This window comes from Meriones unguiculatus, chromosome 1, assembly GCF_030254825.1.
Source record: "Meriones unguiculatus strain TT.TT164.6M chromosome 1, Bangor_MerUng_6.1, whole genome shotgun sequence".
NCBI lineage: Eukaryota > Metazoa > Chordata > Mammalia > Rodentia > Muridae > Meriones > Meriones unguiculatus.
The window spans coordinates 59,653,442-59,723,723 of record NC_083349.1 but is presented as its reverse complement, the minus strand read 5'-3'; the positions used below and the strand labels follow the sequence as shown (position 1 = coordinate 59,723,723).

Sequence of the window (70,282 nt, the reverse complement as noted above, 5' to 3'; positions counted from 1 at the left end):
TCTGCTCACCTGCCAGACCCCTTTATGTGTGAGACACTAGAAATGATTCAAACAGTTTCTGTACTGCTAAGGCACAGCCACTCGCATCCAGAAGAGGCTCTCCAGTCTGGGATCTTTACTTACTCCGCTGGAGGAAATTCTCTAGCCCCGTGGCCCACTTCTTTTCATGGCACATGGGGCACTCCTCCAGAGGGACACTTACCAGCTGTGTCCTAAGGGCCTGTGTTCAATGGAGCCCATTAGACAGTGAATGGGAAGAGCGCCTGTACAGTTCATTGATTAATCTGGCTCAAGGCTTGGCACATGGTGGCTCCTGCTAACTTTGCTAAGTGAATGAGCACATGACGAAACGCACAGATCACTAGACTCAGATCCTCATAGAGACGTAACCCATTTTAGGGTGTGTCCTCCACCCACATCTGAATTCTGTATTTACCCACACACATCAGTACACAGCGGAACCTCTTACCTCTGCTAGTGAGTACTCAGGACACACCCAGGGCTCATGGACTGTCGTGAACAGCTGCATCTGTTGAGTATGGCTGAGTGTGTGAGTGTGTAACACAGCAAGCATGTGGGTCTATGAATGAGTGCTGTGTGTGTGCCTGCAGGGGTTGACGTGTGTCAGTGTGTATGAGCAAGCACATCTGGGTGTGTGAACAAGCATGGAATGTGTGCCCACATAAGTGTTCACATAAATGTGGGGTTTCCCAAATCTGCTATCCCTCACACTGTTAACATATGGAAGAGTTGGGGCTGGAAAGCAGTTTAGAGCACTGGGCGCTCTTGCAGAGGACCTGGGTTCGATATCCAGCACCCACATGACAGCTCACAACTGTCTGTAACTCCAGTTCCAGGGGAGCCAATGCCTTCTTCTGGCCAGACACATGATTCCCACACACACAAGCAAACACTAGGACACACAAATACACACAGAATAAAATTAAAAAAATAAAACCATAGAAAAGCATGGTGCAGCCCTGTTCCAGTTCCTCTTCTCCGACCTTGACACCCAGTCCCGCTCCTTTTGAAGAAGTTTTCTGGGTCTCCCTAACTTTCCGAAGCCCAGGGAGGTTTGGAAAGAAAGTGTGTGTGTGTGTGTGTGTGGGGGTGTGAATGTGAGATTTCTCACGCTGGTCACCTCTGGTCTCATCGTCCTGGCCAGTGTTCCACTTCTCTTTCCTTCGCTTCCTCACCACATCAAGGAGGAAGCAAAGCCACACCCAGCAGAGTCTTCCCCGTGGGGAGGGGTGACCCAGGACCCACAGGCCTCCCTGGGTGAGCTTGCTGCTCACCCAAACACGCCGCCTCTCTGTCCCTGCTCTGGTCTTTGAGACTCTGCGTTCTTCCTGGTCCCCTTTCCGCTTCTGAGGGGTCTTAAGTCAGCATCACCGTGATGCCTGTCTTCAGCCACTGTCCCCAGCTCCCTTTCCTCCAGGCATGGCAGGGCTTCTCCAGGGCCCTGTCCTTGGACCTCATTTCTCTGGGGGATCGCAGGAGTTTGCAGCATCCTTGAGACAGCCATCGTCCCAAGGTGGAGCCCTCTCCTGGGCAAACTCGGTCATTGCTGCATTCTCGCTTCTGTGGGGACTTGGGAGAGAGAGCCAGCCTCTCTGTCCCTGCTACCCGAGAGAATTGGGCTAACAGGTACTCCTTTTAGGGTCTCTCCCCCACGCCTGGACATGGAAGTCCATTTTGCGTGCCCTTCTCAACTTGCCCTTTGTCTGATCTGTGCCCTGGTTGCATGCCTCCCGCAGGCCTCCTCTCTTTAGACAGGCTTCCAACCAGATGAATCACTCACCGCTTCGGAGGTCTGAGGAGCTTGTTTTTTGAATATCATGTCACTTTTTGAATATTAGGTTCACTAAATCCTTCTGTACCAGGAGATAGGCCCAATCTTTCAAAGCCTGCTGGCCTCTACTGACCCCCAGTTTCCGTTCTTACCACAACCCCCTCCAGCTCCTAGGACTTTCTTCATAGACGTCCAATCGTGGGGCTCCGCTCGCAAAGACCTCGCTCTAAGGTGTAGCTCTCTTCCTCGGCTGTCTAATCCCTTCTCCTCCTCCCAGAATGTATTCTGATGTCACTTCAGAGCTCCTAAACCAGCCCTCCGGCGGCTGAATGCGCTCCCAGTGCCAGGAACACCTCCTTGAGGACTTAACTACACTTGTACTCTGATGCTGAGATTATTGCATTTACTGTCTGGCTCGCTAGAGAGCTGTGAGATGAGGAGTCTGTTTTTATGCATCACTGAATCAACAGGGCAGTGTCTGCTGTCTCCCGGCCTTTCAGAAATATCTGAGGGCGAATGAGCAGGGGGTTAGAATGGACAAGGGGATAATTTTCACCATAAACCAGGTCTACCCCCCTCAACATCTGAGTTCTTTCAGCACATCACTCACCTGCTCAAGAGCTATCTATGCGGGCTGGAGAGGTGACGCAGCAGGGAAGAGTACTGGCTGCTCTTCCAGAGGACCCCAGTTTGCGCCTCAGAAGTCACACGGTGGCTCGCTCACAACCATATGTCACTCCAGTTCCTGGGGATCTGACGCCCTCTTCTGGCCTCCTCAGGGACCACATGCCATGGCGCATACACACAAAGTCAGACAGAGCACTCATATACGTAAAATCGAAAAACTAGATGAACTTTAACTGGGCAGTGGCACAAGCCTTTAATCCCAGCACTCAAGACGCAGAGGCAGGCTGAGCTCTGAGTTTGAGGCCAGCCTGGTCTGCAGAGTGAGTTGTGGGACAACCAGGGCTACACAGAGAAACCCTGTCTTGAAAAAACCAAAAGGAAGGAAGGAAGGAAGGAAGGAAGGAAGGAAGGAAGGAAGGAAGGAGGACTAGATGAGCTTTTAATGAGGGAGAATGAGAGAGTAGGAGGGGATAAAAATGATCAAAGTATGCTCTTATGCATGCAAGGAAACGTCACAACGAAACGTCACCATAAATCCCAGGCTTCGCTTGTTCTTAGGACGAGGTCTTGCTATGTAGCCCAGGCTGACACTGAACTCTTAGTCCTCCAGCCTCAGCCTTCCGAAAGCCACGATTACAGGCGGACATGAGCTACTACCCCTGGCTTAAAAATGTTTTGTTGTTGTTTTGTTTTGTGTCTTTTTCTTTTTCTGAGTCAGATCTCTTGTATTCCAGTCTAGACTTAAACCTGATATGACCTTATCGCCGAGGATGACCTTATTCTGAGTCTACTGCCTCAACCTGCTGACATCTTTGATTACAGACGTATGTCATCATGCCTAGATATTCATGCCAGGAATTGAACCCAAGGCTTTGGGCAAGCATTTTGCTAACTGAGATTCAGTTTTTCCCTCTTTCCCCCTTTTATTCATTACACATTGTTATTTTTTTTGTGTGTGATGTACATGTGTGAGTGAAGGCATGTGTATGCCAACATGCATGTGTGGAGATGCAAGTACGACTGTTAAGGCTCATTTCTCTCCTTCCACTGCATTTTACAGGGATCAAATGCAGGTTATCAGGTGTGTGCAGCACAAGCTTTAGCTTTCTGAGCCACCTCATTTTCCAACCTCGGTCTAAAGAATTTTCTGCAGCTCTGTATGACCTCGAAAACGAAAGCTCAGGTCCTCTCAGATTTCTATTTATTTATTTGTTTGTTTATCTGAGACAGGGTTTCTCTGTGTAACAGCTCTGGCTGTCTTGGAACTCACTCTGTAGAGTGCCTGCCTCTGCCTGCTGGAGCTGGGATTAAAGGCGTGCCATCCCCACCATCTGGCCCAACTAGATTTTCTTCGTTTCTTTCTCTCCTTTCCTCTGCTTAGAGGTGTTTTACAATTTTATTTACTGAATGTGTGCTTATGTCATGGTTGACCATATGAGGTCAAAGGACAACTTTAAGGAATCACTTTTCTCTTTGCACATTGTGGGTCCTAGAGATTGAACTCAGGCACGTTTCTCTCATTGAACCATCTCACTAACTCTGTTTTGAGACAGGTCTCAAGTCGCCCATGTTGGCCTTGAACTCCCTAAGTAGTTGAGGATGGGTAAGAACTCCTGATCCTCCTGCTTCAGGCTGCAGGCTTGTGCTACCACACCCGCCTTATTATTTTCTTTGTTTTCTTTCACTAGTCTTTGCTTCCAAAAAACTGAACTCGGGAGCCCATAAGTACATCTTGATTAGGATGACCTTTCTGCAGCTAGCTCTCTCTGTCTGGAAGACCTCTCACTTCCCGTGCATCTTCTTCTAAATTCCTCGCATCCTGTGAGCTAAAGATTAAACTCCAGCTCTTAGGCGAAGCTTGTCTCTGGTTGAACACTCGTTGAGCTCTTCTGACCTGTGCTCTTTTTTCGGGATGTCAAAGACTGCTACCCTTTCTTATTTTGTAGGAAAGACTTGAACCAGTCACACTCCCGATCCCAGGGCTGTTGGCTTTGAGGGATTGCACCCTTCCCAAATGCATCAGACGACAACTTCACAATTCACGTCACATCCATATTCTATCTGGAATGGTATTTACTTGATATTTTTCTATAAATTAATGTTCCATTTTCATTCCAATATGTTCACCACTAAAAATACTTTATAGGGTCAGGCATGGTAGTGCAGGCCTTCAATACCAGTGCTCTGGAGGCAGAGGTTGTCGAATCTCTATGCGTTCAAGGCCACCCTGGTCTTCAGAGCTAGTTCCAGGACAGCCAGGGCTACACAGAGAAACCCTGTCTCAAGTAAACAAACAAACACCCCAAAAAACAAAAAATGGTGCTGTAGAGCTTTCTCAATGGTTAGGAGCACTGACTGTTCTTGCAGAAGACCCTGGTTCAATTCCCAGGACCCACACAGTGGCTCACAACCATCTATAAGTAACCCCAGTTTGGAGGATTCAACAAGCAAAAACATTCAAAAACATAAAGTAAAATAAATTGATTAAATTAAGAATAAAAACAAAAAGCCAGCTGGAGATTGGGCTCAGTGGTTAAGAGCACTTGCTGCTTTCTGTGGAAGACCTGAGTTCAGTTCCCAGCACCCACATGGTGACTCGTAACCATCTGTAACTACAGTTCCAGGTGATCCAACACTTCTGAGCCCCAAGGGCGACAGGCACACACATGCATGCAGACACCACCTCATGCACATAAAATAGATAATAAATTCCTCGCATCCTGTGAGCCGAAGATTAAACTCCAGCTCTTAGGCGAAGCTTGTCCTCTGGTTAGACACTCGCTGAGCTCTTCTGTGATGGCTGGGGATTGAACCTTGCTTCTCCGGAAGAGCAGCCAGTGCTCTTAACTGCTGAACCATCTCTCCAGCCCTACATGCAATTAAAAAAAAACAAAAACAAAAAATCAAAAGAATGAACTGGGCATGGCAGGACATGCCTTTAATCCCAGCACTAAGGAGAAAGACAGGCAGATCTCTGTTAGTTCAAGGCCATCCTGGTCTACAATCCAAGTTCTGGGCCAGCCAGGGTGACTCAGGAAAAGTACATCAAAATGACAGCAAGGGAATGATGAGTATGGGTTCAGGATTTCAGTTACCATTACAACATGTATTGCATTGCTTCAACAAACACCATGGCCCAGAGTAACCTCCATGAGGAGGGAAGGGTTATTTCATTTTTTACTTACAGGTCTATCACTGAGGGCAGTCAGGGCAGGAACTTAGATCAGGAACTGAAGCCGGGGCCACGAAGGGGTGCTGCTTACTGGCTTGTAGCTCAGTGTGTCCTCATATACCCCAGAGCCGCTGCCCAGGGTGGTTCCGCCTACAGTGGGCTGGGCCCTCCCTATCAATCACTAATCAGAAATTGCCCCCACAGCTTTGCCTACAGGCCGATCTGATGGAAGCAATCCCTCAGTTAAGGTTTCCTATTTCCAAATGACTCTAGTTTGTGTCAAAAGAACTAATCAGTGCAGCTACCTCAAAAGCAAGGACACAATGGAGGACTATTTGGCTAGTATCAGTTACTGTCAAGATCTGATTTGTTTGTTTGTTTGTTTGTTTGTTTGTTTTTGAGGCCAAGATCTCTCTGTGTAGCTCTGACTGTCCTGGAACTCAGTGTGTCAACTAGGATGGCCTAGAACTCACAGAGATTCACCTGACTCTGTCTTTGGAGTGCTAAGATTAAAGACGTGTGCCACTATACCTGGTAAGGTCTGAGGAGGACTGCGGGTCCATGGCGTGACCGTGGAGGTCGGAGGACAACTTCCTAGAGTTGGTCCTTCCCTTCTGCCTGGGATCAAGTTTAGGCTTCTAGGTTGAATGGCAAGTGCTTTTCCCCACTGGGCCATCTCTCTGGCCCGGAGAGTTTGTTCTATGCTATTAATTCATAGGCTGCATTTACTCTTATAATTTAGTTTCAGAGACAGGGTCTCACCGTGTGGCATGTTCTGAACTTGAACTCAAGATACTCTGGGGATTGTGGGTGGGCAACTGTTGGGATTACATGAATGTGCCATCATGCCAGTAATGTTCACAATCATTTTTAAACAATTAAGGAGGACACTAACTATATAATAAAATATTCCAAGAAAGAACTGGTGATGAAGCTATGGAATAGTGGTGTGTGTCTTCAGTCCCAACTCAGGGACCTGAAGCAGGAGGATTGTGGGTTCTAGGCCCACCAATCAGAACCCTGTCTGAAATGCCAAAACAAATAAACAGAAAAAGACCTGAAATCCGAACTCCTGGGAGGTAGAGGCCAGAGGGCTAGGCATTCAAAGCTATCCTTGACTTCAGAGTAAGTCTGAGGCAGCCTGAGCTTCATGAGATCCTGTCTCAAAAAGAGAGAGCTGCAAGAAGGTGTGTGATTCAAGACATCAGACTATTCATCTTTTTGAGCCCAAGTTCTAGTGAAAGAGAGAGAGAATGGACAAGCAAAAACTCTCCCTGTGAGATTCAGAGTAACTCAGCATTGTCTCCCAAATCACCTGTCTTTCTGCTAAAGGCCATGTCCCCCAAGCAGATAATAGCTCCAAACTAGAGGCTGCCTTTCTGTCTCCAATATGAGGGACTTTTTTTTTTTTTTTTTTTTTCTGATTTAGCAAGACGAGGTTTCTCTGTGTAGCCTAGGCTGTCCTGGACTCACCTTGTAGACCAAGCTGGCCTCTGCCTCCCCTGTGCTGGGATTACAGGCATGTGCCACAGGCCCGGCTATGAGGGAACTTTTGGAGGCACTGGCCTGGCTAGATACTTGCACAGAGATACGCAACCTGTATTTTCTGCCCCCTGATTTGCTCTCCTTTTGGTGCCCAGCACAGGCCTGGATATAGGTGACCCTGGAATTTGTGTACCAGTTGCTTCATGCCTGAGTTGCCACCCTGGAGCAGGAGCCAAGACAGAACTTAAGCTGAAGACAAAGGGGAGAAGGCTAGGGGCATAGGTCAGCTAGCAGAGTGTGCCCAGCATGTGCAAAGCCCCGAGTTCAGGCTCCAGTGCTGCAGAAGCCAGGCTGGCGGCAAGCCTCAGGGCTCTGCCTGTCACAGCCTCCCAGAGTTAAAATTACAAGCACAAGCCACACAGCTGGACTCCCGGTGTAGGTGAGGATCTGACTCAGGTACTGCTGTTTGCAAGGTGAGCTCATCACCAACTGAGTCATCTCTCGGCCTCGGAACTGTCTCCTTGACAACAGCTTGGAAGCAGTTCTCTGACAAGCTTCTGATGGGGTTCAGATTTCTATTTCTTCTGAGAACCCAGTTCCCCGGCTGTTCTAAGGCAAGTGTTTGAAGGAGACTTCGGTCCTTTTTTTTTGTCCACATCAGCACTGATCCCCGAAGATACCTCTCCCCAGGGATAATCTTGGCCAAGCCTCTCCTAGGTTTCTTCACTTGCAGCAAGATTGAAATAAAGTTCAACATGTGCTCACAAATAGTTTAAAAGCCTTTTTTTTTTTTTTTTTTTTTTTTTTAATGTGTGTTTCATTTTTTTCCTCCTCTGCTTTAAAGTACCTGAATCATTGAAGGTAGGCAAGAATTTTGTAACTGGGTTTTCACTAAACCTCAGCTAGGTTTAACAGAGACGTTTTGGTCCAAATCCTTAGCCTGACCCTGTGTGGCACGGTGCCAGCTTGGGTCAGTTACTTTCTACTCCTGAATGGGCCTCGCAGGCAGGGAATCCAGACCTTTACTCCTCTCCGGCATCTGCACACAGAGCCTGAGACTAGGCAGAAGGTAGACATCCTTTGAGCAGAGTCTGACTCTGGGTCTCTGGCCCCTTAGGGACAGAAGGTAGGGAGCAGCAGTGAACACCGATTTCCATCCCTAAGCCTGGCTCCCATCCAGCTCAGAAATGAGCCCCACCTCCCATTGGACACGGACTGTCTCTCTACACAGCTGACTCCCAGCTGCTGGTTTCCCCTCCCCCACGGGCCAGACAAAGATCACCAAAGCAGCCTGGGTCATAGGCTTATGGGCCTGGAGTCTGTATAAGTTCTAGTTTATTTCTGAGGTATCACCTCGCCCCCCAAATTCTCTTCTTATTTTCGTAATTTCTTAATTCTAAATATAAAAGTTAGTGGTGGAAATTTTGAGAGCTAGAGGAATAAAAGGAAACTATAATGAACCTGGACAAGGTGGATCTCTCTGGTAATCTCAGTGGCTGGAAGTTGAGGCAGGAGAAGGAACATGACTTAGAGCTAGCATGGGCAACATAGAGAGATTCTGTCTCAGAAATAAATTGCCAAGATGGCTCTATGAGTAAAGGCACTGGCCACCAGGGCTGATAACTTGAGTTAGATCCCTGGCTATTTCCTTTATGGTAGGAAAGAACCATTGCCCTATAAGTTTTTCTGTGATGTACATATGTGTGTAGCATAGACATGCACACACTAAACAAACAAACGAAGTGCTGGAGGGATGGCTCTGTGGCAAACAGTGCATACTACTCAGGCGGAGGGTCCGAGTTCGGTTCCTGCATCCACCTCTGATGGCTCACAGCTGCTTGTAGCTCCAGCCCCAGTGGGAACCCGACCGCTCTGGCCTCCACAGGCATCAGCACACATACACACAGAATGATTTACAAAAATTCTTTAAGCTGGGCCTGGTACAGCACACCTTTAATCCCAGCACTCGGGAGGCAGAGGCAGGTAGATCTCTGCGAGTTAAGGCCAGCCTGATTTACAAAATGAGTTCCAGAATAGCCAGAACTGTTACGCAGAGAAGCCCTGTCTCAAAAAACCAAAATAAATAAATAAATGAATATATCTTTAAGAAATGTTGAGCAAATAAAAATTTAAAAATAAAGAAAACCACACACAGCTCAAACAGTCACAGCCTATAATTTGTTCATCTTCTTCTTCTTCTTCTTCTTCTTCTTCTTCTTCTTCTTCTTCTTCTTCTTCTTCTTCTTCTTTTGAGACAGGGTCTCTCTGTGTATCGCTCTGGCTGCACTGGAATCACGCTGTAGACCAGGCTGGCCTTGAACTCACAGAGATCCACCTGCCTCTGCCTCCCAAGTGCTGGGATTAAAGGTGTGCTCCACCACTGGCTTGTCTTTTTTTTCTTTTTCTTTCTTTCTTTTTTTTTTTTTTTTTAATGTGTGCGTTTATTTTTGCTCCATACATGATTTTTAAAAAATATTTCCTTATTTTTATTTTATTTTCCTGGATGTTATGGGTATGTCTGTGGGCCACATGCATGCCTGGTGCCCAAGGAGGAGTCAGATAGCCCCGAACTGGAGTTACAGATGACTGTAAGCTGCCCTGAGGGTGCTGGGCATTGAACTCAGGTTCTCTGGAGAATGACCACTGCTCTTGAATGCTGAGCCATCTACCCTGCCCCAGATTTTTAAAAACCAAATCTCTCTATGTATGCATGCTGGCCTTGAACTCAAGCCTGCCACAAGTGCCAGGGTTATAGGCCCATACCACCAAACCCACCTTTAAACGGGATTATTGTACACACTATATATTTTTAAACATGTCCTGAAAATATTCCTCAGTGACTAAAGGCTCCGTGAAAACCTAACTTGTAGCGGATGTGGATGGTTCCCTGGAGATCTGCAAAGCTCTGCCCTCCACCCGTTTCTGGAGACATCTACTGCAGGTGTCCCAGTTGTTACACCGCACAGACAGAGGGTCTCTTTAGGGACAGAAGAATCCAGGCCAAGCCACTGAAACCCTCCAAGTCTCCTTGGGATAGATTCCTTTAGCTCTAGCTAGAGCCTCCTGGGTCTGCCTCCCACACCAGGCAGGAGAGGGGTTCAAGAGGACTCTGGCCTTTGCACTCATTCTCTCGCCCTCCTCTTTCATGAGGTCATTGTCTCGTTCCCTCTCACTTCTCATTTTCCTTGGGAAGTGGCTTGCAGGATTTTTGAGGCTGCTGGAACATCCAGGCCTTAGCCAACCCTACCACCTCCCAGATTTCCTTTGGCTCTTGGTACCATTTCTGGGAAGAGTGGTGTGTAGTAAATGGTAGAGGGTGGAAAATGGGATCAGAAAATTCAAGGTGACTTGGAGCAGATGTTTGTTTGTGGATGTTTGTTTGTTGGATGTTTGTTTGGGAATTGGAGCGATGGCTCAGTGGTTAAGAACACTGTCTGCTCTTCCAGAGGTCCTGAGTTCAATTCCTGGCAACCACATAGTGGCTCACAACCATCTGTACTGAGATCTGACGCCCTCTTCTGGTGTGCAGGTGTACACCCGTACACATAAAATAAATCTTTAGAAGAATTTTATTATTTATTTATTTTTCATGTATGTGTTTTGCGTGTGTGTGTGTATGTCTGTGTACCACCTTCATGCCGTTGTCCTCAGAGTCCAGAAGAGGGAGTCAGGGGCTCTAGAACTGGAGTTACTGATGGCCGTGAGCCACCATGTGGGTGCTGGGAATCAAACAGCCAGTGCTCTTAACCACGGAGCCAACTCTCCAGCCCGGGAACCAATGTTCAATGTGTAGAGGTTTTTCTGTTTTTGTTTTTGTTTTTGTCTTTTTGGTTTTTTAAGACAGGGTTTCTCTTCGTAACTCACTGTCCTGGAATCCACTCTGTAGACCAGGCTGGCCTCAAATTCAAAGATCTGCCTGCTTCTGCCTCCAAGTGTTGGGATCAAAGGTGTGTGCCACCATTGCCTGGCTTGATGTGTGGCGTTTAAAAGCCCATTCCTTCCCATTCTCAGACTGAGCCCCATGGTGACACCTGAGAAAGGAAGGACACACCCTTGGCATCCCGGCACTCCCTAGGAGTTCTGGCCTTTCTCTAACTCTTTCCCTCTCCCATCAAGAACTTCTGTCACAGGGCCTCTTCTCATCTCCTGGGCCCTTGTCCTGACTGTTCACCTCCATGCATAGAGAGCATTTTCCAAGGACATTTTCACTGTTGTAGACACTGGTATACTTGGACAGACACAGGACTGTGCAAATTCCGTATTTCCTTATAGGAAGTAAGAAATCTTTAGCTGGGAAGTGGTGGCACTCACCTTTAAGTGACAGAGGCAGGCAGCACTCTGGGAGACAGAGGCAGGCAGATCTCTGTGAGTTCAAGGCCAGCCTGGTTTACAAAGCTTCCACGAGGACAGCTAGGGCTACACAGAGAAACCTTGTCTCTAAAAACAAAATAAAAACAAACAAACAAATTAAATTAAATTAAAAAAAAAATAGAACTCTCTAAGCCAGACCTTGGATGCAGGCCACAGACAAGTGCTCAGCCCCACCTACCACCCAGTTTGACTTGACAACTAGAGAAAGAACGGGGCCCTGAGCACCGTGCCCAGGTCTGCTTCCCAACAGGACACAGTCACAAGCCTATCACAGCTTGTCAATGCAGTGTTTTCGTCAGCACCTGAACACAGATGTCTTCTCTGCTGACCTACTCACTGTGCTAGCAAGCAAACAGAGCTGACTTGAAGTCAGACAATTGGCAGTGTCAGACCTACATCTTGCACTCTGTGGCCTACCTGCAGCCCCCTTCCTCTAGCTTCAGCTCTCCTGGACCTCAAGAAGTCAAGGTACCCCCTTCCTTGGTTTTCCATGCTTGCTTTGCACTGAGGCAGCCTCAGCTCTTCAAACCACAAAGCTGCCACACACACAGCGCATCACCCCCACTGTCCGCTCCCCTCGGCCTCTCTGGAGCATTTGAGCATTTCTGCCTGCCAATGGCTTCAGTGGCTTGCCGTTGGATGGGAGGGCCGGGAAGGCCTCATCTCCAAAGCCCCTGTAGTTGATTTCCCTCTGATGAGGGTCTTAATCCTTTCCGGCTGCCTTTATAGTATCTCTAGTGTCTTCAGACACGCTGCCCTCCAGCATGTGACCTAGGCTTGAAAGACCCACCATTCTGTATTTCAGGCTTGGCAGTCATTACCCATGAGGGTCTTATGCTTTATGTATCTACGTAAGAGTCTTGCCACACACACACACACACATACACACACACAGCCTTTGTTGAGGTTCAATTTTCACCATATTCTGCCTCCTCTGTGTTTAAGTTAGTTGTGTTCTGAGTTAGACAACAGGGAAGCAGCAGTTTTAAGGGTGGATTTACGTAATTCTGTCTGAGGTGAGGCCTTTCCTGCCAAATTTATCAGTGGCTTGTTGGGGGTTGAGGGGAGCTTGGAGGTCTGCTGCCTGTTCTTGTTCTTTACCCCACCTAGGGACAGCTAGGGGAGAGGGCTTGTCTGGCCGTCCTGACCCACAGCTAGGTAAGCAGACAAGAAGAGCTAAATCCTTCACTGATTCCCCTGCTCAGGACGAAAGCTGCAGAGACCAGGCCCACTTGGGGCACACGCTTCTGGCCCCTGACCCTCCGGAGCAGAGCTGGATCAGAACTCAAGCTCAGAGCCCATCATTCTTGTTCCCCTTCATCTTGCCAGCACCGGGGGATGGAAGGAGAGATTGGCTGGGTGCAATGCAGTGTTTCTGGGGACTGGGGGCAGGGGAGTCCATTCAAATTGACAAAAATAGAACATCAGCCTCATATCATTTTTCTCAAAACAAGATTTATTGAAGTTCTGTCGGTGAAAATCGCTGCTGTGTGGAGCGCTTAACTTATAGATTAGATTACTCAATCGTGCCTTACTACATTTTTCATTAGAAAAATATTGGCTGGGAGAGTTTGACCTCATAATCTCTGCATTTTAAACAATAACCAGAGGAAAACCAAATAGAAGGCACAAGTTAACGGGTTCCCCCCCCCCCCAGCGTTCCCCCCTGGGAGAAATCAGAGCGAGGGAACAGGAGTGGAATCTGCTGCGTGAGCAATTCCCCATCTCCTGCCCGGTCCCCAGAGGCTGCAGAGGTGCGGCAGGAGGTGGAAGCTGCACTGAGTCCTTGGGGCATTGGTAGCTCCTTGCTGGAGGCCCAAGGTGAAGCTGTAGGTTAGTCAGCTGGACTCTATCTACCCTGGAGGGCAGAGAGGCAGGAGGCTGGCAAACAGCAGCAACGAGCTCTCCAGCCAACGATCTAGAAAAGTCTGTGGAGCTATCTCACATTGAACACCTTTGTTTCCGGGGGACACGATCTTACGCTGTAGGCCTCGAATTCACTGTGTAAACCAGACAGGCCTCAGTCCTCCTGAGTGTTCAGATCACAAGTATGATCCTACATGCCCAAGCTTCCTCAGTCTTATTAGACAATTCAGCATGTTTTAAAGGAAGAATCTTGAAACCCAGGACAACGGTGAGGTCCTGTGAGGCTGTGGACAAGGAGAAGTTTCCTTACCAGCACACGTGCTGGGTACGGTGGTCTTTCTCAAGAGGAAGAGTGAGCAATCCCAAGATTAGGCCAAGATGAGACCCTTAGGTGGCCTTGGGCAATCTGACCATTCCCTGCCACTCAGGGCCAGAGGCCCCTAACAGACTGGAGGCCAGCGATCCAAGACTGAAGGCAGGTATAGGAGTGCTGGCTGGCCACAGGGCGCCGTGGGCTGCAAATGGATCCTGGGCCACTTTTCCAATCGCTGATCGGATTCCTTGGAAAGCAGCACCCCATCTAGGACTTGTCTTGGTTTCTACTTTCTGAAGCTTTGGTGATTTCTAAGTTCTGACACAGTCATTAGTTACAAAGAGCAATTATTTTCTTTTTGTCATTAAGTCATTTTTTAAATGGCTCCAGGCGACATCACAGAACAAAGAAACAAAATATCCATGAAAAGACTTAATCACAAATTACTAATTATTTCACCCCCTCCTCCCTCCCAAAATCGTGAAATCCGAGCCCCATGAAAAGGGAGAAGGTCTCCCTATCCTTGAGCTTGCCATGGCTCTTAGGCACCTAATCCATCATGGAAGGGCATTTCCTGGCCCCCTCTGAGCCTTGGGGGAGGGGGTTGCAGAGAGTCCCTTATTTCTGACTTTTGAAGTCTCCTTCCCTCCATAGATAGAGCTTTCCAGTCACTATGGAGAGGGGCCAGCTTGAAAATGATTGGGAGACCCCATCTAAAGCCCCGGCACCTTGGCTGGTAATGCCCCCTCCTCCCAGGCCGGCAGTCTCCCAGCTGGCATTCCACTGCCCTTTGAAGCCGGTGGGCCACAGAGGAGGAGCCGCCCCCTGCAGAGGGGCTCCTGGAGTCTCCAGCTGGAAAACAAACCGGAGGAGGAAGTAATCCTGAAGGGGAAGCCCCTGGGTCCCCAGACGTGAGGAAATAAAATGTGTTTGACACCAAGATGTATGGGAGAGGGGGAAGTCTAGGGTATGGGCCCCTCTACTAGGCCGGGCCTTCTCCTAAAGCTGATTGTGACCCTCCTAAAGCCTTATCTGACCCAGGCTGAAAGGGAAGGCACTACTGAAGCAGGCACCAACCCAGGGAAGAACAAAGGGCCTGCCGGAGCAGGGAGCCCAGGCTAAAGGTCACCTCTTCAGAGATGCCCACACTTACCCCACCTCGCTGCCAGCATGTCCTGTTCTCCATAAGCAGCTTGCCCTGAGTTTCAACCACTGGTCAGTGGAGGAGAAGGTGGTAGGGAGGACAGGAGGGTAAGTCCAGAGTCTTAGACCCCTGAGAAGGAATGGGGGATGGACCCACTTAGGTAGGACTGGGGGGCTTCTGTGAGCCCCTACTACAAACCCAGGTAATCTCCCAAATGCCCCACCTCACCGCTCCATTCAGAATCTAACATCGAGGCCCACTCATTCATCCCTCCATTCAACAAATGCTCCTCACGCTTGCTTTATGCACAGATAAGGAATACGTTCGTGAGCAGGATGGGTGTAAGTCTATATTCATAGGCCAAGTTTACTTTTCTCAGTCTTTTTGTTGTGAAGACCTGATGGAGCAATGAGAATAGCAAGGCAGCTGACCCGGCCACCATCCACTCTGGGGGTATTTGGACAATGGTCTTTGTGAGGTTTTGTTTTGTTTCTGATTCCCCAGTGATACATTCCTTGAAGTGTAGTCTTTCCTGTCATTTGGGTCTCCCAGGGTCCCTGCTAGTTCTGCACACCTGATAGAGGTGGAGAAAGTTATAGGTGGAAGGACAGCAGGCAAGCAAGCAGCATCTACTGGCCAGAGTCTGCCTAACAGATGCTTGAAGCTATTGTTCTGTGCCACGTGGTGAGTGGCGAAGACTTGGAATATAAATTCAAAAATATTGGAAGCATGCTCAGTGTCCCAGCAAAAGAACTTTGATTGTTAAAGACCTGTTCACTTGGCCAACTGAGACATAAGCCCATCCCCTTTCAATAGGAAAATCGTTTATTTGGCACACAAAAGGGCAGCAGGCAGAAGCTGGCCATGGTGGCGCATGCCTTTAATTCCAGCACTAGGGAGGCAGAGACAGGGGGATCTCTGTGAGTTCAAGGCTAGCCTGGTCTACATAGCAAGTTCAAAGATAGCCAGGGCTACATAGAGAAATTCTGTTTCAAAAGTGGGGCAGGGCAACAGACTTGAAGGTGACTGGAATACTGCCTATAGCAGATGGCAGAGTAAGGCAGACTCCTTGTGAGTTCAAGGCCAACCCGGTCTACAGAAGGAATTCCAGGAAACCCAGGGCTACACAGAGAAATTCTGTCTCAAAAAACAAAACAAGCAAACAAACAGAATACATCAAAAAAGAAGTCATTCTAAGAGAAGCATGCTATGCTTGGAGACTGTCTCTCCATTCTTCTGCTGTCAGCTCCAGCATCTCAGACCCAGGGGAGAGATGAACCTTGGGTAACAACCCTTCTTTGGGTGTCATGGAGAGTGCTGTTGTTTCCCAATATTTACTCTCCTTTGTTTCCTGGAGTGATTAAAATTCTCAAGCATCAGCTAGACAATGGCCATCCAGTTTATGGCTCCATTTCCTAGACTCCCTTGCAGCTAGATGTGTCTCAGTCATTAGATCCTGGCTAAGGAGATGTAGGCAGAAGTAGTGAATATTTTCTGGGTTGTTTTTATTTTGATTAATTATTCCATTTATTTATTTGTTTATTTATAAATATAACACATGCTATGGAGTGTGTGGGGTGGGGGTCAGAAGACAATTTGGGATAGTTGGTTCCCTCCTTCTACTATATAGGACCCAGAAATGGACCTCAAGGCATTCGTCTTGTTAGTAAGCACCTTTACCCATGGAACCATCAAACCAGCCATGGCTCAGTTCTCATGGGTATAAAATGGGTAGGGAGCTGGAACAGCCATCTTAGACCTCAAGATAGAAGTTACGATGAGGACAGTAGATAATAGCGAATAAGGCCCCTGGGGCCTGACTCTGGGGTGTGGCTGCTGTATTTGCCTCTGCACACACCTCTTCTTTATGGAAGACAGAAACAAACTTCTCACGTGCTTAAAACACCGTTGCTTTAGAATTTGCTCCATTTCTTCTATATCATCCCTGGGCAAAGGAAAAGCAGGTAAGCAAAGGCAACACTGTACAATGCCCCCATGGACCACATACAGCATTTACATTTTTCCAGGAGACACATGAAAAATAAAAGAGAAAACGAGCAGGTGAGTTTGATTTGAATAATGTATTTACTTAACTCAATATTTACACAACATTTCAGCATGTGAGCAACATACAAAATTATTAAGGAGATTGTTTATGCCTTTTCTGTCATGCTAAGTCTTCAAACTAATATCTCAGTTGGAGCAGTCATTTCCAGCGCTCAGGAGCCACATTTGGCTAGTAGTGGCAGGATTGGCCAGCACAGATCTAAGGGAATTGCTGGAGGCTGAAAACCAATTAGGGATTGAGGACTAGTCCTGAGTTGAGAGTAGCAGCTACAGTAACCACTGCTCCTACTGCTGCAAGGAGGGCCTTTTGGCAGAGTTATCCCATTTCTAACCAGATGCTTGGCACACAGAGAAGCTCTGGCTTCTAAGCTAGCTTCCTGTATTGGACCCTGGGGCAGGACTATCTCAGGAAGTGGGTAGACCCCCAGAAAGATGAAGGCTAAAAGGCTGGAACACGGCTATTCTCATTTCCCCTTTGCCTTTAATCCGAACACGAAGACCAGGAAAGATCATGTGTGATCATAGAAGCAACAGGCTCAGGGGGCCACGGGGCCACCGTGTGTTCCTCTGGAGCTCACCTAAAGGATACACTGATGGGGTTAAAGGAAGAAGAATACCACACAAAGAACTTACATTTACTGACACAATCCATTTCCGACACACCTGAAAAGCATGTCAGCGTCTCTGCCACAGCCACCTCACAGCTGCCTTCATTTGTAACTATAATTATTGTCAGGATCACCCACTGACGCTCCCTCAACTTCAGAAATGATCGTTTCTGTTACTCTGAGATTTTATGTCGCCATGCCCCTCACCATGACAATAGCCAACACCACTTACTCCCTTTATCACCATGGCAACACTCATTTACAACGACCACTCATCACCCCATTTCTGCTATTACCATAATCAGTCTAAGAGCTTCAATTTCAACCGCACCATAACAGCCATTTTTACTATCCCATAATAATAAATAATATAGGTTCCAATAGCTCCACCATCTTGGTATTGTAAGGAGACAATACTACCAATATTAATATTACCAATTGTAAGGAGACAATACTAGCTCTCTACCCAACTCTCCTTCTGTCTAGAAATCTCAGAATATATCCTTAATTTCCTGGTCAAAATAATCTCTTGGGGATGAAGACTGGTTTCCTGGCTAAAGCACTTTCTGTGCAAGCTTGAGAGCCTCGGTTTGGATGCCCAGACTCTATATTAACCCAGGGCATGGCTGGTGGGGGCAGCGTGGAGACAGGCTGGTCCCAGATGGCTTGATGGCAGCCTGTCTAGCCAAAAATGGTCTAGTGGGAGATCTTGTCTCAAAAAATTTAGCAGAGGGGCTGGGGAGAGGGCTCAGCGGCTAAGAGCACACATTGCTACTGCAGGGGATCTGCGTTCAATTCCCAGCACTCACTGACTTAGATAGCTGGTGATTGCCCTGCAGTGGTGTGGCAGGACACTTGGGAGGCAGAGGCAGGTGGATCTTTGAGCCTGGTCTACAAAGCGAGTTCCAGGACAGCCAGGGCTACACAGAGAAACCCTGTCTTGAAAACAAAACAAAACAAAACAGATTACGATCGCCTGTAATTCCAGCCTTAGAGGAATCTGACATCTTTGATCTCTGCAGGGACTTACACTCACATGTACACACTCAAACACACACACACACACACACACACACACACACACACACACACGTGAAATTAAAAAATAACAGCAGGAGCTGGACAGTTAGCCCAACGGTGAAGAGTGCCGATTGCTCTCCCAGAGGACCCATGTTTGAGTTCCAGCACCGATATGGTGGCTCACAGCTGTCTGTAAGGCCAGTTCCAGGGAATCAGACACCCTTTTCTGGCCTCTGAGGGCACCAGGCATGCAGTAAGTGGGAAAAAACACTAATATAAAATAAAAATAAAAGTAAAGCCGGGTGGTGGTGGTGCATGCCTTTGATCCCGGGCACTCAGGATAAAAATAAAGAAAAAGTCAAATTTTAAAAAAATTTCAGTGGAGCTGGGCATGGCAGCACACACCTTCAATCCCAGCACTCTGGTGGCAGAGGCAGGGACATTTCTGTGTTCAAGGCCAGCCTGGTCTATAGAGGAAGTTCCAGGACTGTCAGGACTACACAGAGAGACCCTGTCTTGTAAAATACCAAAAGAAATAAGTGAAGAACAATTGGGGAAAACTAGATACTGGCCTTCTCACATGCATCACACACACAAAAAAAAATTATTACAATAATCCCTTGTATGCCTTGTTTCCCCAGCACCTTCCTCATTCAATCATCATAGCTCAGATCAAGTTCCCATTGTCCTATCTGACTCTTCGGATTCTGGGCTCCTACCTGCTTGGGCATGGTAGCTTATAGATCTCAGGCTAACATTACTTAAGAGACCTTTGCCTCAACTCTGCAGTCAGTTACGGGGGTTGGCTTGGCTAGGCCAAGGAGCTTGGCAATGCCTTACCCTTTCTGGGACTAATATCCTCCCAAAATCCTTTCTTGGATTCTTGCTGAGCAAACCAAGCAAGGTTTGGATAGTGGTCTCTGAAGGCTAATTTGGAACTCTCAAGCCCAGAGCAGGCTGAGAAATGGTATTTTCCAGCAAGACTTTCCAGTGCAGACAACTGGGAACTCAGGAAGTATAGAGGAAGGAGAAAAACTGACAAGAGTGTTTTGTCCAGAGTCAGGTGTGTTAGCACCTGTGTGTAATCCCATCACGCACACAAGTAGTGGGGGCAGACACCAAGCCGATAGCCTGGGCTAGGGAGCAGTGCTCTGTTCTAGAAGGCTTACCATAGAGAAGAACTCTGGCTAGACTCTGCATCCTCCATAGGCAATGAGATGGTAGAGTCTGAATTGGGAAGAGTGTCTTCCTCCACTCTTGTTAATGGAGTGGCTGCGTCACCATCTCCCCCCTGCACTCCTGCCATCTGGGCTGCACAGGCTTCTGGGCCTTCTTCAAGCAGTCTACCCCTCCAGCCACACACGTGGTTCTCTGCATGGGAAGGAAGGCCATCCAAGTGTATCCCAGGGTGTATGCAGGACTTAGGTTCAGATCCCTGACCCGATCCTGTAACCTGTGGGAACGGGTCTGGATTTCATTCAGATAAAATTGGCAGGGTCTGGAGAGATGGCTCAGTGGTTAAGAGCACTGGCTGCTGTTGCAGAGGAGCTGTGTTCCATTTCCAGCACCCACATGGCAGTTCATAATTGTCCAGGGGATCTGACTCACACATGCAGAAAAAACACCAATGTACATAAAATAAAAAAATAAATAATTAAAAAAAATTGACAGCCAGGGATGAAAGAAGGATGAGAAGGAAAAGGAGGAGGAGGGGAGGGGTGGAGAGGGGAGGGGAAGGTGGGAAGAGGAGGAGGAAGAGAAGAAGAAGGGAGCTACTCATCTGGATTTTATAGATTTTGAGATCAGATCCCTTCCCTATTTGCTGTCCTACTTTACCCAAGATGGACCTGTCTGGACAGAAGGAGTGTGGGCTAGTGCTATGTGTACATGGCTGAACTTTAGATAGAGCCCAGGGCTCATTAACAGAGATCCTACCCAGCACTGGCCAGATGAACCCTGAAAACACTCAGAGGGCCGGGTGGGAGGGAAGGAGGCAGATTCTTCCGACCATTCATAGTAGACCTTAGGGCCACAGACACTCGTTAACAGCCCTAGCCCTCTGCCAAAACAAGGATCCATTAGCTCTCATTTTTCACTTTTTTGTTTTGTTTTGTTTTGAGACAGTCTCATGTAGCCCGTCGAGGCTGGCCTTCAATTCACTACGTAGTCAGGAATAATCCTCCTGCTTCTACCATGAAAAGCTGGGACTAGAGACTCTGGACACCATGCTCAGTTTACACCGTGCTTAAGATCAACCCGGGGACTCATGACCCTCAGCTACATCCCCAGGCCCCTTCACTCACTCGTTCATGCCTCGCAGTTTTCGCTGAGTGACTGCCAACTGCAGGGCACTGAGCTGGCCCACGGAGGCGCTAGATGAACAAGACTTGCTGCTTATCCGTGAGGAGCATACAGTCTGATCAAGTTGTCACTGAGCGAAAGGAAAAGACGCTTAGGCTTATCCCAAGAGGGCGAAATGGGCAAGATTCTAGCAGATGATGGATGAGCCCAGCTATGCCCTGACAGGGACATTACCTGCTACTGGCTCCAGTCTTATGTGGAAACAAGAAGCTTAGACAGTTGGGGGAGGGTAATGAGGAGGAATGCAGATCTGGCCCTACCATCCCTATCTGAACCTAAGGTCCTGTCTTAATCCTCTTGGGAGCAGAGAGTCCAAAACAGAACCAGTATCTCTTGGGTTTTTTTTTTTTAATTGTTTTTGTTTGTTTGGTTATTGTTTCATTTCATCTTATTTTGTTTTGGCTGGGTGGGTTTCTTTTTTTCTTTTTTTCAACTTTATTTTTATTTTATGTGCATTGGTGTTTTGCCTGCATGTATGTTTGTGTGATGGTGTAAGGTCCCTGGAACTGGAGTTACACACAGTTGCAAGCTGCCATGTGGATGCTGGGAATTGAACTCAGGTCCTCCGGAGGAGCAGCCAGTGCTCTTAACCGCTGAGCCATCTCTCCAGCCCTTCTTTTTAAATTAACATTTATTTTATTTTACAGTGTGTGTGTATGTGTAAGTGTGTACACGAAGCCAGTGGCATCAGATTCACCTGGAGTTGGAGTTACAGGTGGTTGTGAGCCACCTGACATGGATGCTGGGAACCAAACGTCCTCTGCAAGAGCTGACTGCGTTGATCCAGCTCTCCTGGCCTCGGTGTGTACAGGCTAGTTCTGTGAACCCAAGAGCGGAGGGTGGAGGCTGGGGTTGTCTGCTCTAGAGGTCAGATTCCCGAACAAATAGCAAGCTTTCCCTTTCTAACACAAAAGGCATGGGGGTAAGTCTAGGAGCTGAAGAGGGAGGGCAAAAGACTAAAGTCCCGGCTGGGCAGTGGGGGCGCACAATTTTAATCTCAGCAGGCAGATCTTTGTGAATTCATGTCCAGCCTGGTCTGTAGAGTGAGTTCCAGACAGTCAGGGCTACGCAGAGAAACCCTGTCTGAGCTTCAGCTGTGAAAGTGAAGGCCAGGAAGGGCCGACAAGAGAACACCAAGCTCTCAGGCTCTGCTCCAATCGAGCAGAACGTGGTCTTCTCTCATCCAGAGCAGGAAACAGAGAAGTGTCACACATGGACAAGGCCAGCTTGAGTGTCTCCTGTCAGACCTTCCTGCAGGCCCTCAACTATTCTGAGGCAGAGGGTCTCTCCTCAGGAGACTCAGCATATAGCCCCAGCTAAGCAAATCCCTGTCTCAAGCACTCAGTGCTAGCATAAGTGGGCCTCAGGGGCAGCTCCAGATTTTAGGGGCTGAGATGGGGTTGGCTGAGTGGTCGGCCACCTGAGGCCCTGATGAACTCCAGACCTCTCCAGTCCTTCCCCACCCTCACTAAGGACATGGTAAGTCTTCCGTCAACCTCATGACTGTGGCTCTGCCCTGAACTTGTTCAGCCCACAGCATTTTTTTTCTCCCACCCATTTCTTTCTAGCTCAGTTTTCTCTCTGCTTTTCTACCAACTTCCACACACCAACTCCAGCCTGCCCTGCCTTTCTATGCATCTGTCCTTCTATTGCTCTGTTTCCTTTTTTGTTTTGCTTTGTTTTTGTCTTTTAGACAGGGTTTCTCTGTATAGTACTGGCAGTCCTAGAACTGTGCTCTGTAGTGCTGGGATTAAAGGCATGTACCACCACCACCTGGCTCTTTCTGGTTTTTTTAAAACAGCTTCTAAATGTTTTGGATATGTGTGTGTGTGTGTGTGTGTGTGTGCGTGTGCGTGTGCGTGTGTGTGTACGCGCATGGACACACATTTGGTAGCGAGCACTCTTATCTGTTGAGCCATTTTGATGGCTCCTGTCTACCCCCTCTATCCATCCCCCCCCTTTTTTAGATTTGTTTTGGTTTTTTTATGTGTGGGTGTCTGTCTAAATGGATGCCTGTGTATCACAGGTGTGCAGAGCCTGCAGAGGCTGGAAGAGGATCTTAGATTCCCCTAGGCCTGGAGTTACAATCCACCATGACCATACTAAGAATCCAGCCCTAAGTCCTCTGGAAGAGCGGCCAGTAACGGCTGAGCCATCTCTCCAACACGCTGCCCTTTGGTGAAACAGGATGTCTCTAAGTAACTCTTCCTGGTCCAGAATTCACTAGGTGAACCAGGCTGGCCTCAAATCTGCAATGAAACCTCGGTTCTACCTCTTTGGCACTAGGATTTCAGACATGACCCACCACACACAGCTTTCAGGTTGGTCCAGGCTGACCTCAAACTTGCTTTATACTTGAGGATGACGAACTTCTGAGGTCCATCTCTCTGAGTTCTAGCGAAGCATCATCAGATAGGATTGGAAATCTGAAGCCAGGTTGGACAGAAGACTATCAGGAGCTGGCCCTGGGACAGAGTCTGGACAGCTTGGTCAGCAGTTCCTTCTGAGTCCAGCTCTGAGAAACAATTGCCAGGGCCCAGCCAGGCCTGGAAAAATGAGGTGAGAGGACATGTGGAAGGGGGAAGAACAGAAGCCTTGGCTGCGCCTTCATCCAGCGCGTCTAACCACTCCTCCCACCGTGACTCACCTCAGTGAGTCTGAGGGGTGACAGCTACACTCCAGGCATGCACATTGGCACATGCATAGACTCACGCTCAGGTCCACACTGTCACACGTCTGCCTTGCTCACACCCAAGCACAGGCGTCCCGTCTGGCTCAACAAATACTCAGCCACCCAGTAAATACATGCAAGGCCCTACCCTGCTCTCCTAGACCCTGGCTTAGCAGCTGGTGTTACTATCACCTGCAAGACAAACCTAGACAAGGAATCTTAACCACCATGGCACTTTGTTGGTGCAAAATTGAGACACTGAAATTGTAAGTCTCATGATAAAGATCTGTAAAGAGACTGTAAAGAGGGCTAGAAAGAGGGACCATAAGTTAAGAGCACTGGCTGCTCTTCCAGAGGACCCGGATTCAATTCCCAGCACCCACAGGGTAGCTCACAACTGTCTGTAACTCCTGTTCCAGGGGATCCAACTCCCTCACACATGCAGGCAAAACACCAAGGTACATAAAATAAAATTTAAGAAGAGAGACTATAAAGAAACAGTGGGGTCTAACTGGCATTTTGCAGGCTGGTCCTACATGGGGAGCTCCTTGGGGGTGTAGAGAGGTCTGAAAGGACATTCCAGTGGTTAGGGTTTCATGGCAAGGTGGTCCTTTTCTTTCTTTCTTTTTTTCTCTTTCCTTTCTTTCTCTATCTTTACTGACAGGACTTCATGCAAACCAGGCTGGTCTCCAACTTGCTCTGCAGCTGGGAATAATCTTTAACTTCCTGAAGCTCCTGCCTCAACCTCCTAATCCTAGCATTATAGAAATGAGTCACTGTATTTGGTTTATGTGGGGTGGGAGATCAAACCCAGGGCTTCATGCGTGCTAGGCAAGCACTGTGCCCACCCAGCCTCCTCCCTAGTCCCTGGTGGCTATCTAAGTTCACAAAGGCTTCTCGTGGGCTTCCTCAGCCTACTCTAAGGGCTAAGTTTCCTACCCACCATCTTTCATACCCAATTCACCGGCGGCCCAAGCCCAGCCTCAGCTTCTATCTCATGGTCACCATACAAGGTTACACAATACCCTGTCACACACACTTGCACAACTGCCATTGTGCATCAGCATCACACACAGACTCACATAGCTTTTGAAGCCTCAGTCACACAAATATTCTTGCACATGCTCTGTTAAGCATGCACACAAGCCCTCCAAACAGCCACACATAACCCATTATACCCCATCCTCCACCAGATCTCCTGTAGGAGATCCACAGCCACGACCTCACTACAACAGCACACAGCAGCTCACACTCTGTGACATGAGCCACATACGTGTGCACACTCGGCGCAGTTGCTTGCACACACGCGGCCATGCTCCTGTTAGTCTTCTAGAGACAAGCGTGTGCGGCCCCTGATCACAGCTAAATGTCAGCGAGTACCGCTCCTCCCAGTTAGAGATGAATTGTTGCTCGGGAGATATTTCATCCTTAATGCCTCCTGCTTGAACTAGAGCATGCGTCTCCAGGAGGTTACGCTTCTCCCAATCTGTCTACTGCCCCCCTTGGGGAACTGCCCTCCTGCTTCTCAGCTTTCATGGGGTAGGGGGGGGACCGTGAAAGGTCCCTCTCCCCTTACAGCTTCTCCTCACCCCTTCTCTCCCTAGGAGCTCAGATCCTGGCAAAAGAACAAAGCCCAGGAAACTGCCCTGGCCCCCTTTGCAGCCTTCAAGAGGTATCCCAAGGGCCCAGAGTCATAGCTTACTACCCAACCCCCACTCTGGCTGCTCCTTGCACTGGGGAGGAGTAGCCCTTGGCAAGGAGGAAAGTTGAAGCTACAAAAAGTGGGTCTAGCCTCGAAGGACAGCCCCCCTCAAGGGTCTGTGTGTCCACAGCCCTCTCTGTCATACACTAGAAAATAAAGTCCAACATGTTCAGGGGCCTGGGTTCCATCCCCAACACAGCAGAAGCAGCACACACAAAAGCATCTGGGGGTGCTGGCATGAGAATAAGTGGCACAGCCCTGCAGGAGGAAAGCAGTATATGAAGTGGCATTCAGCCACACCGGGCATATTCCTTCACCCCCATAAGGCCAGGTTTAAGAATTACTGTAAGAGTGCAAACCAGGAGAGGCCAGAAAATCTGGCTTCAAGGGCTCACCCCAGTCTCGTTTATGAGAATGAAAAATTGAAAACAACCCAAGCCTCTCCCACAGTAGGGACTGGCAATGCTACAGTCGTCCACAGAATACCGTGCAGCCACTTAAACGATGGTGTGGAAGGATGCTTAGCCTCATTGAACGGCGTTCCCCGCATAACGCTGAATGAGCAAGCAGGTTGCAAAGCAGTGTGTCTACTAAGTGCAATGCGGTGTCCTGGACTGGATCCTGGAAGAAGACAAGGATCTGGAAAACCCCACAGCAGGCAAGCAGAGCTTAGAGTTCCGTCGTTAACAGTGGACCAGTGCCTGTTTCCTCTGACAAATGCACCATGATAATGTAAGATTCCAACTGCGGGGGAGACTGAGAAAGGCAGACAAGAACAATCCCTGTATTATCTTTATGAGCTGTAAATCTAAAACGACCCCAGCATTGCATTTTTATTTTTAAAACTATTATGTATACTTAATGTGGCTCCCTATTTTGGCTCTTAGGGCATATGTTTAGCTCTTCGTTCGTATGATGGTAGAAAAAGGCACACTATGAGGCACAGCCTTGACCTTGGATTTCACAGCCTTCGAACTGGGAGGAACTAATTTCTGTAGTTTATAAGCTAAGAAAAAATATACAGATTATATATACATGAAGATCTGGGAGAGAAAAGATGGGAGTGATGGCTCGGACCTTTGATCCCAACATTAGGAAGACAAGGCAGGAATTCAAGGCCAGCCTGGTCTACATAGTGAGTTCCAGGACAGGGAAAAGAGACCTGTCTCAAAAATAAAGAAAAACAAGCAAACAAAAATGATCTGGGAGAGAATTCATTAGCACATCACCACTGGTGATTTCCAAGAGATGGGATTATATATTATTTTAGTTTGTTTTATTTCAATTATTGAATATTCTTTAAAAATAGTTCTTTTTTAAAAAGACTTATTTATTTTTCTCTTTTTTTAATTGTTGTTTTTATTTGTTTGTTTTGCTTTGTTTTTTTTAAGACAGGGTTTCACAGTGTAGCCCCGGCTGTACCAGAATGCACTATGTAGACCAGGCTGTCCTAGAACTCACAGGTCCACCTTCATCTGCCTCCCTGAGTGCTGGGATTAAGGCGTGTGCCAGCCACCACAACCAGTTTGTTTATTTTTATTGTAAGTGTGTTAAGTGTTTTGCTTGCATGGATACATGTGGTGTGTGTCTGTCACCCAGGGAAGCCAGACAAAGGTGTTGGATCCTCTGGATGGGATGGTTGAGCTGCCAAGCGGATGTTGGGAATTGAACCCAAATCCACGCAAGAGCAATGAGTGCTTCTTTTAACCACAGTAATATCATTCTGGCCCTCAATTTGTTTGTTTGTCAGTTGGTTGGTTGATCGGTTGGTTAGTTTTTCAAGACAGATTTTCTCTGTGTAGCCTTGACTGTCCTGGAGAGAGCCTCCTGCCTCCCCCCCTCAACACACACACACCAGTGCCAGGATTACAGGCTAGTGCAACCATGCCCAGCTCGTGTTTGTTTGTTTGTTTGCATTAAGAACAGATAACACTTGTGTGATTTTTTTTTTCTGAGACAGGGTTTCTCTGTGTAGGCTTGGCTGTCCTGTAACTTGCTCTGTAGACCTCAGCGATCTGCCTGCCTCTGCCTCTGGACTGCCTGTGATTAAAGGTGTGTACCACTACTGCCTACCTTTTCTTTTTCTTTTTTGAGGGGTTTTGATTTTCCCACTTGTGTGAATTTAAAAGTTCAAAACCTAAGTGTCACAGGGAATGCTGAGAGCAGGGTGACCCCTGTGGCATCCTTTAGTGTGTCCCTAGCCTCCTCAGTCCCCATTCTGGGGTAGCTGAGGTCCTGAAGGTCTTGAGGGCAACCTTTCACCCTCTGTCTAGCCACAAACCAGCATGACTACCCTCAGCCCTGGAGATCCCAGAATTCCAGGGTCTGAAATCCTCTCCGATAAACCCCACCCACTATCCTCTCACCTTGCTCATTCCCTCGGTTCCCCTCACCTTGTCTTCTCCCTGCCCATCTCCCCTTCTGCCCAGCCTTCCCTCCCTCCTGCCCCAGCCCTCATCACCATTTCAGCCTCCTGCCAGCCTGCCTACCAATCTCCAGCCTGATGCAACGCTGCCCCTCACTCTGCCACTCTTCCTCCTGGGTACACTGGAGCAGGTAAATAAAACAGCCTTTCCATGCGGCCTCAATTCGTCCTCAATCCGTATCAGACAGAAAACAAAAGCTTTACAGGTGGACCACAGAGAACCAAATTCTGGTGGTTTGCAATGACGGTATGGACTCTTAACCCCTGAGTCATCTCTCCAGGCCTCTGGAGAAAGTTTTTGAGTGACTAAGCAACCCTGCCCACCTCTAGCTCTTTGCCACCTGTGACTCAACACTCACTGTACTGCGGCCTATCATTGTCACCTGCAGATAACCCCAGCCCACTGGCCATCCCATGTTTTGCTCACTAATAGCTCTACACTACCCTCTGAAGACTTGTATGGTCTCTGGGCCTTCAACTCTCCAGTATCCTCTTCAGTTGTCTGTTATTTCTTTGCTATCTCCACTGACTTCTGTCCTTCCTCCTTCTGTCCTTTCGTCTGCTTTCCTTTCACAGTAACCTCCTAGAAACTGGGCTCAGCTCTCATCTAATTCTGCCCTCTCTGGCATGCTAACCAAGTCCCTGGTTATAACTAGCCATGTGCTTGGAAGAATCTCTACCTGACAGCTCCGAGTCCTGGTCTAGAATGCCCAACTGCCTGCCAAGCATCTATGATGTCCCGGAAACATCTCTAACTATCATAACCAAAACTTTCGCCTCCATTCCCCGTCCCTAGCCAGCCCCATTTCAGATCCACCATGCTTTCAGTCAAGCCTAGCCCTTAGGAGTTAGTAGACTCTGCTTTCCCTCTTCCTTCTCCCCTAGTCAGTCCCCGAACCACATCTGCAGGTCTACACTGGCCCTTGTGCCTGCCTGCTCTGTGTTCTGTCCTTCCTGCCCTTCTGATCTACCCTTTCCCCGACCACAGCTCTTCCTCTTGCTGCCTCTCTTGCCACGCTCACACTGATCCTACCATAGCAACAGCCGTGAGCCCCAGGGCCAGACTGAGCACATACTTTAGTCTGTAGACCAAAGTGCTTCCAGATTGTAAATTCTCCTGCTAAGACAGGGTCTCATGTAGCTCAGGCTGGTTTCAAAACCATGACATAGCCAAGGATGACCTTGAACTATCATCCCCCTGCTTCCGCGTCCCAAGTGCTAGAAGCACACACCACTGCATCTGGAGGCATCCAGATACCCTCAAAATATAACCTGGTCTGACCTGAACTTACTATGTAGTCCAGGCTGTCCTAGAACGTTCAGCGCTGCTTCAGCCTCCTGACTGCTGGAGCTACAGCTGTGCATCACTGTGTCTGCCTAGACCAGAATGCGTTTGCAAGAGGATGCTCTGTATGAATAATGATTCCAGATTAGAGCACACAGTTGAAGCGAAACATGGCATAAAGTGGGACTGCCCGGGGCTTTGGGAAGGCTGCTCTCAGAAGGCTCAGAAAGTCATGGGTACACAAAGTCACCTCTCTCTCTCTCTCTCTCTCTCTCTCTCTCTCTCTCTCTCTCTCCAAGTCAGGGTTTCTCTGTGTCGCCTTGGCTATCCTGGACTCTTTCTGTGGACCAGGCTGGCCTCGGACTCACAGATTTCCACCTGCCTCTGCCTCTGAGTGCTCGGATCACAGGTGTGCACCACAGCACCCTGGTTCCGCATCTCTCTCTTATTCAAGGACTTCCTGTGACGCCCACTGAACTACAATCCAGTTCTTCACCCACCTTCAAGCCTCAACCTTTTCAGCCTCCCTCGTACTGTCCTCATGCACTCCACAGGCCCAGTAAGCCATGGCGACTCGCCCCATCCCCCTCCACCCTGGATTCATGCTAGTTCTTCCCTGGGAGTTCTCTGTCCAGCAAGGCGCCCTCATCCTTCTGCTGCACCCTGCATTGCCTCAGGAAGGCGTTGCACTCACCTTTAGCTCACTCAAGGCTGCCAGGCTGTGAGTGCACAGGGCTCTGTTCAGCCGGGGAGCTGCTTACCATGTGGCCTGGCATTAAAAGATGAGCTGGGCCGGTCCAATTCCCTCTCCTGGGAATTCGGACTGTGAAATACTGAGAGACTGGAGCAGTTAGCAGAGGTGATGTAGAGAGAGACTGGAAGAGGCCGGCTGGTCAAATGCAAGTCACAGTTATGAGGAATTATGAGAAAACCCAGGAAGCCTGCGCTGCTGCACGGGGGTCAGAAGCAGTTATGAGCTGGGGCTCTGGAGGCCGCCCTGAGTGAGAATCCCGACTTTACTGCTTTCTGGCTTAAATGCAGAGCAGGTGACATAACCTCCTTGAGCCTTTGTGTTCTTGTATGTAAAATGGGGATAGCGAAATTAACTAACCTCGAGGTAAGAGAATGAGCTGAGTCGAACATGGACACTCTTGGGTCTGACTCAGAGCATAAACAGGATCGTTCCTTCTCCTCCCACAACAATAGTAGTAATAATTGTTACTTGATTGATTATATATTTAATTAATATCATCAATTACTAACTAATTAACAATTGATAATAATATTAATGAGAGATACACGTTAAAAAAAAAAAAAAGAAAAGAGGTCCGGTGGAGTGCCTGGGCCTTACTAGGGGAGTTTTGGGAGACCTCTCTGTCCATGCATGCTTTCCAGACCCAATTCCAATAAGAACCCTTAGAGACTTGGCTACAAATGCTGCTGTTTTTCTTGCTGGAACTCGGATGGACCCCTGCATCTTGCCCAGACTGCTGCTATCCTCATGTCTGGGCTTATCCCTCCCCCCATAGCCAAGAATAACGGCTGCCTGCCCACACCATTCTCCTGCCTGGCCTGCTGACGCTTTCTGCCTGGTGACTGGACTTCGTGCCCTTCTTCGGGAGGGTATGGGAAGGCCGAGCGTATGGGAAGGCCGAGTGTGTAAGGCTCAGAAGTCCACGGGACATGATTAGGGGCCAACGGTCTGCTGTTCACTCCTGAATACTAGGCTAGCCTATATGGTGCTCCCTCACCTCTTCTCTTCCTCATTCCCTGTGACCCTAGGGTGCAGAGCAAGGGTAACAGAACAACCAAGACATGAGTCTTGCCGGGTCAGGCTGTCAAGCTGTGACGGAAGGCCAGGATTGTCCCCACTCCTGCCACTGCCAGTCTTCATGCCCCCTCTGCTCCTCCTTCCACATGCCAAATCCCTGCCCCCCTCACATTTGTCCAGACCTTGACTACCAGCGTGTAGTTTCTTTGGGGGGGGGCGGTATGTGTGTGTGTGTGTGTCTGTGTGTTAAAGACAGGGTTTCTCTGTGTAGCCCTGTCCATCCTAGAACTTGCTTTGTAGACCAGGCTGGCTTCAAACTCAGAGAGATTGGCCTGCCTCTGCCTCCCACGTGCTAGAATTAAAGGCGTGCGCCACCACTGCCCCGCCACGCAGTTTCTTATTCCGTCTTTATGCACCGATCTCTTACCCATCAGGTGCCCTTCTCCATGAAACCCCTACCCGCAGAAGCTCAGAGCCAGTCCTTGCTGGCTCCTTTCTGGATCACACATTCGGGATGAAGTGTTCCCAGTCTTGCTTCTGCAGTCCTTCTGCAGATTTATGAATCCTATCTCACTGTTCCAATTAACCTGTGCATTTGTCTGCCTCCCCTGTCTGCAAGGACTCAGGAACAGAAATGATGCGTTATTTATGTTCAAGAAAGGAATTGGCTCGTAGAAAGTTCCACTACCTGTTTGACGATTGACTATATTAATGTGAGAATCAGCTACTTCAGCCAGTCATCGTGAGGAACCTGAAATCCCAGCAACGGGGAGGAAAAGGCAGGAGGGTCAGGAGTTTAAGGTCATTCTCAGTTACATAGTGAGTTGGAGTCCAGCCTGGGCTACATGAGACCCTGTCTCAAAAAAACAAAACAAAAGCCAGTATGAAAGCCTTAAGAGAATCAATAAAGCATTATATTAAAAGTATAAATATATAAATAATGCTTAAAAAATAAAATAATGTGTTACCTGAGTTTCTCCCAACTCTGGAACCATTGGGGCCTAGTTTCTCTTTCTCTCGCTTTCTTGGGTATTTTAAATGCCCTGTACAGCCCCATGACTATTCGTCCCAATGGTGAAATTGTCCGCACCTAGTCTCAAATAACCCGTGGTGACCACAGTGCAGGGCACAGCACATTTGTGGTTCTGGAGTGTCTCGAGGCTGGATATTTGTGGGGTTAGATGCTGAGGAGGAACCTCAGGAGAGCGAGGACCAAGTGGGGTCAGCTGGGGACTTGACTGTCTCCGCTGGCCATTTGGAACCTGGTATATGGGTTCAGGCCCTGCCTCCTTGACAGGCCTTGTCCAGGCTCCAGGCTGGGCTCCACTTGCCTGCCCTCCTACCTCCGGGCCTGTGGATGAGCGGCTGGCGGAGGCAGCCCGAGCAGACAGCCTTGTGCGGCTGCTGGCTCCAGGCCTCCCAGCCCAGCTTGTAGCTCCCCCCAGAGCGGCACGATTGATTGGCTGCAGCCGGAATGGGCACCAGTCTCCCTGGCTTGGACAGAAACGGGGCCATCTGTTACACCTCTAGTTAAAAGTACATAAAGTTGAGCATTTGTGTGCCGACAATACCACCCCTGACACCCTCCACGCGGCACAGCGCTCCGGCTCCTTGGCAGGCTTGTGTTTCCAGGCAGGCCGGCGCAGCAACGCCGACACGCTGGCTCTGCTGGCACCACCGAAGGCACCGCCGCTCCACCCTCCAGCAGCGCGGCCCAGCTGGGTCGCTAGATGCTAAGACCCCACCTGTACCAGAGGGCGAAGGGAAGAGTTCACCTCCCCAGGCTTCAGCCTCCGATTTAGAGAACCCCAGATGGCTAGGTCATGTTCGTCCTGGGAGTCAGGCTTCAAGACAACCTGGGGTCTTGGCTCCATCTTCTGTCCCAACCAATTTGAAGAGTCCAGTTTGTGTTCGATTCGGTTTTCTTCTGAGATGAGGTCATAGTTAGCACAAGGCCTCAACTTCCTGGGCGCCAGAAGATAATTTTGATTGCTTGGTGTGCTGGAGGCCCTAGGTTTCATCCCCAGCACCACACGAAACTGGGTGTGGCAGAGACCTGTAACCCCAATGCTGAGGTGTCTGAAGCAGAGGGATCAGGAGGTCAAGGTTATCTTCTCCTACACAGCAAGTCTGAGGCTGGAGGAGACCTATCTCAAAACAAACCAAACAGAAAACCAGCACCAACAAAGAATCACCTGATCCATCCTCTGGAGCAACAGCTTTGGACAAGACTGAATGTTGAATTTTCCGTCTTAGGTTTGGATTTTCAGACCCTGGTTACTCAATTTCTGGATTCTGTTTTCTAGTCTCTAGCTCCGGGCCTGGACAGTCAAGGTACTCCACAGTGTCTTTCCCGCCTACCCTCTGTCACTTTATCCTGGCAACCCTCATGCCTCGCATGGCCAACCCGATTCTCTCTGTCGGTGCTTACTGCCTCCTCATGCCACTCTGAGTTTCTCGTTTCTTCCTCCCACCACCCGAGCCTACCCATTCTTCAGAGATAACATAGACCCAGATCCGCCGCTCAGACCTCTTGGCTCTAGGGCCTTTCCGGTTCTGATCCCCAAGAAACCCTTGCTCCGTCTGCATGGCCTCTCAAGAGCTCTGAGCAGTTCGAGTCCTCAGGTCCTCCTTCCCAGGTAGAAGCTGGGCTGGCTCCTGCTTTACCCACAAGCTGGCATACAGCTTGACACAGAATGTAGACGGAGGCCCGAAAGCACCAGTTGCCTTCAAGCTCAGCTGTGGAAAAGGGGGAAGCAATACACCTGCAGAGGCAGCATGGGCCCCCAGGAGTCAGCTTAGGCTGTGTGGGTGACAGTCTACAAAACAGTAGGCTGGCTAGACAGACAGCTTATACGTTTGTTTGTTTGTTTGTTTGTTTGTGACACTAGTTTCTCTGTGTAGCCGTGGCTGTCCTGGAGCTCACTCTAGAGACCAGGCTGGGCTTGAACTCAGAGATCTGTCTGCCTCTGCCTCCCAAGTGCTGGGATCAACAGCATGTGCACTACCACCGCCCGGTGGCAGACAGCTTTCAAATGTTGGTACATTCATGTTCTCTTATTCCAGTATATATTTATTCCACACCTGTCATGTGTCATCCAGTTCCTTGCTTGACAAGGAATTTGAGAGATAAAAATCACACACACACACACACACACACACACACACGAGACAAGCTCCTGTAGAACTCAGTGCAGCAGCAACGTGAGCCAACGTGCTCCCCATTTTACACAGTAACTGTTAGAGGACCTGGAAGGGAGCAAGTGGCTAACACAGTTATGTGCTTTACACGGGACAATGTGGGCTCAGCTCTCATTTGACACAAAGTGAGTGATGGCAGAATGGGCAAGATTGGTGGGGGTGGGGTGGGGGTGTTGGTGTGGTAGATGTGGTGGTGGTGGTGCGATGATGGTGGTGATGGTGCGACGATGGTGTGACGATGGTGTGATGATGGTGTGGTGATTGTGTGATGATTGTGGGGATGGTGTGATGGTGGTGGTGATTGTGTGGTGATGGGGTGGTAATGGTGTGGTGATGGTGTTGCGATGGTGTGGTGATTGTGGTGATGGTGTGGTGATGGTGTGATGAATGTGGTGATGGTGTGATGACTGTGGTGATGGTGTGATTATGGTGTGATGATTGTGCTGATGATGTGATGGTGGTAGATGTTGTATGATGTTGATAGGTATGGTGGTAATGAGCCCAAGATTATTTTTGTCCTCTAAGCTCTGCTTGCACACTGTGATTTCCGGAGACCCTCACTCCCACACAAGGCAGCTCCTTCCCCTGCTTACACATTGGAAAGATATTCATAGGGTGAGCTGAGTGCAGCCTCCCTGACCCCTCTTAGCAGGTCACAGGCCATGTTTTCACCTCCTGGAACCACCCAGAGGAGCTGGGATAAGGCTGAGGTGGTGAGATGGTGAAGGCACAAAACAAAGGGTCTTCACAACACGGGGATCAAAAGTCTCCTTCACTTTCCCTCGCCTAACCCAAAGTCAGCTCAAGTTACTCCCTGTGCCCCTCACCCAGGCAGGGGAGCTGTCAGGCTCCTCAAGTCCCTCCAGCCTCCAAAAGAGCTCACACAGATAGGGTGTGGGAGCAGAGGAAGATTGGGAACAGAGGGGCTAGAAGCCCTGATGGGGCATCATGGGCTCCGGCAAGCTCCTCCTGCTCAGGCTCACTGTCATCTTGCCTGCGTCATCTTGTTACCTGCTGCCTGGGTGCATTGCCGCTAGATGCTGAAGGCAGCCCATATCTGGACCATGCAAGCACACAAGCAGTGAGCTCCAGAGGGCACAGAGCAGCAGAAACCCTCAGGTGGTGGTTCTCCCTCCCTGAGTGTGCCCAGTGTGTGTGTGTGTGTGTGTGTGTGTATGCGTGCATGCACACGCTTGTGGTGGGGGGACTTTTCACACATGTGTGTAGAAAGCAGAATGTAAAGTTTATAGGCCATGAAAACTCTAGAGAATGTGGTGGCTGTGGTGAGAACAAGGATCTTCAGGGCTGAGGGAGTGAGAAACACAGAGGCCCCCAGGCTATCTGCTGTTCTTCTTTTCTAGCCAGATCACCTCAGTCAAGCCACTTGATCCTTTGGGGCCAGTTGACTCACTGTACAATGGGACTTAGAGAGAGTTTTCCTGGAGCTGGGTGGATGGCTCAGTGGACAAAGCGCTTACTCTATAAGCATGAAGACCCGAGTCTGATCCCCAGAACAGGTAAAAACACTAGGTGTGGGCGGGCGCGGTGGCGAACGACTTTCCTCCGAGCACTCAGAAAGAACAAGAGACACCACAGAGGCAGGTGGAGCTCTGTGGTTCCCAGGCCAGCCTGGTGTACAGAGCAAGTTCCAGGCCAGCCAAGGATACACAGTGAGGTCCTGCTTCAGGAAACAAACCACCCACGGGCGGGTGCAACACACACGCCTGCTCCCAGTGTGTTCCTGGGAATTCACGTGATGGGAGGAGAGGATTTCTCTGACAAAAACAAACAAACAAGTGGACAGCTCCCAACACAGCCTAAGGTTTTACACACACACACACACACACACACACACACACACACACACGCAGAGAGAGAGAGAGAGAGAGAGACAGAGACAGAGACAGAGAGACAGAGACAGAGAGACAGAGAGAGAGACACACAGAGAGAGACAGAGAGAGAGAGACAGAGAGAGATAAAGCACCAGATGGAGTCTTGGCGCCTGGAGGTGAGACCCTGGAGTGTGTGGTCTGGGCTCCCCTCAACCTCGAGCCGCCCTCTCCGCTCCCTGGCGGCCCAGCTTGGTCTAGGTTGTCGGACTCCCTCCCGCAGCCTTCTGATTTCTTTCCCTCTGGCCTGCCTATCTCCCTGGCCTCAAGATCTTCCATCCTCGGCAGCCTTGGTCCTCCCCAAAGCCTGGACAAGACGGTCAGGGATGAAATCCCCTCTCTTTTCATTCTGGTAAATTTAGGGTTAGAAACCTAGCGTGCTTTTGCGCGCTTCTGGGACAACCCCTTTCCCTCCACCCCGCCGGAGCCCCAAGAGTCGCGCAGACACGCGCCAGAGAGAGGGCACCCCGGGCGCAGGCTAACCTGCGCTTCCCGCCACCGCCAGCAGCAGGCGCTGTGCCGCAGGCGCGCTCTGCCCAGGAGCATTAACTTAAGAATGGCTCATCCTAATGTCCCTGGCTGTGGGGAAACAGCGTTTTATTAAATGCTTCACACAGATTTGGTATAATAAAGATGAATATATTATATCCTTTGCCTCCCCCAGAGTGAGACCATAATAAGAGAGGGGAAAAAAACAATAAAGTGAAACATAAATACAATGTAATGGGACTTGTGGCGCAGGACGCTTGGTCTGTACCGGCTACCACAGGGCCAGGACCCTGTCCGGGAGAGCCGCGCTGGAGCCCACCGCTGCCCGCCCAGAGGGCCTCAGTCTCCAGCCTCCACTCTGCCTCCCTACCGCCAAGCCCACCTCCGCAGTTTCAGGGATCCGCTTGGTCTCTGATGGACGATGGTTTCTTTTGGTTTCTTTCTTGGCCGGGAAGCCATTACCTCCCTACCCCATCCCTAACCGCTCTGTGTTTCTCCTGTAACTTGCAGGAAGTCCCACCGTGGGTCTTACTTCCATCCTTCCCTGGATGGCACAAAAATCGTTTACTGCAAAATGAGGCTTTCATCTGGGCACGGTGGTGCACGCCTTTAATTCCAGCACGAGAGGACGAAGCAGGGTTTGAGTTCCGGGCCAAACTGGTTTACAGGGTGAGTGAGTTCCAGGACCATGAGGAATACACAGAGAAACCTGGTCTCAAAACAAAAACAAAAACAAAAAACAAAACAAAACAAAAAAAGGCCCAGCGGTGCTGGTTCATGCCTTTGATCCCAGCACTCCTCCAGAGGTGGATATCTGTGAGTTAGAGGTAAGCATGGTCTACAAAGTGAGTTTCAGGACAGCCAAAGGTTCACAGAGAAACTCTGTCTTGAAAAGGAAAAAGAAAGAAAGAAAGAAAGAAAGAAAGAAAGAAAGAAAGAAAGAAAGAAAGAAGGAAGGAAGGAAGGAAGGAAGGAAGGAAGGAAGGGGAAAGGAAAGGAAAGGAAAGGAAAGAAAAGAAAAGAAAAGAAAAGAAAAGAAAAGAAAAGAAAAAAACCGAGGTTTTCAAAACTTTCTTAGTCAGAAACAAGTAGACCGGGCTTAAAGAGAAGAGAAGCTCAGATCAGGATCCGGGTTCAAAGAACGCTTATGGAGCAAACCAGAGCTTAACCTCTGGTTTCTTTCATCGAATGGAGCCATGACAAGTACTGGAGAGGATTCACACACCTGATACCCATCAACTGTACAGAACAGACAGGAGAAACAGCTGCCAATTGTTTCCAAAATACTCCTTAAAACAAATGGCCGCTTCTGATCGGCACATTCTCTCCAACCTTGCTTCCTGCTTAGGCTTGAGCGAGGAGGTGCACTCCCCTAAACAAAAGAAAATGCCCAGTCTCCCGTCACCCACTGTAAACCTTCAAACCCGCTGCTCCCAAGGCTCGGAGACCTTAAGACTTTCCTAAGGCCACAGAGCCGGCCATACGCGGTCAGTCTTCAGGGGAGGAGTCACCCGTGGCTATTCGTCTATGAGGATATCTGGACTGCCCGCCGCCCCTGGGAAGTGCTTAGATGTTTGGCTTAGAGAGAACCCCTCTGCCACAGCCGCTCAGGAAGTCCAGGCTTCCCCAGGAGCCAGGACCAAATACCTCAGAACAAATTCAAATCAACAAGAAGGGGGTGCTGAGAAAAGGGATGGTGTGTCAGGCAGGAGGGAGGGAGGCGCAGCCGGCCAGAGTGAGCTGCCTCCTGACCGGTGTCTGGCTGTGCGGGGCTCCTTCAAGATCCTGCTGGAGCCAGAGAGTCCTGGCCCAAGATTCACTAAGAGAAACTGGGGCAGAAAGGAGCTGAAGAACCGAACCGGAGGGGTTGATCTCACAAAAGTGAAAGATGTGCGTGGCCTGGGCAGGAGAAATCCAGGGACTGGAGGAGCCAGAGGCGTGGGTGGATGTGGGACTCGGTGGTTCCAGCCTTCCAGACCAGGAGCCCAGGGCGTGAAGAAAGCTGGCCAGGCCAAAGGGAGCAGATTCTGGAGGACAAAACAAACTAGGCTTCAGGATGCGGTTGCTCTGTTCCTTCTCTCCCAGCCTAGCGGTTCCTTCTAGGGACAGGGTGGGCCAGCTGGGCTCTGAAACGAAATTGGACCTGCCGGTGCCTAGGCCAGGGTGCTTGGGGAGGCTGAGCCCATGGAGAGCTCTGTTGCTTCGCCTGTAACCCATTTCAACCTCAAGAGAAATCCTCCCGACTCAAAGCATCCTGGAGGGAGCCGGGCTCGCAGCTCTGGAGGAACTCCTGCCGTCCCGTTTCCTTAGCCGCATTCCTTTAGGGCCCATCAGCCGCCAGGCTTTCTCACTTGCATCCTCTTTTCCTACCCTGCCCCAGCGGGGCCTCTCTTCCCTTGCCCAGGGTCTGAGGGTCCTCTAGGGCCTTAGGCGGAGCAGCGCTGTTCAGAAGGTGGCCTCTGACCAGAGGACTCCAAGACTCAGGACAGGGGTGTTGGTCGGATTCCGCCTGGATACCTGAGGGCCAAGGGTCTCCCTACCCAGGTCTCTACTTTTTGCTGGTTGGTGAGCCGCTGCTCCACACACGCGCGAGGGAGGCACGGGTGGCCGAGGCGCTAATGCAATGATCCCCCCAGGCTGCTGAATTATTCACGTGCCGTTTATTATGAGAAGCCTGACTCAGGCCTTTTTCCGCACCCCCCTAGCCCAGCATACCGAGCGAGCATACCGGCTCAGAGTACCCTGGCCTCCTTCCTCGCCCACCCTTTCCACCAGGCCTAGTAGCCCAGGCTTCGAGGACGCTAGGCGCAGGCCTAGCCCCCCCTCCCCCCAAGGCAGGGAGACCTGGGTGGCGCGGAGAGTGCATGGCTGCCATGGCTGCCGTTAGCAGTAAATAAAGAGACTGTCAAAAGCTGGAAGATGGCGCGGGGAAGAGGACCTGCATTGTTGGCCCCTCAAGTGCAGGGTGCTGGTCCTCAGCGCCTCCCCTCAAGGGCTAATCGCCACCCCAATAACCTTCCAGGGTGTGCCAGGGGCCAGGGTTTCGTTTTCACTTCCCAGGCAGCAGAAAGAGGTGTCTGTCCCGCTCTGGGCTGACACCTCCAGCCTGTCCATTTTGCTTGCCTCCAGTGGTTTTCCCTTAACCTACCCAAACGATTCTGGTGTTTCGAAGTGCAACACCAATGCCAGCTTCTGCCTGGAACAGAGCAAGGGGACCCCTCATAGACACACAGGTTCTTTTACCCTCTTCACAGACCCCCCAGAATTTGGGGGAGTGGTGGGTACATTTTTCTGTCCCCCTGTCTGCTCCTCGCTTCAGCCTAATCTTCCATCTTTTCTTCCTCTCCATTTCTGAACCCATCATATGGCAGGGGATCGATCCTGTTTGAAACAAAACAAAACAAAATGAAGTCCAGTTATTAGTCAGACTGCAGCTGGCTCCAGATCCCAGCCTCTCCAAACAGCACTCCCAGCCTCTGCAAAAGCATTAAAGAAGGACGTCTCTGTGACCCTCTGTGAGTGCTGGAGGTGTGGGCAGCGGGTACCTCACACCTGTGGGCAGCGGACAAAAACAACGGTCTTTCTTCTCCTGCGCCCTTGGCCCTCTCTCAGGGCCAAAGACTGAGTGAGTTCTCTGCCTGGCTCTCTTTGTCTCTTATCTGTTTAGTTTACTTATTCAACAAATGCCTGGGGAGCTCTTGGTACATGCCAGGCTGGCACAGGGGCAGGGAGCACACAGAGAGATGGCACTCCTATCCTCCTCAAGTTCACAACCAGATGGAGAGAGAAGCAGAAGGGTTGACAGACAAACCGTCACATGTCTGGCAATGTGACAGTGACTCCCAGGGGTTCGGCTGAGGAGCTGGATAGGGCCCAGGGGATTTCCCCAAGGTACTGTGTTAGGCACTAGCATAGGGAAAGAGTTGCCAGGAAGAGGAGGGACAGAGGCCATTCTGGCCCTGGATGAGGGGAGCAAAGGCTTGGAACAAAAAGAGAGGTCTGTTCTGGGGGCTTCAGGGCCTGGGCATCAGGAAGGCCTTCATCATCCCTGGGGAACTCTTCCATCCCAGCCTGACTGTCATTTCGTGGTGTGTCTGTCCTTCCCTCGGACTGCCAAAAGACATTTAGTCCCTCCATCCATGAGGCAGAAGTGTTTTGACATAGTGATCTAAAGGAATTCATTCCACCAAAGAAGGGAGGAAGCAGTCCTGTGTGCTTCCTAAAGAATGGCCTGGCCCGGACATAAACCCAGCCCCCACTGCCACAGGCAGAGGTCAGGAGAGCTGGGCCTGGCAAGGAGAGAGCTGGGCAGGTTCAGAAGTAGGCTTGGAGCGCAGCCTGAATTTTGGAGCAGCTGGCTTCTTGCTTCGGAGGCCTGGGAGGAGGCAGCTTTCCTCCCATTCCCCATTGGCCTGCCTCCCTTCCCCCACTGGCCTCTTTCTGCCCTTTGCCTTTTCTGGATCTCCAACCCTTTTGAGAGTCCACTGTGTTATATAATATTAGACACACACACACACACACACACACACACACACACACACACAAATACGTCCACTCAGGCTCGCAGACAAAGTTTACACAAAGTGTCTGGAGCCTTCAGACTCCTGAAATCTGGTGGAAACCTCTGGCTAAGAGTCACAGAGGTCAGAGAATAATGTGCTTTATTGAAACAATAGTGTTCCAAGCCTGATTAATTCCAGACAGGCTGTGTGACTTTAGATGGGCTCCTGGCCATCTCTGTTTCCCATTTTCCTTATTGTAAAATGAGAAATATTAGTAATAACTACCTCAAAAAGTTGGAAAGAAAGAAAGAAAGAAAGAAAGAAAGAAAGAAGCAAAGAAATAAAGCTTAGCTGGGAACCAGGCTAAGGGCTTTTATGGTATTTTTGGTCATGGTTACTGTTCTTGTTATTATAGACAGTGGCCCAGGACAGAATGTAAAACCCAAAACGAGTAATCCCAGCTCAACCAGGTCACTGGGACTATGGATGACTCCTCTATAGCGGAAGGCCTCTCTGAAGTTCAGGGTCTGCATGGCAGTCCTCATGGGACAAAAGCCTTCTGAGCTAGGGATCCATTGTCACCCCGACTGTTTTCTTGGAAGAACCTTTGACTCAGGAGTGGATGGTGTCCTTACAGGAACATGAAAGGGGGGGGGGGGGCGGCTACCCAAACAATCTGAGCTGGATCTGATGGAGCCTGAGGGATGAGGTAAGTGAACTATTTACCTTTGCTAGGAAAGAACTTGTTTTATTTGGGTCTAGAGGGGCCCCCTTAGGACACAACTCCGTGACAGTTCATGGGGTGCTCATGCCCGCCTCTTTGTTTGTGATGCTCCCTAAATTAGAAGGCAAGCAGATTTCTGTCACAACAGTCCCCTCCATGGGAGATGGAGTAAGGCTGGATGGACTCTATCTAGCCTTTCGAGCAGTGAGCAACGATTCCGTGGTCATGGATACAGAGACAACAGCCTCTTCAGGAGGTGTTCCTCTGTAGCGATTCCAGGGTCTAGTGGCCTCCAGCTCTAGCTTAAAAGTCCCTGGGCCACCTGACTAGGGCATGGGTACCTCCCTATCACCCTAGCACAGGGTCCCAGGTCTGAACTCCGAGGGCTGGGCTCCTTCCAACCACTCTTCCGTCCCATTGAACTTTTTGCTTCAGAAACTTCCTCTCCATTGTGATTCTTGTGGCCTCTCTGTTCCTCTGAGAGAGCACGGTCTGGTGAAGAGCCATTCCCCTCCACACTGTACATCCCTTTGACCTTATTTGCTGGATGGAAACTCATCTGACATATTTGATGGCTACGAACCTTGGCTAGATCCAGGTTGCTTGGAGTCCCCTGACTGAGGCGTCTGTACTCAAAGGTCTAAAACTCTGGCGGGGGTGGGGGTAGAGGAAGGGGTCCTATCATCAACCCAGGATGTACTCTATTGCTCTTCAGGAGGGCACCAGAGGCCAGTGGATTCCCAGGATTCTAGAAGATGTAGGCTGCCACATACTATTTTCTTGGGGGCTGTCGGGGTGGGGATGGGGTAGGCCTTCAGGCCGAGGAAAAGGTGGCTGGGGCAATTGAACAGGTTTCAAGGTGGCCTGGACAAGTGATCTGGGCAAAATGAGCTGAAACAATGAAATGCCAGGTGGCACACAGTTCCCTCCACCCTCACACAGGCTGTGCTCCGAGAGCAGCCGAGAGGCCAACCAATTAGGCCAAAGAAGTAAACCTGCAGGCTGGGGAAGGGGAGGTAAAACAGCAAATGACTGTGGAATGTCCTCCCTTGACAAGAGGTGGACAGAGATCCCAGAGAACAGGGCCTCTCTGCTCCCCAGTTCACATTCCACCCCAGCTCTGGCAGTTTCTCAGAAATCCTCAACTCCGCCGCCCCATCTTCAGAAACTGGGAGCCACAGCAGCCACCGGGCTCAACCTTAAGGTTTAGTCAAGGGCTGAGGGCAGGACGTGGGGAGGAGTAGAGGTATATTGTGCCCCCTTGAAATCTTCCCCGGCCTTTTCTCCCTCAGGTTCCTCTCCCCAGCCCCTAGACAATGACTTCCTGTCACTAAGCTTAGCATCTCCTCCTGGTTTCCAGGACACCAGGACCTGGGATGGATCCCTGGCTCTCAGAGAACCTGGACCTCTGTCATCACCCTTTCCGCCTCAGAGCACCCCCCTACCTACCTCCCACCTCCTGACAAGGCAGGGCTAAGACTGGGGAAGAAGTAGAAAGTCTCCAGGCACACAGCCTTTTCTCTACCCCATCCCTTTACTCCTGAGAGCTACAAGCTGAACCTCAGCTACGCTTTTCCGTCCCTCGAGATAGGACGCAGGGGCTGTGCTCTGGGGCCTCTTCTCTCTTCCTACTCCACCTAGTTTGTGTTGGGCCCTAATTTTCCATTTCTTCTCTTGGAAAAAGGATGGAAGGAAAGAGTGTTCATAAACGTATATATTGGGGGGCGGAAGGGAGGTTCACAAACGTTTAAAACGATCTCAAACAGTTAAATAGAGATAAGAAATCTAGAATATGTACAGAGAAAGCTTGTTCCTGCCCCTCCAAACTAAGTTTCTCTCTCTCTCTCCTTTCCTCCCCCTTCCGATAGGGAGGCTCCCATTCTTTCTGTCCCACTCCCTGCCCTGGTTCACAAATCCTCCAGCTGCTTTTGAAACTCTTCTCTGGCCCAAGCTCCTGGACCACACCGACCACTCCGGAGTTCGCAGACAAAGCAGGTCTGGTGTGAGCACCAGCGGAGGGAGAGGAGTTCCTCCTCCCGGTCCCCACAGCCTCTTCCTTTCGTCCTCTTTCCAAGGGAAGAAGTGGAAAATTAGGGCCCAACACAAACCAGATGGAGTAGCAAGAGAGAAGAGGATCCCAGAGCACAGCCCCTGGCGAATCTCAAGGGAAAGGAAAGGCGTCGCTGAGATTCAAGCCCTCCAGTGCGTCTAGAGGTTCGTAAACGTTAAAAAACAAAAACACGGAAACCACGCACAAATCCACACACACACACACAAACAACTTTCAAATAAAGACGCACACAGAACGCCCGCCCTGTGTGCAGGGAGTGCAGGCCCCGGGCTCCACAGCCGGGTTCTCCGGCCTCGCTGCGAGTTTCCGAGAGCCCAGCCCAGCCGCGGCCCGGCCCCTCCCCGGCCCCCACCGCATCCGGAACAGCTGGAGCCGGCCCGCCGCGCGCTCCAGCCCTGGGCCCGGCGGGGCGGGGCGGGCGGCGGGGCCCCGGCCCTGGCCCGGGCAGACGGCGGCGGGGACGCCCGGGACCCGCTCGGGGAACCCGGACAGCCGGCCGACTTTCCGCCAGGCTCCCGTCAGCGGACGCGCGCGCGGTGGCCCTGGCGGGCCCCTGCGGGAGGGCAAGAGGGGGCGAGCTTGCAGAAGGAGGTAGGGCTCCCGCCTCGGGCTCGGCCGGGAGAGGCGTGCTGCCCCGCCAGCTCCTCCCTCCGCCTCCCGGGTGGGGAGACTGAGCTCTCCAGTCGCCCCCCTCCCCCAGCCCTCAGGCCCCCCACCCCTGTCCCGGGTCGCCCACCCTGCGCTGGGAACCCGCTCCAGCCTCCCCGGGGCCAGCCCCGGCAGCCTCCGGGCTCTCCCTTCCCGGGCTCCTGCCCGGGGCCGCGGCTGGGGGACCAGAGAGTCTGCGAGCAGGGGCGCTGGGTCCTGATTGGGGATCCCCAAAGTCCACGCTGGGCGGCGGCGGGGCCGCCCGGGCCCCGGCTCTTACCTGGCCCGCGCGGCGGCCGCGGCGCTCCGCGGCTGGGGCTCCGGGTGCCCGTCCCCCGCTTCACGGCCGCGGCCGCCGGAGCCTCAGAGCTCCGGGCGGGCGGGAGGCGGCGGGGCCCGGAGCGCTGCCCTCAGGCCGGGGCGGGGGCGGTGGCTCTCCCATCACCCCAGGCTCGGGAGCGAGAAAGGCGCCCGTAACGTAATTTACAAACCTCTCGGCCGAGCGCGGCCGCAGAGCCGGGACGGACAGGCGCATTAGGCTAATTCCAGCGGCTCCTCCTACCCCCGGCCCGCTAATTAATGAGCTTCCCAACTTAGAGCCGCCTGCATTGGACGAACCGAGAGTGAAAGAGAGGGCGAGGGAGAGGTAGAGAGGGACGGGGGGAGCGGAGTGGAGTGAAGAGAGGGAGGGAGGGAGGGAGAGAGAGAGGACAGGGGGAGAGAGAACAGAGAGAAAGAGGAGCGAGGGGAGAAAGACGGGAGAGCGGAGAGAGGAGGAGAAGTGCGGGGCAGATAATTGATTACTCCTCGATCAAGGCGAACTTGTTAGCAATAGTCAATTGCCCCGTCTCTCCGCCTCCCCTCGCAGTCCGGGCTCGGCGCCCTCGCCTCGGCTCTCCCGGCCACCGCCGCCAGGACCCCGGGCCAGGAGCCGCCGCGGCCGAGCCACCTGACACCTTTAAATAGCACCGGGGCCGGCGAAACTGGAGCCCGGCGCGCCGCTCCCCGGCTCCGGCCCGGGCGTGCTGCAGGCGGCGGCGGCCGCAGCGCTCTCCTCCCGGGGCCCCGCGCCGCCCGCCCGGCCCGGGTCGCCGCGCTAGCCGGCCCCGCCGCCCGCCCGCACGCCGCCCGCCGCCCGCCGGCCCCCGGCAGCGCCCGGAGCCCCAGCCGCCCCGGCCGGGCCCCCGAGCGAGCGAGCGAGCCAGGCCGAGATGACTTCCAAGGAGGACGGCAAGGCGGCGCCGGGGGAGGAGCGGCGGCGCAGCCCCCTGGACCACCTGCCGCCGCCCGCTAACTCCAACAAGCCGCTGACGCCCTTCAGCATCGAGGACATCCTGAGCAAGCCGTCGGTGCGGAGGGGCTACTCGCTGTGCGGGGCGGCGCAGCTGCTGGCCGCCGCCGACAAGCACGCGCCGGCCGGCCTGCCGCTGGCGGGCCGCGCGCTGCTCTCGCAGACGTCGCCGCTCTGCGCGCTGGAGGAGCTGGCCAGCAAGACCTTCAAGGGGCTGGAGGTCAGCGTCCTGCAGGCCGCCGAAGGTAGGCGCCCGGGTCCCCGCGCCCCCTCGCCCCCCGCGGCCCGGCCGGCCGGGGCTTCCGAAGGTGGGGACTGAGGACCCCGCTTCCTCAGCACCCCCGCCTCCCGGGGTCCCCCCACCCCAAAGTCCGGCCGGCTGCTTGGGCTTCCCACGGGCCCGGACGCCCGCCCCCCGGCCTGACTCCTGCGGTGGCAACTTTGGGGAGAGGGAGTCCGGCCCTCGGCAAGGGGTGGGGAATCGAGTTCACCACGCGCCCTGGGGGTCTCTGTTTGGCCTCCCGCGCTCTGTGAGACTTGAGCTCTTTCTGACCAACTCTTGGGGATCAGAGAGCAGAGCGGATTTTTCCTAGGGACTTCCTAGGGGGCCGGAGACAGGAGGCTCCCCACGGCCCGGTTGGTTCTGGTGGAGAGAGTGGAGAGGGCCGGGCCGGGCCGGGGGCAGAGGTGTGGGGGGCGAGCCCGGGTGGGGTCCCCGCTCTCCGTGCGGCGAGCGTCCACTGTGGTCTCTTTCCAGGCCGCGATGGGATGACCATCTTTGGGCAGCGGCAGACGCCGAAGAAGCGGCGAAAATCACGCACGGCCTTCACCAACCACCAGATCTACGAGCTGGAGAAGCGCTTCCTGTACCAGAAGTACCTGTCGCCGGCGGACCGCGACCAGATCGCGCAGCAGCTGGGCCTCACCAACGCGCAGGTCATCACCTGGTTCCAGAACCGGCGCGCCAAGCTCAAGCGGGACCTGGAGGAGATGAAGGCCGACGTGGAGTCCGCCAAGAAACTGGGCCCCAGCGGCCAGATGGACATCGTGGCCCTGGCCGAACTGGAGCAGAACTCGGAGGCCGCGGGCGGCGGCGGCTGCGGCAGGGCCAAGTCTAGGCCGGGCTCCCCCGCGCTCCCGCCGGGCGCCCCGCAGGCCCCGGGCGGCGGGCCCTTGCAGCTCTCGCCGGCCTCCCCGCTCACGGACCAGCGGGCCAGCAGCCAGGACTGCTCGGAGGACGAGGAAGACGAGGAGATCGACGTGGCCGACTGAGCCGCCGCCCGGCCCCGAGCCCGCGCGCCCGCCCGCCGCCTCCCGGACCGGACCGTGCGGGGAGCTGGGACCTCCCCCGCACCTCCCGCCTCCACCCTCGTCCCGGGGCCGGACCCGGCCCCCGACAGCCGCCTCCTCCCTCTCGAAGCAATAAATCCGGGCCGGCCGGCGGGGCCGGCCGCCAGCCGCGGCCTCCGCCGCCCCGGAAGCCCTCGCCGTGCAATTCTGTATGGCTTCTGTATAAATATTTAAGCCTATATCGTGGGTCCCTCCCACCGCAGCCTGATCTTTTTTTCTTTCTTTTGTTATTACTATTATTGTTATTATTATTTTCGAATCTCAGAGATTTCCATGTTTCAAAGCCCCGGTGCTGCCGGGTCGGCTGACGGTGAGGCGGACTCATGAACGGCGATCACTAACTCCTGGGGTCTAGAAGCTGTTTTAATTTTTCTCTGCATGTGGCGAATGCACTGGTCCGCTCACCTCCCTCGGCCTGTTACGGTTGACTTTTAATTTTCTTCTGCCTTTTATTCCCCCCTGCGTGAGAAGGTGTGGGGGGGGAGGTAGCCCGGCCTTGACTTGCAAGTTTCAAAATCGATCTTTTCTTTCCCCAGCGAGAGAAGTCTGTTTTCGATGGCGTGTCTGTCTCCCGATATCCACTATTTTTAAAATTTCTCCAAACCTCCCTGCATTTTCTCGGACTGAATGCTGGAGTCTGGCTCTTAGGGAATAAACGAGGGGATATCCAACCAACCCTGGAAAACAGAACCCAAAGCCCTAGAATTATTTTTTACTCTTTTTAGATGATGATGATTATTATTTTATTTTTGCATGTGACAGAGACCTAAAGAAGGGCGACCCGAACGCTCACCCTCCCCTCCTCTGCAGCTCTGGGTCTATCAAGGACACCTCTCCGGTCCCAACTCGGCCCTACGAGGGCGGCCCTGTGGGGAGGGTGGGTTCCGGGTGCCCCTTTCCAGTCCCTGTCCTGCCCCCTCTTTCTCCGACTGTACCCAAGGCCTCTTTCTCCGATAAATAAAGTCTTTGCCATTTTACTAGAACGGGCCGCGACCGCATCCGCGAGAAGGGGCCAGATCTATCCAAACTTGCCCCTTGTTGCCCTCTGTGGGTCCGGTCAGCTTTGGAGATCTGGGGGGAGTTTCGGGGCAGGCTTAGGAGTGAGGGGCAGCAGGAAAGCGGTGCCTTTCGCCCGGGCCCAGAAGCACGCGGCGGCTACTAATGGAGCGGGGAGCCGGCTTCGCCGGGTCGGGGTAAAAGAGCCAGGCTCGCGGCCGCGACAGGGAACCCGATCGTGCGCGGAAGGCGCCGAGGCTTGCCCTGCGGTCTCGCGGTGCCCCGACCCAGCCGGGCTACCTGCGCTTCCTCGACACCTGCCAGCCGCGGGCACGCGGGCAGGTGCCCCTCGGCGGAGCCCGGAGACACCCAGGTTCTGGGCACGCCCCGAGGGCCTCCGCCTGGTTTTGGAGAGCGGTTGAAGGAGCCCAAGGCCGGAGGCAACGAGGGCTCGCTGAATCGCCCCCGGGGGCTTCCGGGAAAGCGAGCCCTGGGCGTCCGGGGCTTGCGGGACATTTCTAGTAACGTTTACAAAGGCTGCCCAGAGGGCGGCTGGCAGCCGAGGCCTGTGGGTGTCCCGGGACCCCCGGGCTCCCGCACGCGGCAGGCGGCTGGGGTCGGGGCTCAGGAGGCTTTCACTTTTTTTGAACTGGGGGTGGGGGGTGTGTTTCTAGTTTCTCTCCGGGCTTTTGTTGTCGCTGGGCTGGCGAGTGGCCGCTGTCACCAGAGTTGGGTCCCGCCTCCGGGCCGCCGCGCTCCCTTTCTCCGAAAAATTGATGTGAGAAACGCGCATCTGGTCTCGGGCAGGCGACGGGGCCCCGGGGCCTGAGTCAGGAACGTGCGTGTCCAAGGAGGAGGCCGAGAGGCAGCCAGAAACGGGGAGAGGGGCCGGGAGGACGCGGAGAGCCGCCGCGAGGCTGGGCGGCCGGGGCCGCCACCCCGAGCTGCGGCGGAGCGGGGCGGAGAGGCGGCGGGGCGGGCGGCCGGGGCCGCGGAGCCGGCGGGGCGAGCGGGGCGGCCGGCGGCGTGCGCCCGCCCGCGCGGCCGTCCTCCCGGGCGACATAAATCGCCCGCTCCTAGGATGGATGGGTCTGTAATTCGGAGCGCGGACCATGAAGGCCGGGACGAATGGGCCCGGGCGGCCGCTGACAGGCGACAATAGCCGGGCCCAGCCCCCCGCGGCTCCCGGTGCGGGCGCGGCCGCGGCCCTCCGCAGCCCCGAGCGCGCCGGCGCTGGCGACCATATGGTTTTTGAATTTTCTTCACAATTTGTAGACAATTTGATGGATTAGGTCCCCGCGCGCGCCTCCCCGGCACAAAGGCGGCGCGGGGACCGCGGCGCGGCGGTCACCCGGGCATCTGCGCCCGCCGCGCTCGCCGCCCCCCCGCCGCCCCCGCCCCGCGCCCCGCGCCCCCGGGCCGCCCGCCCAACACGCCCATGAATCCCAATGAAGCGGCCCGGGCCCCTCCGGCCGCCCCGCGCCTCCCGGCCCCGGGCTGGGCCCCGCTGGCTCCCCTCGGGCTGGGGGCGGCGGCCCCGGGGCTGAGCCCACCCGAGCTGCGGAGCCCGCGGGGCGCGCGGCTAAGCAGGCGCATCGGGGCTGAGGAGAAACGGGGCCATTTATCCGCCCGTCTAGTTAAAGCGGGTTATTTGTTTGCTTCTCTGGCCTCCTCCCCTCCCCTCCCCCTCCCTCCCTCCCCCTCCCTTCCTCTTCTGCCTTTTATTCTTTTGTCTCTAAATGGATTTAATGAGCCTGAAAAACATGACAATTGAATATAACCAAGAAATAAAAAATAACAAGGGAGGAAGGAAGGAGGGAAAGAAAGAAGGGAAGGCGGAAGGAGAAGGATTAATAAAAGAAAGGCGGAGGTGGAGTCGGCACAGTTATTGTGTGCAGGTGTCTAGGGACGCGGAGATGGAGCGGATCTGGTCGCTGCCCTCAAGAAGCTCCCAGTCTAAGCTGCAGGCCCGGCAGCCTTCCCGGACGCCAGGAAATCCTGCCGACCGAGAGGGAAGCGGCGCTTGCACACGGCTGGGGCCCAGCTTAGGGCTCCAGGGTGTTGACGGCTTCTTGGAGGAGGAGGCCTAAGGGTCAGGCCTTCGGAGCCCGGAGCCAGTCGTTGTGTGTGGGAGCTAAAGTCCAGTTGAAGGAAGGAGTGAGCACGTGGAGGGGGGAGAGAGACAGGGGGTGTACCGGAGACCTCGGGCCGAGCCCCTGCTGCGAGCCTTAGAGGCGGGGGTTCTGGTGAACGTCTTTTGGGGAGAGTGTGGGAGCCACTGGGGGGTCACCCTGCTCCGCTGAGTTCCCGGCTTCTGCCCCGCTCCCGCTGTGCTCCTGGGGCGCGCCAGGGTGCCGTTTCCAGGCCTGGCACCAGCCAGACCAAGCACCCCAGGTTGGTGCTAGCCCTGCAGGCGGGGTTCAACAGCAGACAGCGGGGAAACCGCTCGTCGTGGGGTTCGGGCCAGGGGGCTTCGTCTCAGAGAGGCCGGGGCTCCAGCCGGCGGTTAAGGGGCGCTCGGATGGGCTTGGTTCCGGGCCTGGCCCGGAACCTGTGATGCAGGGGGCCCGGAACCGCAGGTGGCACCCGAGCCGCTCACTGGGCGCCTGCCGCGGTGGGGCTGCGTGCTGTTTCCGCGCTCAGGAGTGGGCTCAGGAGCGGCCGCAGGCCTTGCGCGTCGGTCTCCTGGCGTCTGCGGGTGGCACGGGCCTTGTGCCCCTCGTTTACTCCGAGGGAAGTTCATGAAGGCTCTGCCCTCGCCCAGGTACGGACTCTGCCTAGACCCCGGCCCTGGGCAGACCCGCTCTCGCTCCCCTGCGACCCACGGAGGACAGTTAGGCTTTGTCTCTCTCTGGTGCGTCCCGGTCCTCGGTGAGGCTGGTTAAGTGCCCGGGACGCGGGCACTCCGTGGGCGGGACCCCCTCCGCGCGTGCCCGGGGCGAGCTGCGCGGCTGGGGCCGCCTGCTCTGCGCCTGCGGTGCCGCCTTCCCCGGCGCGGTGGCCTGGCGGTCGGCGCCGGGTGAGGCCGGGAGGCGCAGTTCCTTATTTTACGAGGTGTCGGGCCAGTGTCAGACGCGGCTCCGATAAGTAATACTCCAGTCTGAGGGACCAGAACGTGGTAATTAATCCCAAAGACTTAAGTGTATTTTAGTTCAGGAGAAAAAAAATCACTAATTCAATCGTCCGGAAAATTGAAGTTTGATGCATGAGTCCCCCCTGAAAGGGACGGGCTGGGGCCGCGCGTCTCCCCTCCGCCCCTGCCGGTCGCTGCGGGGACCCCCTCCTCCCCACCCTTTGGAGCTAACCGGTCCAGGGAAGTCCACTCTCCCAGCCCTGCTGGATCTGAGGCAGAGAACCCAAGGACACCCGGGTTTTCTGCAGCCCGCAACAGCCCCTCTTTCTTGGGACCCCGGAAACCTTTTGTGCTGATCCTCAGACATACATTTAGAAGGGGACCAAAGGGGGACCTCAAAGATGTGAGGGGGACAGGCAGATACAGGTGAGGTCAAGGCTGGCATGGGAGGGGACAGGACCTGGAGTGGGCTAGGGTAGGGCCAGCTGCTCCCTTACGATAATGAGCTCCCGGGGAGGTGAGAGTTGGTGGGTAGGGCTGGCTGAGGGAGCCAGTGGGGCCGAGGTGTAGGGGTAAGCAGCTGTTTGAGAACAGGGCCACTTCTGGAATATTCCTGTGCAGGTCTGGCCTAGGAGCCTGGCCCCCAGGGTGTAGCCATAGACGCGGCCTTCCAAAGAGAAGGATCTTAGGACTGAAGTGAAGAAAACTGAGGCTCCTGGGCTTTGTTGTAGGGGTGGGAGGGCAAGACCCTGGAGGAGCTTCCCACCTCCAGTTTCTCTTGGAGCCCCGTTTTTGCCCTCCCAGGCTCTCAGCTAGTCCTACTCTTTGCCACCGCTGCCAATCCTGAGAGACACTTGGTGCCAGGGCGTGTGTGTGTGTGTGTGTGTGTGGCGAGCTGCACTGAGACCGGCGAGGGGGCATTTCTGAGTGTGTCATCGAATGCGTTCAGCTGAACATGTGCAGCTGATTGATGGAATCAGAGCATGTGCAATGGGGGGGGGGGCGGGGCAGTTTACTGGGTGTCTGCCGCCATGGCCCGTGTAACCAATCATCATGAACTAGTGTATGCGGCTGTGTGTGCCTAATTTTGTGCTGAGGAGAGGAAGAGGGTAAAGCTGGCGCTGGGGTGGGCATGACCTGTGGGTGGGCACTGTGAGGGCCTGGACAGGGCTGGTATGAGCAGACAGCCAAGAGAAAGAGCGTTGGTGTGAAACTGAGGTGCATGCAGCTAGAATCCCAGCTCTCAATTGCTGGGCCAACATGGCTCAGGCAGATGTACAGGATGAGGGGAAAGGATGGAGGGTACCAGCCTGGAGGGAGCTCACCGGGCGAGAGCCGATGGTGTCCAGGGAACCTCCACAGGGTGGATCTCCTTGGAGGGCAGCTGAGGCCACTGGCGAACACTCCAGGGTGGGCTCTGCTTTCTGAGGACAGAGGGAAGGGGCTGGTGTTCCTGTTGACCCTGGAAGGTTTCCTTACTTATCTCCTCCCCCATTCAACTGGATTGCTAGGCTGAACCCAAGTCCTCAAGTCTCCAAGGGCCCAGGTTCCCTCCTCTTCTCCCTGTGGAGACTCAGCTCTGCCCAAGCCGGGGAGAGCAGGAATGCTAACTGCCAGGGTCTGCATGTAGAGGGGTGCAGCTGCCAGGGGGCGGGTGTAGACAAGTGGAATTTGGAATCTGGTGTGGGCACTGTGGGCTGTGCATGCGTGACTGCGTTTGTAGACCTGCTTATGCGTGCTGCCCTGTGAGAGCTGCGTGTTTCCAGTGTTTGTGAGTTCAGTAGGTTCAGTAGGGAAAGAAAACTGGTCACTTGTTTGTATTCTGGGACCCACACAGAGTGACGCTGGTGTGCTGAAGGGGGCAGAGCAGCGGGCTGTGGCAGTAGAGTGGGGGGGGGTAGAGAGGCTTGCCAGTTCTCGGTGCTGGGGAAGATCCCTTGTTACCTCGTGTGTAAGGTGTTCCTCATGGGTTACAACTGCCTCGGGTATAGATGTGACACCCTCGAACAGGGGTGGGGTGTCCTGACTCAGTATCTGCTCCCTGACTCCTCCTCCCGAGCCTGGCTCGGGAGCATGGGGTCCAGGCACTGTGTAGTGGGGAAATCCGTGGCTGAGAGTTCCCTCTGCCTTCTCTTCTTCCGTGCCCTTCCCCATTATAGAGGAGCAGCTTAGGGGCGCAGTGGGGAGAGGCAACCCTTCACCTGTGCTGAGAGTGTTCAAGGCTGAGCTTCTGGGTCGTTATGGGTCCTTCTCGCCTCTCCTGGTGTCTGTTAGGGGACCTGTGCGCCCAGCTGCCTGAGCTCCCGCGTGTGTATGCAGAGTGGGCCAAGCAGCCGCACAGCCAGAGCACCCCCAGGGGCACAGTACCTCACACCCCAGAAACAGTGAAGAGGCACAAGGCAGGCACCGGGGATGCAGGCAAGGATTCCTGGACACAAAGTGCCTCCGAAGATGACACAGCACATCCATCCGGATTCAGGCAGCCAATAGCACATGCGATAATTAACCAGGCAGGAGGCCTGCTGGTGTGTGCCTGCACTCAGGCGCTCGCTTGAGAGGCAGAGGCTGGAGAATGGCCACAAGTTTGAAGTGGTTCAATAGTGAGTTTCAGGCTCAGGAGAGATACATAGCAAAACCTTGTCTCCAGAAAAGCAAAACAACAGCAAGACCAACAAAAGGGGGGTGGTGAAGGAAAGGGGGAAAGAATCAAACAGCTACACCCTCAAAGTTAAACAGACTTACAAGTCACCACTCTCCAGGCTTCCACACACAGCACCAGCGAGGGGAGGGGAGGGGCACAGGTCCCTGCAAGCAGACAGGCCGCTTCCTGACATTCTGGCAGGAAGAGCGGAGAGGGGGCCGGCTGTCTGGGTGCTGAAGGGAGCCCAACGCCAGTGGCTACAGTCACAGAACAGGGAGGCTTCTGTCTGGGGGAGCTCCCAGGAAGAAAAAAAACCCAGATCCCCAACCGTCCTAGAAATGCAATCAAAGCCGCCTGCTGCCCACCGCCCTGCACAATGGCTGTGGCTGGAGTCGTTATCATTTTTGTTAACTTTTTATCGACTGTTTGCTAGATGGCGTGTCAGTAAAGTGTATGATTTGAGATGAAAAATTAGGCAGATTAACCTGAGGGGAGAGCCTGATTGATTACTAAATAGGATCAATTTGAAAGTTTTAGTCCTGGCGTTTCTGCAGAGCCTCTTAATACTTCAAACTTCAATTTTACGGGCGATTGAACTAAGCATGTTTCTGACAAAATTGATATATGTATTAATTTGCTTTAACTGGTGATTAATTACTCTCCACTGAAAGAATTATATGGAGCTGTTTGCCTGCGATTTGCATATTAATCAAATTCTAGTTGATAATTCTGCCAGTGGGGGGGTCAGGGCTGAGCACAGGGCACAGGGTGTGAAGGGGTGCTTGTGTGAGCGCCGGTGTGAGCGCCGGTGTATGTGGGGGGGGCTCCCCGCCCCCTCCTTTGCTCGCTCCCTGCTTAGCTGCCAGCTTAGTGCATTAAAACCAAAGATGCAGAACGAGTTTGCCCGGCTATTTGGCGGGAGCAGAAATTGCCTGTCCGGTTTTATGATCTGCTCAGCCTGAGCAGCCGGGTCCTTAATGTCCCCTGTCAAAGTGTCCTCGATTTAAAGGGAAAACGGCCCCCGCTCTAGTGCCACACCAGCCTGACAAGGGACAAGGCGGGGAGGAACACCCCCCCCCAAGCACCCTTCCCCTAAAGGACCGTGATTTCCAGGTGGCACCCCAGCCCCAAGCACCCTGGGAAAATAAGCAACGTCCTTGGAGCAGCAGACCTCACGGAGCGGGGCAGTCACAGACGCCCCCCACACCACCCATGCATACGCAGCAGAGTCCCAGAAACATGCAGACACCCGCCCTGGAACTCGTGGGCAGGAAGCCCCTGTCTTAGATGTACAGACACAACCACCCAGTCTTGTTCCTGTAGACACCCGACCTCGGGCCTGTCTGTAGACACACTCAGCCACTCGCAGGCACACCCCAGCGCACACAGAACCACACACAGGATGGGAACACATACACACACACATCCAAGTCAGGTCCACACAGCCTCGAAGGCACACGTGGTCACTCACACCCGTTCAGACACACGCACATTTTCCACACACACACACACACACAGAGCCCCCATGGGCCAGATTCTCACCAGACAGATCTAGGACAATCTCCCACACACTCCTGGGCGCGCACACGGTCCCTGCACCCCCTCCTGGCCCCTTCCCTGGGCTTGACTCTTTAAGCTAAAGGGGGCGGTGCCATCAAATCAACTTTTCCCATCTCCAGATTCAAAGGGTAGGAGTGTAATTAAAACCAGATAATTAATGAGACAATATTCCTCCAGCTACATCTTTAATGAGCAAACCCCTCCAGGGCAGCCTCTTCTTCTAGGCTCATTAAAGAGAAGAAAGTTGGGCGGCTTGCACACTTCCCAGCGCGTTAATAACGAACCCAGGGTGGGTGGGTGCCCGGCGGGAGCCACAGCCACTGTCCTCGCCCTTAGCCTTCTATCGCCATCTTGTCCCCTTCCGGGGACTCATCTCCTTCCTTCCCCACCCATCGGCCCCAACACCTCCGGCTGCCCCCAGGGGCTCCCGCGGCCTCTCTCCAGTGGCGAGGCCAGGCCTGCGCCTTCTACGCTACCTTCTGGTCTTTAGGAGGCGGCATCCACTAAGCAGTGGCCGGAGGTGTCACTCCGGTACCTCCCAGGCCTGACGCGCCTGCGCCGGTGTTTCGGGTGGGCTGGCTGGCTGAGGCTGGCTCTGGGAAAGGGGAAGGGAGGCCCCAGACCCGGTGCCTTCACTCAGGTGGCCTAGGATCGGCCGTTAGACTAACCGTCCCGGGCGCTGCTGGGCTGGAGAGAAGTCGGGCGGGGCGGGGAGCGAGGGTCAAGCGGTTTTCCGCTCGCACCCTGCGTGCTGGGAGGGACTGGTCCCGGCAGCAGCGGCCGTGTGAACTGGCGCCCACGCTCGCGTGCCCACAGCGATGCCCGCTCGCCCTTGCACACGCACGCTTTGCCCAGAGGCCCGCCTACCGTCCGGGCCGGGACCAGCGGAGCCTCGCCTGGGCCTTCCCCTCCTGGGCTGAGGTCGCTGTAACGCCACCGGTCCCCGGAGCGGGAGCCTTCTGGTCCTCGCCCCGCGCGTCTGTCCCGCCGGGGAGCCCGGAAGGCCGCGCGGCGCCGGGCGAGCGGGGCGCGGAGCGGAGCCGGCGGCCGCTGCCTCTCCGGGCAGAGCCTGCGTTCGCGGCGCCGGCTTTTAGGGATGAGTTATGTGGCAATGAGCGAAGTAAATCTGCGAGCGCAAAAGATGCTAATTACTCTTAATAGCCTACCCAGACGCCCCGAGACTGGAAACCCAGAAACGTAAATCTGCTCCCGATAAATATTTTTAATTGTGAAATTTCCTGGAAAGAAGGCTTTGGGTGCGCGGGCCGGGGCGCTCGGCTCTGGAGGGAGCCCCCCGGCCCCCACCGCGGAAGCCGGCTCCGGAGTCGGGGCTCCGCGCGGGGGCGTCGGGGGCGGGTCGAGCGACCTGAGCCGGGCCGGCCAGCGCTGGCTAAAGTTAGTGATGTATCGCATTAATTACCAGTGTGAGCTGCAAATGGTTCGAGGCCCAGGGAAAATTAATGGGAATCCAAATTCTAATTATGTAGCTGTTGTTAAAGAGTTTAACTAGATAGTCACGGGAAAAATTGGATTCTACGTGGAAATCTGCAGCCAGCGCGCAGGCTCCGGGGAGCAGTCTGGGGGCCTCACAACCAGGCCGCCCCTCGCCTGCCCATCTAGGACGCTCTTCCTCCGGGAGAAGGGAGAGCCCCCCCCCCATCCCAGCGTATAAATAAAGCTCTCTGGTGAGCCTCTGGCAGAGGTAGGGCGAGCCTCAGGCTAGGACACGAGGCTGGAGGTCGCAGAGCTGAGGCTTGCTGCCATAGCTGCTGTGAGGCTCCGACCTCCTGGATCCCTTGCTCTGGGTAAGCGTTTTGTGTCCATTTCCTAGACGGTAGATCAAACAAGATCAGGATAATCCACCCAGTACTTCCTTCTCTTTTAAAGACAGCGACTCACTGTGTAGCCCTGGCTGTCCTCGAACTCACAGAGATCTGTATACCTGCCTCTGCTCCACCAGAGCTGGGGTCTGTGCCCCCACGCCGGGCACGCCCCCTACCTCTAATAGTCGCACAGTTACAGCTGGGTGCCGTGGGTTTTTAAAAGTTTTTTCCACTGTCAGTTTAAGGAAATAGCCACCCAAACAGAAGCCCAATTACACCCGAAGCCTCGTCATTCACTTTATTAAGGACCCTGGATATGTTTCCATTTTCGCAGGAAATGAGGCCTGATCAAGCGGCACTAGTACCTCCGGCCTCGAGGGAGGGGCGGGGATGTTCCTGGGCTCCATTACCCCGAGGGCTGGGAATCCTGCGAGGCGGTGGGACACCGTGGGGACACCGAGAGCCGAGACCGCTCACTTCTTCCTCCCTGGATTCCTTGCGTCCTAGGCCACCTGCTGGGCAGAGGCTGGGGTCCACGCTCCTGCGTCTGGCTCTCTGCGGGAAGCAGGTTCCAGGAGGAAAGGACCTTCAGTCCCGAGAACCACAGACTTTTCAGGCTCAACACCTTGCCCTCCCCGGAGCTCAGGGGTTGCCGCTGGCATCCCAGAGCCGGGCTTGACCCACCGTGGAAGCGCCTGTCCCAGGCCGCTTTCATCTTACTTTTTCATGAGAATTCACTGTTCCCACCACTCTGCTTCCGGAGGAGAAGCGGAGGAGTCCTGTTCCCCTTGAAGAGCCCCTGTCACCGTAACCCTGTGAGGCCAGAGACTTTTTAGAGCCGACTTGGATCTCCTAGGTGGGTTTATGTGTGGTCAATGCTGGCCCCGCTGGCCACAGGGCCACTTTGTCTATGAGGGGCTTCTTTCCCGGAGTCCACCTGCAATCACAGAGAAAGGAGTGGGAAGGGATGGGGGCCCTTTGGGGCGGGCCTCAGAAGATGGGAAAGGCTGAAGAGGAGTCACGCGACCTAGCAGACAGGGCCTCTCCAATTACAGGCTGCCTGGAGGGGTGGGGCCAGCCGCCGCGGCTCCGGGCTAGACTCTGGAAAGGCAGAGATGGCCAGCTTCTGCCAATGCCCTCAAGGGACTAGACAGTTAGGGTCTCTTTCCTCTCCGTGGGAAGCGCGGGTTCATGCTCGGTTCTAAGCTTGGAACAGTCTTACTTGGGGTGGGGAACACTGATGACATCCAAAGGAAGTGCAAAGAAGGGAACCCCGTGATGGGAGAGGTCCTCTTCCCCAGCTTCAGAGAGTAGCAGGCTGGGGCCTGTGAGCTCAGAGCAGAGGGGGCCGCAGGCCAGAGTCCGCCGCAAGCAAAACGGTGTGCTCAGTTTTTCCCTTTCAAATTCAGATTCCGAAGAATTCCTTTGCCAGGGGCCTTAGGGTGGAATTCATAAACCCCGAGAGGCGGGTGGTCTCGGCAGACTGAGAGCGGGGGTCCTCCATCGCAGTCCCGGGGGCACGCTGGGGCTCTGGGCTCTGCCTCGCGCCCCCTCGCCCCTCTCCTGTGGGTCCTGTTCCTCTAGGGTTTCCAAGTCGCTCCAGCCGGCCCCTTAAAAGCCCGCGCTCCTCCATGACGCAGGCTTTGAGTGCCACCTAGCGGCATCCGTGGCGACACTCAGCACCGAGCGTCCTTCACCCGCTCCCGGAACCTCAGAGCCCGTGCGGCCGCGGCTCTGCCACTGCCCCTTCCTGGCACCTCAGGAGGCGCCGCAGCAAGGTGTAACTAGATCCCGCTGCGGGCCTCCGCTTGTAGCCCGCAGAAGCGGGAGACACACTTTCAGGACTGGGCAGTGGAGTCCACCCCGAGCCTCGGCGTTTGGAGAGCAAAGCAGCAACAACAAAAACACAGAACAACAAAGGCTAGATCCTTCTTGGGCTGTGGGAAAAGGCAAGTCCCTTCTGTGGTTGAGCGCCCAAATCCTGGTCCCTAACCATCCCTACTCCTAGACTCCCTCTTTCTGCAGCCACCCCACCCTAGTAACAAAGACCCCCCTGAACTCTGGATCCTGGGTCCCGCCTTCGCCCTAGAAAGATTAGGCAAGAGCGCCCTCTGCTGGTCGTGACTTGACACTGCTTGGGTCGCCGCGCCGCGAGGCTGTGAATTTTCAGATCTGCCTTGCCCTGTGGTCTCAGTCGTACACATCTCTAATTTCACGGAGGAGGACCTTTTCCAGACAGAAAGAAAAGGCTTCAAGGTTTCTCGAATTCACACACAAAACCGACGTCCCAGAGCTCTGCACTAAACTTGCATCGACCACGCCTCCTCTTTTCCGACAAGGTGGGACATTTCTCCCCACACATCATAACGTACAGCATGAATATACACAAGTTTGTTGTCGTGTGTGTGTGTGTGTGTATTCAGTGACCCTTATACCACACACTCTCCCACAGTGGCCCAGACTGCCACTATCTATTCAATGTCCTGCACAGCTGCACTCTCCATGATCCCCACACTGAGATCTGTCCCCTCTGCTCTGCAGAGGCCTGGGCGTTAGAGGATTCAAGGGCCCCAGGGTGGGCGGGATGGCTGGGGCAGGTGCTGGATGAAGCAGTCCACTAGGTCATGCTGGGTCTTCGTCCTTTGCCTAGGGCCTGTAGTCGCATGTGTGTGACAGGAGGGGCACTGAGCTTCCAAGCTTCACTGAGCTTCTTAAGTCATTCTGTGACTTAAGATCCATGACAGCCTTTAATAGGCGTTTGGTGTTTCATGTCTGTGTACAGGTCCCGGAGTTCTGGTCCAGGTCTCTTGGGCTCCGTTCACTTTGTTCAGAGCTGAGCCCCACAGGTAAAGATCGGAGTAAGACATTCTGTTGGGCATCCTCTCGGCCAGAGATAAGAATCCCAAGCCTCCGGCCTGAGGCAGGGAAAACAAGGAGAGGACCCTCTGTCCTCCCTCCAGTGTTTCCTCCACCCTCTTGGGACCTTCCTGCATGTCCATGGGTGGACATCCTGGTGTCTTTGGAGTCAGTGCCCTAGAACCAGGACGCACCATGTCCCCCTTCCTTCCCTGGAGGGGCAGCAGGCAGCGAGGCAGCTGGCAGGCCCAGCCACGTGCTAATCTGAGCTGCAGAAAATTTGGATTCCAGGACCCAACTGCAGAGCCCCGGAAGGAGGCCACTGGGAACAACACTGCCAGTGTCCCTGGTGTGGAGACTGGTTCTGTCTGTACCCACGTCCCAATTCCATTCTGTTTGTGGTTTCCTTTGGACGGGGTCGCTCTGTGTAGCCCTGGCTGGCCTGGAGCTCAGAGGCCCTTGCCTCTATTTCCTGAGGGCTGGAATCATGGGCATGTATAACCTCCGGCCCCTTTTTCCAATTTATCTTCCATCCCTGAGTCAATGGCTCTCAATATAGCCGTTTCTGGCTGGGGATTCTATGTAGATGAGGCTGGCCTTGAACTCACAGAGATCCACCTGCTCTGCCTCCCTAGTTCCAGAATTTAACACCACACAGCCTCTCTGCCAATTTTTAAAGATTATTTTTTATAAGGCATTCAATTTATTGATCTTCGGGAGGAATTTGATACATCACTATACTACAGCTGAGCCATTGATTTTGTAGCTTGGCCAACAGTGGCTGGTCCGTTTTCAAGGTGCGGCTGAGGAGTCAGCTCTTTCTCTGCAGGTCTGAGAGACTGAAAACTTTGCAGGTTCCTTGCAGGTGTCTACAAAAGCTCTCTTTACTCTGTTAACTTTTCATCACTCATGTTTATTTTCTTAGGATCAGTGGTAACTAGTTTTGCCTTGTTTTTAGCCTGTAAGATTTTCTGTGTGGTTGTGTGAAATACATTCCTTTTAATTTATTCTTGGTCTTTTCTTGGGAAGCTCACCCCTGCTTGGCATTCCTAGTGATGCCTTTTATAAACTCCTGCTTTCCTTTTTTTTTTTTTTTTTTTGTTTCCTTGCTTGCTTTTTCGAGATAGGGTTTCTCTGTGTAGCCCGGGCTGTCCTGGACTCGCTTTGTAGACCAGGCTGGCCTCCAACTCACAGTGATCCTCCTGCCTCTGCCCCCCTGAGTGCTGGATTGCAGGTGAGCCCACCATGGCCAGACACTTTCCCATTTCTTCCGCACAGCAGTGGGCTGAGATCCAACCTCTCTCCTCCTTCCTCAGCGTGGCTTGTGTGTGAGGAAATCTACTCTGCTCCTGTGACCCCGAGCCTGGTTTAAGTCTGCAGCCACCCAGCTTTTCTCTCTGAGCCTCAGATTCATTTCTCAGAAGCAGGCACTGAGGGTCAAACAAGCTGATGGCCCCATCGGGTGCTTTGCAGAAAGCACAATTCAGCGTCAGTCTGGTTATCACTCAAGAAGATCCACATGCCACACGCGGGGTGCTGGGAATTCAGGTTGGCAGATTTGTGCCTTCATCTCTCTATGCTCACGTGTGGGTGCCTCAGCCCTCAGGGCCTCCTTTTTTCCTCAGCCCATTGAGCTCATAAGAGAAAGTGACCTGATGGCTATGGAGGAAACTGTTGGAATGAGAACTTAACCCAGAACACTGTCCTTCAGGGAAGCAGGGAAGGACCATGTTCTCACTGGGTTGAAGCGAGTGTGACCTGGAATGGGGAGGAGGTTTTGTGCCCACACAATGGAGGACAGGACAGGGACAGAGGCAGTCTTGGTGGTGCAAGGGTGTTTCGATGGCTGGTGAGCCAACTAGGATGGAGACTTTCTGGCTTTTGTTTTTTGTTTGTTTGTTTTTGAGACAGGGTTTCTCTGTGTAGCCCTGGCTGCCCTGAAACTTGCTCTGTAGACCAGGCTGGACCCAAACTCACAGAGATCCCCCTGCCTTTGCCTCCCAAATGCTGGGATTAACGGTGTGCACCACCACCGCCACTGCCATCACTATCCAGCGCTTTGTGGCTTCAAAAACTATACAACCCAAACAGGAAACAAGCAGGCCCAGCTAGGAACGTTCCGCTCCTCAGAAGTCTCTTCAGGAGGCTGCTTGCTTAGCTCCTGGCCTCAGAGGGCTTCACAGTCAGGGTCTGGAGTTAGGATGCGTGGTTGATCTCGCTGGTGGCAGAAATGGGGTACACAAAGGTATATCCAAGCTGCTATAACAAAGAAGCCCCCAAATTCAAAAGCTTCCCAGGATAGGCATCTATTCTCCCTGACAATACAGTAGTAGATAACTCTCCATTTTATTATTGTCGTTATTAGGAACATAGACTCTGCAACCAAACTAACTGGGTTTGAATCCTCCCGTAGTGACCTTGTGGAAAATGACTCAACCTCTCTGTGTCTCAGGTTCCTTTTCTTAAAGCGGGGGTGGGTAATAGTACCTGCCTCATGACTGTTTATTCAGCGGTTAGTCAGGGCCAGTCGTTAGTATAGGCTTATGGTAATTCCCATCAGCAAGTTCTAGGAGGCCCACTCTAGCTCTGCTCTCACCTCACTTTTTCTAATCTACGCTGAGAGAAAAGATACGTTTTTTTTTTAAACTTAGCAGTAACACTAGGGGGCGCTTGGGGAGCTCCAGGCAGGGCCAGTGGGCCAGGTTCAGATTCCATCATTCAGATACCCCAAGGCCCTCAGGGAAGCACACCAGGCTACTCCATTGAGTCAGTGGCATCTAGCCTGGTTCACTGTTTCCCACAGCTGAAGGAGGATGATTCAAATAATTCCTTCCGGGAGGATGAAGATGAATGGCCACTGACGTAGGCTGAGGACCGGAAGGCACAAGGACCATAGTGATGGCCCTGGTGACCGGGGATCTAGCAAAAGGGGACCACGTCCATTCATTGTACAACAGAGGAGTGACATCGCCCAACTTCACCTGACACTGCTGTCTGGCTGTGTTTTCAAACAGCTGTGAGTCCCAAGTAGCTCCCAAACTCAGACCATATCTAAAACCCCTTGGACCTGGAAGAGAGTTGGGGGAAATGGACTGAATCATAGTTCCGAGGGTGATGGCGCCTCTTTTGACCAGATTAGCAGTGCCTCTGACCTGGGAGAAGCCAAGGGCCTAGCCACCTTTTTCTTTCCCCATCTTCTATGAAAACAAACAAAAAGCTCTGACTTTGTCTTTCAACTCCAGTGATTACACATGGCTGTGTCTGTAGAAGTTCAGCCTGACGTGAGCTGGGGCTGCTTAGACCCTTGTCCCTCTCAGGACAACTGGTGGTTGTGGTTGAGGCTTTGTGGAACCCCCATGGCCAGGATAAAAGTCTATCTTCATCTTCATGTAGGAGGAGAGGAGCTGGGGACCCCAGTGGTCACCTTCAGGAAGCTCTGTGGAAAAGGAGGTGGCTATGGGGTGTGGGGATTTTGTCTCCCTTCCATGAACTCAGGCCAGGGAAGGATATGAGGGAGGAATGGCAACGAAGAGGAATTTGCCGTAGGAGATGGCGGTGAGACACAGGCCTCATCTCCTTGCCCCTAGCCTCTATACATCTGGATTCTTCTGCACATAATAACCTTCAAACAGGGAATTCTTGGAAGCCCAGGTTCTCCTGGAGAGCTGAGCATTTCAGTCCACTTGGAAGCCCAAAGCTTCTTACTTGTATCGCTCTGTTGACTGACTAAATAATGGTTTTGTGTGGTCATCCCCAGCTATATACTGGACGTGAGGAAACCCAGGCTCCTAGGATGGTGTCACAAAACCAAAGTACCTAGAAATGGACTCCTTGTAAGTCAGCGGGGGCTTTTTCATTTCAGTAAGTCTCCTGCATGTGGTCACGTCGTGGTCCAGGACCCAGAACAATTCAGAAGCATGAGTGTAAATGTTCCAGCATGAGGCTCGGTGGGGTGGGGGTGGAATTGGTCCAGTGTGACGATTTTCATGGGAGCAACAAGCACTGGCCCTGCGCTACAAGGCTGGGAGCCTTGCCTGGCTCTCCTCACTCAGGGCTGCCAGGGAGGTTGCATCCTCAGCCTCCAAAGCTGATGATGGGCAGCTTCCAGGTCACAGCATTCCGCTGTCGGCATCTTCCCCTCCCCCAGGTGGTGTGCCAGCTTCTCAGAGCGTGGACGGGGAGCAGCGTCGGCAACAGCAGGAGGAGCAGGTCGGAAGAATCCAGGCCCATCCAGATCTGCCAGCCCACATTTTCACTTTAACAAGATTTTCCCCAGAGCTCTGAATGCACTGTGAAGTCAGTGAAAGTCAGCTGGAGACAGTGTCTTCTGCCCACAGGTAAAGGAAGCTGTTTGCGGGGGTGGGGGGTGCCAGAGGCGGGTGCCTGTGTGGTTCCTCATTGTATTCTCCACACCCCATGCTGTACCTTATCTCTCCCCTTTACCAACCCACTTTTTTTTTTTTTTTTGGAAACAGGGTTCCTCTGTGTAGCCCTGGCTCCCCTGGAACTCAGTCTGTGGACCAGGCTGGCCTTAAACTCCGAGATTGGCCTGCCTCTGCCTCCCAAGCACTGGGATTAAAGGCGTGTGTCACCATGTCCATGCCTGGCTTTATCATCATCATCATTATTATTATTATCATTTTACTTGGTTTTTGTTTGTTTGTTTAAGTCAGGGTGTGGCTGTGGCTGTCCTGGAACTCTTTCTGTAGACCAGGCTGGCCTCAAGATCAGAGAGATCTCCCTGCCTCTGCCTCCTGAGTTTTGGTATTGAAGATATGTATCTCTGGACCCATTTTTATAGAAACGCTACAAACATAGTTCACATGGCTCTCGCACAGTTATCTATAGAAGCATTACAGCATCTGACTCCTTTGTCCCCAGCTCAGCAAACAGTAGCAGAACATCGCTGGAGCCAAGCTACCCACTTTGTCCCAGTGTCGCTAACTTTCCTACTGACATACTTTTTCTGTCTCTGGATTCTCTTTAGGACGCCACGGCACCTTTGGTTAGACACCACAGGATAGTAAGCGGCCTCATCTTCTTAGTCTTCCTGAGACCGTTCCTCAGACTTTCTTTGTTTTTCATTCTGTTATCAGCTTGGTTCTCCAGAGCAATGGCTCTCAAGCTGTGGGTTTCCACCCCTTTGGGGTCAAATATCAGGTAGCCTGTGTATCAGATATTTATAATACGGTTCGTGACAGTAACAAATTTACAATGAAATGATTTTATGCTTGGGGTCACCATGACATGAAGAAATGTATGAAAGGGCCAAAGCGTTAGGAAGGCTGAGAACCATCGCTCTGTTGAGAGGGAATTTATTCAGTTGACTTATATATAACACATGGTCTGCATCGTCCCATGGAGCTGTCCACTCTGGAGGCTGAGAACCTGCTTGCTGCTCAGGTGAGACACTCGTGTGCTCAGCATTCCCGGTCTGGTACTGAAGGCTGGGAGCTGGTCTTCAGAGATCTGCCTGTCTCTGCCTCCCGAGTGCTGGGGTTAAAGCTGTGTGCTCCACAGGCAGCTGTGACACTTGGTTCTGATATTACTGAAGGACGCAGCGGCAACAGAGTGGATGTATTTGCCAGCAATAGTGAAGACAAGCAGGTGAGAGCAAAGCTTCTGTCCTCCATTTCTGTCTATTTGTTCATTGTTGTTGTTAGCTTGTTTTCCACAGCTTAGCCCGGGCTGTCCTGGAACTCAGTATGAAGATCAGGCTAGCCTCGAGCTAAAGAGATCCATCTGCCTCTAACTCTAATGGCATGAGTTCATCCCTGGCCATGCTTCTGACTATCGGGGTTGCCGTTGGAAGGTGCAGCCGCATTCAGGCTGGGTCTTCCCACTTTAGACAATCTGCTCAGGAAATCCCTCGCAGGGTACCTGCTTTTCACCGTTTCCAATCCAGCCACGTTGATGGTTATGACTAAGCGTCACTGGTGTTATCCCCTCGGTTTGCCCGGCAGTTTTTCCGTGTTTAGACTGGCTTATGAACAAGAGGAGAAGAGCCCTTCTCACCATGTCCCTCTGGAGACACAGGTAACAGAAAGGATCCACACCCATGTGGCTCTCTGCTGGTGACACCAAGGTTGGCTAAGCCAAGGTCCTGCCTGACTCTTACTGTCTCTTTCCTCTTTTCCTTCAGGCCCTGCAGCTTTGCTCCTGGTGACTATTTGCTGCTGCTGACAGGCCTTCAGGAAAGGTCTGTCTTGGGACAGCACCTTCCTGCACCCTGGGTTCATCCCCAGTGCCACCCCGGCTGCTGCTGGGCTACTGAGCATCTCACTGTTGGAAGGTGGCCCCCATCCGGCCATGTGTCCCCCACACCTGTGGAGCCTAAAGTCTTAGCAGGAGCAGCCCACCAATCCCAGAGGCAAGCAGGAGGTCAGGACCTCGGACTGGACGAGAGACTCGAGATGCCCGAGGCAGGCACGCGCTCCAGCTAAAGTGTCCCTTCCACACTTCAGGAGGCATCAGTGCTCAACTAGAAAGGGGTAGTGAAAAGGGCTGCTCTGGGTGTGTGAGGCACTCACACATGCTGTACTGTTCACATTTCAAACATGTGTGAGTGAGCATGTGATTGTGTGTGTGCACATGTGTGTATATATTTATTTCTATGTATGTATAAAGGTATGTATGTGTGTGTGTATGTGTATGTATTTGTGTGTGTGTGTATGTGTATTTGTCCACTTTGGTGTGCCATGGTATGTGCATATGGAGGTCAGAGGACAACTTATAGAAGTCAGCTCTTCCACTGCTTGGTCCCAGGGCTCAAACTCCGGCCCTCAGGCTTGATAGCAAGCACCTGGACCCACTGAGGCATCTCACTGGCCCTGCTTTTCTTTATATTTGTTTTAAATTCTGACTTCTCTACGGCAGGGGTTCTAGCCCATGTTGGCCTTGACCTTTCTGAGCAGCCAAAGATGACTTTGAATTTCTGGCCCTCCGGCTTCTACCTCTGGAATGCTGAGATTCCAAGTGTGTGCAGCCAGGCTGTGCTTGGGGTCAAACCTAGGACCTCATGTGTATTCGGCAAACTCTGCCAACAGAGCTGCATTCCCAGCCTCTGACTCTCTTTTTCATTTTTATTATTTTGTGTGCGTTTTGCCTGGGTCTATGTGTGTACCACATGCATGCAATGTCCCAGGAGGGCAGAAGAGGGCGTGGGTCCCTTGGAACTGGAGCTCTCAGTGGTTTTAGCCACCTTGAGGAAGCCGCGGATTGAACTCCAGTCCTCTAGAAGGACAGCCAGTGCTCTTAACCACTGCACCACTGTTCCGGCCCCTGACTTCCTTTGGCATCATTCGCCGGTGCCAGTCACATTTCCATTGTAGAGAAGCACAGCGAATGGGCCTCCTGCTGTATCCCCCCTCCCCGCTCTGAGCCTTTGATCTGCCTGTGCACCTGTCAGTCTGCCCTCCCCCCACGCCATGCGGACTGCCATTCCACTGGTTAGCCTGGGCACATTTCTGTCACTCATCCCCACAAAATCCTAAGTCAGGGTGCACTGAAAGCAACAGAGAATGTGGCAGGAAGGGCAGGAGGCCATGGAATTGGGCTGCCTGTGTCTCCATTTACCCATGCTTCTCCTCTCCTGTTGACAGCAGCGCAGCGCTTGCCTCCTCTTCTCCAGCTTCCTCCTTCTCTTTCCCTCTCACCTTGTAGCCCAAGTGGGCCTGAGACCATGTGATCCTCCTGCCTCAGCCTCCAAAGTGCCTCAGATTACAAATGTGCACCACCAGGCATGACCAACTTTTTTCTTTTCATTCTATCACTTAGTTCTTTTGGCCACGGGTTGTTTATATATTTGCATGTATGTATGTATGTGTGAATGTATATATGTATGTGAGTATGTGTGTGTATGTATGTGTATCTATATATTTGTGTGTATGTATGTGTGTATGCATGTATGTGTGTGTACATACGTATGTGTGTATGTGTGTATGTATGTGTATGTATATATGTATGTGTGTATGTATGCGAGCATGTATTATGTGTGTATGTATGTACGTATATATGTATGTATGTATATGTATGCATATATGTATGTATGTATATATCTATGTATGTGTATGTATGTATTATGTGTGTATGTATGTGCGCATGTATGTATATATGTATGTGTTTATTATGTGTGTATGTATGTATGTGTGTATATATTATGTGTGTGTATATATGTATGTATGTGTGTGTATGGTATGAACAAATGTGGGTATGCATGCTCACATGGGTGTGGGTAGACGTGCATGTGCTGAGGCCAGAGGTTGACCTTGGCTATCTTCCTCGATCCCCCCCTACCTTATAGGCTGAAGCAGGGTCACCCACTTGAGCCCAAAGCTTGGCCGCTGGGCTAGTCCACCGTGCCAGCTCGCTGCAGAGGGCCCTGGTGCCCACCTTCTGCGTGCTGGGGTTACAGGTATGTAACCACACCCAGCCAGAGTTTACATGGGTGAAGGGGATCTGAACTCCTATCTTCACGTGTGTGCAGTGAGGTTTTTCAGCCACTGAGCTCTCCCCAAGTCTCCCCACCTCTTAGTGTGTGTGTGTGTGTGTGCACGTGTGCGCGCGCGACAGAGAAACAGATATAAAAAGGTTATCGAGAGGCAGATATAGGTAGACAAGGATTAATACAGCAGGTCTCAGCTCATGCGTTAGCTTCCTAAGGCTGAGTGTTCACTCACGTCCAGAAGGGGAAACACGCAAACAGACTGAAGGGGAAAGCGGAAACAACTTAGCTCACGAAGCTGAGATGAACCGTGAAGGCTTCAGGGAGAAGCGAATCCAGAAGCAAAGGTTCTGGCCTCTGTTCCTTGTCTGCGTGGACCTTGCCTGTTTGTGTGGGGAATGGGGGAAGACTGAAAACACCATAGTATCTCCACACTTAGAGAGAAGAAGGGCCTCTGTTCTCAGTCCCTGTATGGAAATTCCAAGTTAAGGAGCCCCCAGCCTGGCCTGACTCAAGAATCCTCCTTGGGGCGGAGCTTCACAGCCAAGGGTTGGAGGAGGCTGTGATGAGGGGCTGCACTCTCATGGAAGACTGAGCAGGTTGTCGGGGGAGGGACCTACTGGCTGTACCAGCGTGCATCATCCCCTTCAAGGCCTCAGGTGTGACAGGACTCTGTCAGGGGATATCTCCATGGTCCCCTGTGGTCCTCTGATCAGCTCCTGGAGGCCTGCAGGTCATTCTACCAGCAGCCAAGGGCTCTCGCTATGATTTGCCCTGCTTGGCCTCAGCCAGCTGGCTCTCGGGAGCCATTTCCACTCTGCAAAGTGATTTTATTTTAAATTTTATTTTTATTGTTTTATTTTTGAGGCAGGGTTTCTCTGTGTACCCACGGCTGTTCTGGAACTCACTATGCAGACAGGGCTGGCCTCAGATTCACAGAGATCTAATTGCCTGTCCTGGGATTAAAGGGAGCATCACCACCGCCACTGCCACCACTGCCTGGCCTGAAAAGAGCTCTTCAAGCATGGTGGAGAACTCTTCCCCTCCCCGCCAGGCTGGCCTCCATAACACACAGAGGAAACTGGGTCCACAGGAGGGCAGTGACTGGAGGCGGTGGCCTGCACTGGAGAACTAACAACAGCCCAGGCTTTAGGCCTGGCAGATTTCAAGCTGAGCAGGTTCCGCCTCACAGAGGGTCTTAAAACCAGCCCTCCCAGAAGCAATGATAAAAGCTCCTCTCTGTGTTGAATTCTGTCATCCCCCTGAGTCTTAAGCAAAGTTTTGTTAAATGCTAACAGTAACAGAAGGGTGGTCAAGGTCAGAGGCCTGCAGGCTAGCCTAGCCTTCAAAACCTAGACGAGGGGAGACACGGGGATTACTTCACAGCTCCTGCTGTCACTCAAACAAGTCAGGTCAGACATTGTCGAATAATGCATTTTAGCACTTCTCCCTGTCAGGGTGTTGACACTTGGGCTGGCTTCAGCAGGCTGCGGGCTGCTGGTGGCTGTGTGTAGATCCCTCTCCCAGAGCTCAGGCCCCAGCGGCGGCAAGGCAAGCCCAGCGAGCAAGCATTCCTGCCACTCTGTCAGTGTCGTGCTGTTGGCAAACGTTAGCATCGCATCGGCCGCCCGATGCCTGTGGACAAATCTGTCCAGCCTTTCAAAAGGCAATTCTTGGGAGTGAGGACAGAAGTCCTGTCTCCCTTCCCTGCCACTCCCACTTCCTATCCCCCTCTGTCTCAGCTCTGGACAGCAAGATTTGGAGAAGAGTGGAGCCCGACGCTTGAGGCCCACAGAGGGAAGAGAGGCCGGGGACCCCTGTCTTACTGAGTGGCTGTGGGCATTCAACCTGTCCTTGGATCCCCTGTTCTGCAAATGGGGGGCCTGGTGTCTGCTAAGGTCTGGGAAGCTGGGACCTGTCCTCTGACCTCCACACATGAAGCACCACGATAGGTGTGCCCACCTAAGTAAAGAGACAAATGTAGTTATTTCTGCTTAAGGATGGTACGTACATAACAGGCTGGACAGATGGCACAGCCGTTAGGA

At 52.8% G+C, this 70,282-nt stretch overlaps 1 protein-coding gene and 1 long non-coding RNA gene across 2 annotated transcripts; one reads left to right on the top strand and one right to left on the bottom strand.

The window, feature by feature from the left end:
• Positions 1-36,359: 36,359 nt before the first annotated feature.
• On the bottom strand, positions 36,360-45,130 carry LOC132655945 (uncharacterized). The gene is made up of 3 exons (XR_009593920.1): positions 44,485-45,130; positions 39,408-39,640; positions 36,360-38,286 (listed from the first exon to the last, which is right to left on the bottom strand). It is a non-coding gene; the product is annotated as an uncharacterized LOC132655945 (long non-coding RNA).
• Lbx1 (ladybird homeobox 1) lies at positions 43,055-47,860 on the top strand. The gene is made up of 3 exons (XM_021650793.2): positions 43,055-44,147; positions 45,073-45,740; positions 46,253-47,860. The coding sequence occupies exons 2-3, from the start codon at positions 45,416-45,418 to the stop codon at positions 46,765-46,767; spliced, it is 840 nt and encodes a 279-aa protein (XP_021506468.1). The 5' UTR covers positions 43,055-44,147; positions 45,073-45,415; the 3' UTR covers positions 46,768-47,860.
• Positions 47,861-70,282: the final 22,422 nt, after the last annotated feature.

What these genes read in the sequence shown, in the direction of transcription:
- Lbx1 (XM_021650793.2), top strand. Translation starts at nt 45,416, where the DNA reads ATGACTTCCAAGGAGGACGGCAAGGCGGCGCCGGGGGAGGAGCGGCGG. An exon ending in CGTCCTGCAGGCCGCCGAAG is followed by an intron (nt 45,741 to 46,252) that starts GTAGGCGCCCGG and finishes GTCTCTTTCCAG; the next exon opens with GCCGCGATGGGATGACCATC.